The sequence below is a fragment of the Phaethon aethereus genome, assembly GCF_964289735.1.
Source record: "Phaethon aethereus genome assembly, chromosome: 1".
In the NCBI taxonomy this organism is placed as follows: Eukaryota; Metazoa; Chordata; class Aves; order Phaethontiformes; family Phaethontidae; genus Phaethon; species Phaethon aethereus.
In genome coordinates, this window is record NC_138575.1 from 122,257,812 (window position 1) to 122,329,237 (window position 71,426).

At 44.8% G+C, this 71,426-nt stretch overlaps 3 protein-coding genes across 3 annotated transcripts; 1 reads left to right on the plus strand and 2 right to left on the minus strand.

Moving 5' to 3' along the window:
* Positions 1-4,636: 4,636 nt before the first annotated feature.
* On the minus strand, positions 4,637-21,071 carry TMPRSS3 (transmembrane serine protease 3; the record flags this gene model as incomplete). The annotated part of the gene is made up of 13 exons (XM_082014065.1): positions 4,637-4,750; positions 5,720-5,872; positions 7,371-7,513; positions 8,569-8,664; positions 10,342-10,511; positions 12,015-12,180; positions 12,940-12,983; positions 13,711-13,836; positions 14,890-15,013; positions 16,715-16,831; positions 17,727-17,837; positions 19,830-19,974; positions 21,054-21,071. The coding sequence occupies 13 exons, from the start codon at positions 21,069-21,071 to the stop codon at positions 4,637-4,639; spliced, it is 1,527 nt and encodes a 508-aa protein (XP_081870191.1).
* Positions 21,072-23,943: 2,872 nt separating this feature from the next.
* Positions 23,944-48,305, plus strand: UBASH3A (ubiquitin associated and SH3 domain containing A; the record flags this gene model as incomplete). Its single annotated transcript, XM_082003894.1, has 14 exons — positions 23,944-24,274; positions 27,727-27,780; positions 29,355-29,541; positions 32,055-32,253; positions 32,962-33,131; positions 34,009-34,217; positions 35,089-35,215; positions 37,168-37,276; positions 38,637-38,759; positions 39,546-39,638; positions 40,786-40,930; positions 46,585-46,691; positions 47,208-47,314; positions 48,168-48,305. Exons 1-14 carry the CDS (start codon positions 23,994-23,996, stop codon positions 48,303-48,305), a joined length of 2,049 nt encoding a protein of 682 aa, XP_081860020.1. The 5' UTR covers positions 23,944-23,993.
* Positions 48,306-59,995: 11,690 nt separating this feature from the next.
* RSPH1 (radial spoke head component 1) lies at positions 59,996-67,733 on the minus strand (the record flags this gene model as incomplete). The annotated part of the gene is made up of 9 exons (XM_082014184.1): positions 59,996-60,045; positions 61,851-61,994; positions 62,421-62,634; positions 64,391-64,462; positions 64,769-64,904; positions 65,477-65,567; positions 66,743-66,848; positions 66,983-67,096; positions 67,683-67,733. The coding sequence occupies 9 exons, from the start codon at positions 67,731-67,733 to the stop codon at positions 59,996-59,998; spliced, it is 978 nt and encodes a 325-aa protein (XP_081870310.1).
* Between the last annotated feature and the right edge of the window lie 3,693 nt (positions 67,734-71,426).

The window sequence follows — 71,426 nt, forward strand, 5'->3', positions numbered from 1 at the left end:
CTAGAGTGTCTGGGAAAACTGCATATTGAATAGAAGTCAAATCTGGTTCATCCAAACTTATCAATTTTGCCCCAGTCTCCAGAATTACAGAATTAAATATCATGATGACAGGAATAGATGATGAATGGTAAAGGAATTTTTCTTCGCGTACTGGAAATTTCTTGTGAAGTTATACACTGGATTTATTTTCTGAGAGTCATGTTGATGCAAGTTTGCTCCACAAGTTGTGCATACAAGCAGGTTGTGTTTCTAAGGGATGCTGTGGCTGTAACATAATCCTATGTTAAAGCAACCATTTTAACCAGTGATCTGAGTTCACAAGCCAGAAGCTGTTTCATCAGCCTCTTCAATAATGTAGCAGATACACACTCCTCTAGTATAAACATTTTAAATACTTCCAAGGTGTTTACCACAAAACTTCTAATCAATACTAGTTAAATTAGAGCTGCCTTCAGCCCCACCTGGTCTGGCAGGCCTTTGTACATGCACATGCAGTGTAGCTAACTATTTTCATCGAATAGAGAGAAGAAAATCCAAGGAAAAGGAAAGGCTTGGTAACTTGTATCGCCTCTTTGGAAAGTTACTTTACTGTCTGGCAGTTCATTCCAGCTGTAATACTGACTACAGGTAGAGACAAGCTCATCGATCCTACTTCTCTTTGAATAAAACACAATGCTCATCCCTTCCCACAGCAAATGGCTGAAACCCCCATGTATCTTCACCTGGCTTAACACAAAGAAATATGTTAATATTGTGATTTAACCTCTGGCATGCCTGTTAATGGTGCAAGTTGGGGGAGGAAAATCAGCTTTATAGAGCGAGTCATTTGTATTCTACCTATACCTAAGACACCACAGCAAGGGACATAGCAGAAGTCAGAAGAAAGATTTGCGGCTCAGTGAACCCTGGCTAGGTCTACCCATAAGTGACTGTCATTGATCTGAGTGTCAATGGGACTTCTTGCTGGGAAGAGTTGACTAGCTTTCTACATTTTACATTGTATTTCTCTTTAATATAAAGGCAGACAACAATGGATACTTATCGTGCAGTATTTTATGGAAATAGAAGGAGTTCAAAAGGAGTTTTCAGCGGCTGTTTTCAGAAATACGAAATGACAACTCTGTGAGCTCAGGGGCCAGTGCCCTCATCTCCGGACTGCTGATAATACTAAAACACAAGCTGTGTTGGGGCTGTGAAAATGTTATGATAACAAACAGTGAACATTAAAACTCTGGTTCTGTCAAGTTGAAACTTCCCATTTCATTCCAGTTTTTGTGTCAGCTTTGCAATAATGCTTCCCTCTTCTTTTTAACAACATGTTATTTCTTTTTGCCAGGGTCAAAGGTATTGATGCAGCATCCCTTGATATCAAAGTTTGTATTCACAGAACAAAGTGGAGGTTGACAGTTCATGCGGGTTTTCTGCTTTGCCTCAATTTTGACACGATGTGTTGCAGTGAGAACGCAGTTCCAGTTCTGCCAGCGCTTTCTTGCAGCAGTGGTGGATGACGATGCAGATACTAATTTAGAAGCATATAGACTGCATCCAAAACCACATTTCAAGCTGATCAACAGCACTTAATCAGATTATAAGATCAGTTTTGGCTGATATTGAAAAGCTCTGACAATATTATCCATTATTCAGCGTACCCAGTCCCTGGCAATCAATTCTAAAATCAACAATTTTCATCCCAGGATTTTTACAAAGGGCAAGTGCAAAACAATCAGGCGTTTTTCAACCTAACAACACGAGGCTGTTATATTAAAATGGCTTGTAAAGTGGGAAATCACAGCAGCACTTCAGGTATTTTGTCCCTTGCCTGGGTGGCATCAGTTCATCCGCACCAGTGACGTCACCAATAGGTACAAAGAGTGCAGGATCTATATCATCTATATCATCATATCTCATGCTGAGAAAGGAGGGGAAACAGGGAAGGCGACTGAGCATGAGTACCTTGGTGAACTCTACTACATGATGTGAGTTTGGGAGTGTTCAATGGCTATTGCACTGCGTGGTGCGTCATAGATAGGGCAATGATTTTGGCTCTCTAGCCTATTGAAAGGCAGTAAAGAAGCTCCTCTTCCCTTTAAGACTGTTCAGTACTCTCAGAATTTTTCAGTGAAGTTACAACCTATGTGTTGCTTTTTCAGAGCTATTTACTGCAAGAAAACACCTAAGAATTCAATTCTTAGGGACTTTGTTCACAGCCACATGATAAAAGATTGAGAGATATAAAAAAAAAAAAATCCAGAGATTTTTTATAACAAGAGTTGAACATACTTGCCAAATGCTTGCCAAAATTGCCAACTACTTGCTTCCTGCTAGCTTTATGGCTTCAAAAAAAGCTGCTGCTGCCTGTGCAACAGGGCATGGACCTTGTAGATGAATACTCACAGGAAAAAAGTCTTCTTGTAGACTGGTTCTTGGAAGGTAAGTACTAAAATAATAGCTAGCAGCCTGATCTGAAGTTGCTCTATTTTTTTTACTCATGCTGTCTGCAAAGCTTTATTGTGATAGCATCCTGGGTTACCAGTCTTAGCATTTTTTCTACATGTGAAATTGTAGCTGACAGTAAAAGTAAATACGCATGCCCATCATCCAGCACTGAACTGCCTCTCCGTCCAAAAGAGGCTGAATGTGCAACAGCTTTCATTAAGTACAGTTACCAGTACCGAAAAGAAATGGTGAAAAGTAGTCTGTGAAGGTACAAAGCTCAGAGCAGGTGTCCAGAAGATTGTGGTGCATCCTTCTCTGGGGCTGGAGCATGGTGTGGGTTTTCAGAAGCCCAATGCACCACCGCTCTCCTCAGGTCTGCAGCTCTTCTCTCTGGGAAGAAAAAACAGTTATGCATCTATTCACATGCTCTTGTTGCCGCCTATTGAACTCTGAAAGGGAGTGACTTTTCTTTCCCCTGCTGTACTAGGGTCACCCAAGGAAACACTGGACTCCTGGAGCCAGTTCTGTCAGCTGAAGTTCTTCAGAAAAACACACCGACAAAAGAGGTGTGGTCCAGTTCCCATGGCATACACTGTGAACCTGAGCAAATGCCATCGGCTTCTCTCACCACTTTAGGTCACTGGTTCTCAGCCTTGCATGAGCTGAGACGGGAACATAAAGAAATATGGTTATGGGGGATGGAGGAATATATTAGTAATAGCGGTAGATACTGCATGCATGGGACACAAGCATACAGGGAACTAAGTAGGCTTTGAAGAGGTTTGTTTCCTCTTAGTTGTTCCACTGCTGGTTTCTTTTTTTTTTTTCTTTTTTGCTGGGGTAGGAACCTTCCGTGTCTATTCAAATTTAATAGCTGAAGTGTAACATTTCTCAGACAGTAATGTATGTAGGTCACTGGTACTCAGTGCTATAAACTTTTTGCTTCCTCCCTAATGGGAGAGCTGTTCAAAATAGAGGCAGCAGAAATTCTGTTCACAATGCTGGAGAAACATTTTGCTAAATGACATCAACTAATTTTCACCACTTAGTGGAAAGCAATAAAAAACTTTTATTTGCACTCACAGGAGAGAGTCTTTAGCAAAATGTTTCTATCCTCATGAAAAGTTGAGAGACGGAACTGCTTCTTTCAGGTTTCAAACCTGGAAACGGAAGATCAGAAAACACAAATGCCTCTTCTTTGATCATGCCTTGCATTAGACGATCGGCCCTGACGGGTGTGTTGTTATAAAGTTAATTTCCAGAAAGAAAGTCTTTACAGGCATGCTGAAGGCCAAATTCTTTATCTTGCAATTTTGCATCTCTTAGATCAAAATGGATCTCTTTCCTAACTCCTTTGCTAAGCCTTAGCTGTGAGAGTTAGTTTAGTTTGAAGGAAGCACGGAAACTTCTGGAGAGACCAGATGAACCCTGGTCCATGGTGAGCAATAGCAGGTAAGAGCAGATCAGGACTGTTATGCCACAATACAGATCTGCCAGGTGCAAGCCATTCCCTTGGTCCCATTTTCAAGGGCACATTAGTTCTGCTTTCTTTTGGTTTGTTTCAGAATACATTAAAAAGTGTCCACATTTCTATGCTGCAGTTGAAAATCCTTTCTAAGAGGATGGTGAATTAATTTTTACATATGAAGGATGTCCCTGTGAAAAATTATAACATGTTAGCATTTAGGTAAACAAAGATTTAGCTATACTTTTTTCCCCTTGATCATTTCTTGGAGATCTGTGCTTTCATTGGATATGAACTCTTCATCAAAATATCTGGGCTTCTCTATCTGCAAATGAATGATAATGATGCATATATTTGGAGGGAAGAAAAAGAAGTGGTATTAGAGATCTTAAAGATTTAGACATGTTATCCTGCCTTCTGTAGCTTTGTTGAGTGACAGATAGGCATGTGATAGCATAAATCTTGGTGTGTAATACAGGTTGTGAAAACAACATGTGTCATACAGTATACAGATGTGGGGCACGCAGAACCTTATTTTGGGCATTTCCTTGCCTGTGAATGCTTGATATTGGCACTTCAGTTTGAGGAGGAAGTCTTACGTATTTCACAAATGAGATGGGGGCAGGAGCGGTTTCATCATGTGCCACCACAGTGGCAAAGGCAGCTGTCGGGGCTGGGGGCTGTATTGCTGGTGCTGGAATAGTATCGTCACTATTCATTCGTTCGCTCGTCGGTTCACTCCAGCAAACTGGGTGGTGGAATAGCAGCGCTGGCACCACTGTCTGTGAGGATCTGGCTAGAGCAGGATGGGACATACACTTTGGTGCTTAGGTTGGCTTTGCCATGAAGCTAAGAAAATGACAATTAAGAGCCTGTGCATAGGTGTCTACCAGTGAGCTATGTGTCTAGGCTCCTACCACGGCAGTGGAGGATGGTTCACTTGCCTTGCCACATGCACCATCTAGTGCCACTTGAGGTGTCTTAGAGCACTTTGCCTGGCCTCCAGCAGTTGGTCCGGAAGGCCTCAGATCTCCCACAGATCCTCTGTCATATCTACCTGAGCCATTGCTGGGTATCTGAGACGTGCCCATGGGGATGGTGCATACAACCCAGGGCCAGTTGCAGTTCCTTGCCCTTCTGCAGGGACACTCATGAGCCAGACAGGACAGCTTGGGGTCTCCAAAACAGCTCTAGATGCCTCTGTTTAGGTAACAGATCCCTGCCTGGGAGTCCACCTGGAGCACAACGACTCTCCCTGCTCAGCTGGCTGAATCCAGCATCTCTCTGGCAGCGCTGGAGGGGTGCTGACAGCAGAGGACCCAGTTCCCGGGGAGTGGGTCACCCTCAGGGCAGGTTAAGGCGGCTGCAGTGTCCCCCCACTTCCTTGCCTCTGCTTTCCTCTCCTTCCAGCCACACCGTCTCCCCTCCCCTCCCTGATTGCTTTGGCCCACTCGGCTTCCGCTCCCCAGGCTTTTTTGTAGTAGCTTCATGGCTTCAGGTAAAGTCCCCCAGCACCACTTCCCTCACCCCCCATCTCCTTACTCAGCCCTTTCAGACCTCCCTGCTCCCTGCTCTGCGCCTCCAGGCCCCCTCCCCTCTCACTCCCACGCTCCGCTCCCCTCTGCGTACCCCTGCCCCGGCGCTCCCCACATCTCGCTCAGACCCCCGCGCCCTGCTCTGCTCGCTCTGCGCAGGGACTGGCCCTGATCCCCGAATGCTCCCCTGGGGTCACACTTGGCCTTACTGCGAGCTAAACCCTGTGTCGCACAGGCAGAGCAAAGCGACAGCCGGAGATGGAGAGACAGGGCAAAACCAGACCTCCATCTGTTCGTGTATCCAGTCCAGGAAGGAGGTGGTTCGGCTGTAGACGCCCGGCTTGTTCTTTTCTGCACAGCCCACGCCAAAGCTGGTGGTCCCCACCAACTTCCAGACACTCGTATCTTCACATGCTAAAGGGCCTCCACTATCTCCCTGCAGGACAAAGAATTCAAACAAACGTCAGTGCCCCAGAAAAGGAAGGGAACATCTATTTGGAGGGGTAGGGGAAGAGGCACAGTCCAGTAATTCAGTATCTATCTCCTATTTCTGCTCTGTTCTAGGACCTGGGAAAAGCATAGTTGCAGCAGAAGTCGGAGACTTCTCAGAGACATGTATTGGATCCTGGTTTTTTCCCCCAGTTAGGAGTACCGTACAACAGAAGCGACATTGAAGCTTGCTGCTAAAGAACAGGTAGGTGCTGGGCAGCGTGCCTGCAGGCAGGCTGTCGCTAATCTGCAGTCTCCATGCCATGGTCCTGGTCTCTCACGGCTACTTCTCTCAAAAAGCTTCTGGCTGTTGGGCTGAGCAGAACCCAGGGTTGCAACAGCAAGCTTGTACCCCACCTCCTTCCCTGCCTGCTGTCTCGCACACTGATTTTCTGCCCCTTCCCAGACACTTTGCTAAGCAGATTCAACCCAATAGACTCACATCTAAGTACTGAAAACTAGCAACTTCTTTTTCTGGGGCAGTTTCCTGCCCTATGAGCATCAAAGCCAGCACAACAACAGGAAAAAAGGGAATTTGGAACAAGCCTCACCCTTTAGCGAGTGGGGCTCATTTTGTCACATGGAGCCATAGGCTGAACATGATGCCTCTGGGCAGCTCTCCCAGGCACGGTGACATGCTGGTGCCAGGTACCTTGCTGGGGGGGGCGGTGCAAACAGGCGCTTCAGTGAAGATCTATGCACCTAATGCCTTCGCTTTGTCTTGTCCCCTGTGTAATGGGCATTGATCAAATCTGGAAACATGCGGTTCCTCCCCAACCCTTGCTTTTCATCTGCGACTAGCTAGGTGAGTCCAGATTAGTGTGTATGGGGATGAGACCTGGTAAAAGGTGAACGCCATCATGACTCTGACAGTGATTTTGAATCATCACCACCCTGTGATGTGAAGGATCCTCCGATCCATCGCTGGTACGAACCCATCTCCCCCAGACTCATTACCAATTGTCTGAGTTACTCAAAAACCTCTTTCTTCCTTCCCCCTGCCTCACTCTACTTTTTCCAAAATCACATGCTTCTGCTTCTCTCTTGATATATGCTTTGGCTGCTTTTCACCATGGGGTTTCTACACCTTGTAGGTCTCCAGAGCTGCTCACAGTGCAGTGCAGTTCAGTGCAGTGCAGAGGCCACAGCCAGGGCGAAGAAAGGATGGTGCCATGCTGTAGCACATGCAAGAAGTTAAAAAATATCTTAAGTAAATTTGGCTTCAGAAGTATCAGATATGGTCCACAGAAGAAATATAAGAACGGGATTGTTGCATATGAATGCATTCACGGTCAGCAATCGATATTCATGGTAAACAAAGTAAAATGGCACAAAACCAAATGTTTGCCCAAGAAAAGCCTGGGAGTGCCTTGTGATATGTTATCGCTCATGTTTTTCCATTGCTGATGTTAATGAACACAGTTGCAGTTTGGAAACTCCCATACCTGGCAGGTGTCTACCCCTCCCTTTAGAAAACCGGCACAAAGCATTGAAGGAGTTATGATCCCACCATAGACATCCCTGTGATTGCAAATTGCATTAGAAATCAGAGGAACACCTGCATAATTCATGGTGTCAGATGTATCACCTATTAAAAACAGAAAAATAAAACAAAGAAAAGGACTCACTGTCCTTGAAACTAATCTCTGATTATAAACAGAAAATATTTTTTGCATATGAAGAATCAGCTAGCAAAGGTGGAAGAAATATGGTTAAAATTACATACAAGTCAGGCAACTAGATGTCTCATCACTTACAGAATCCAGTAACTAGCAACTCTATAGAGCTGTAGATTAGATTATCACAGTATATAATGTAAAGCAGTACATTATGTGTTTCTACTTCAAACTAGACAATCAATGACAGTAATGAACTTAAAAGCTAGTTGGATACTGTCTTCAATACTAGTGCCAAAGTTTGTGCCAAATTTATCCCCTGTTCCATTAGTCAACAAATCATCTGCAAACATCTGGTTTATTTTATAAATAATTATTTTATTCAGAGCCTGAATGAATCATTTCTACAGATGGGAGTAATTGCACACTGTCTATTGCCAATTTATAGCTGACTTTCTGTGTGGTAAACCTCGCTTTTGTTTTTTTCCCACTTTTCACTATTATCTGTAGGTCAGGTAACACACTGTTCTTATTCTCTGAACAACAGGAACACATTAAATGAGACAAATGAAGAATAATAAAAACAATGACCTGAGAAATCAAGTATTTTCACATGAAACTGATTCAGTATATATTATTGACTAATATGACCTGTGAGTCATGGTAAAAAAAAAAAATTCCCTTTTCTTTGTGACATTATTCACAGATTCAATTTCTACATCATCCAGCCCTCCTGCAAATACATACATGCTTTCTCTGAAAAAAATGGATGGTTGATTCTTAGATTCATTCTGTGTTTTATAGGCTTGAAGTTATAAAGGGGACAGCCTGTTTGGTGTTGACACCAGCTGTACAACATTCTGGCTGGTGTTGTTGTCTACATGTGATTTTTCAGCCTTTTCACAGAGTGTACCCATCCATTCCTTGTGATATGGGTTTGCACAGCACTTTTGCCTTCTTTGACCCCATATGTATGTATGTGAGATGTTTTTATGTAGTGTAATCAACAGCAGACAATTTAAAATACCTCCTTCCACAGTTGCTCCCCATCCTGATATCCAACACATTTTCCCTTCTGGGAACTGTTCACCAAAATTAGGCAGACAAATTGGCTCTATGTGACCTATTTTTAAAAGAGAAAGAGAGAAGAGAGAACTGCTTTTAAAATCTGGCAAAAAAATTGTATGCCTCAGTAAAACTTGAGGATTTGGCTTGCAGTGAACTTGTTATGAACAGCACCCGCTCCCCACCTAAAACAGCCAGGCAGTTCTGCAGGTCTTTTGTCGTATGGCCCAGGTCCGAAACGGTACCTACACCGGCCCTAATGAGCTTCAGGTGTGAAGCAACAGAAGGAGGTGTTGGTGTGTCAATAAACCGAAGAACGAGCAAACAAGAAATACGCCGTGTACGCAGCTGCCGGGCGGACGGGAGACCCCACGGCACGCCGCTGGGGCGGAGAAGTGGCCTTGGCTGACCACGGCACCACTGCACGGCCCCTCCTAACAGGTTTTGTGCCGCGGCACGCGCAGAGCGCCGTGCGCGCGCACGCGCGCGCATCTCTGCACTCCTCTGAAAGGGGAACAGGACACCTAGGGTGCTCTCTGCTTCCCACCCATCAGCTCGTGATGTTTCGGGACCGCTCGGTTCTGGGGCGCTGGATACCGTCCCAGCTCATCGGTGCCTGACGCTTGTCGGGACAAGCTGCAGCGTGTCAAGATGAGCTGGCACTTAGGAAAAGGGAGGGAAGATAGGAGATATTACTGGGCAGCTCCTAGGGGTTGAGTTCTCCACAGTGCAATGGTCCCAGCTCAAGGCATCACGCCCCCCGGGTGGAGACCCCAAGCCCCCCGGGCTGCCCCCAGCCCCCCAGAGCACGGCGGGTGTCTGGCTCGGGTGTGGAGCCGTTACTGTTCTTGACAGCCTCAAAAACTTATTCCTGAGCACAAGAAAACAGCACTAGCTGTGGCATAAAACAGAACAGAATTGAGCTTAGTTTTCATTCAAAGTGGAAGTTTAAAGTATTTCAAGAGAATTGATTCAGGAACTGACAATCTAGGTGTGTCAGAGAGAGCCATCTCCCCTTTGCAGAGGTCTCACAGTGATTCAGAGGTATTGACAGGTGATCATTTAAATTCATACAATATTATTATATATTATTTCAATACACTAGCTGTGCCAGCTGTAGGTAGCATCCTGCTAAGAAAATAAAAGTAGTTTTAAATTAAAAGCATCATTATATTTGAACTGCCTTTTCTTCTCTTTTAAATTTAAGCTTGATTTTCAGCTTTGGACACTGCTGTGTCTCCCCGTACTCACGGGAAAGGAGAGTGAAGGAAAGGACATGATAAAAATCTCCATGACCTCCAAGTAAAATGAGGTGGGGCATTTATTTTAGATAGGAAAAATATTTAGAAAGAATAAAGTTAATGTTTGCCTTTTATTAAAAGCCTTCGGTAAGCCAATACCAGAACAGACTGGGAACATTTTGCAGAACCTGTGACCACGTTGTTGCTCTCTGTGCCTGGGTATCGAGTGCAGAGGAGTTCCTGATAGCGCGGCCGGATGGGTTTCTGCCGGTGTAGTCTGAGCGGGGATGGCTGCCTTGCCATCACAGCAGCAGGCTGGCTACGCCTACGCTGCACATCTCTCATTGCTTTGAGAGGCGGCGGCGATCTACTCGACTGTCCTGGGCCAGGCATAGGATGCCCACAGAAATTTCCCTATCTGTACTCGGAAAGACCCTTCTTGCTTTTAGCTAGAAAGGTGAGAACGTCAAGTGAGAGCTAACAGAAAGAGTTACCGTTGAGAGCAAGCGGTGCTGCCAGTTTCATCAGTGCTATATCATTTCCCATTGTCTTGGGTTTATAATTTCGATGGTATATAATTTTTTCCACTGAATATGGGTGAACCTGGGTGTCGTGCTGTGTCACAAAACCAACCTGCACGCTCCATGAGCTCGGCAAGTACAGGCTGAAACAAAGAGTTAGGAGAGAGTGAAAAACCTTCAAGAAAATCCTCAGGTTTTCTAATTGTCTCCTGAGCTTATGAACCACACAAAACTCTACAGGCAAATAGCTACAGTCTGCTGTACTTGCTTACCTACCTATCAATATCGTCTATGTTTTGCATCTAATTTAAAAAAATATAGAAAGGGTGATTAACCTTAGCAACACACTGGGTCACTGGTGTATTATCTGTGCAGCTTTCTACAAATACATAAGTTTTGCATTGGCCTGTCCTCCTATGTCACCCTGCAGCAGTCGATGCTGCTGCCTGGCACACCTGGCACATCTGGCTAGCTCAAGAGGCACTTGTGGCAAGGCGTTTGCAAGGGAGAGGTTTTCCTTCTGGAAGGTTCTTCGACCCCCAGTTCATGAGCAACCACATCTTTCAGCCTCCAGCACACCAGCAGCTCCTCTTCTCTTGGATTCACTCCACCGGGCTAGCAGTGGGTTAGCAGTGGTGCTGGGAAAAGGCTCCAGGGATGTGAGTTGTGTTGCCAGCTCCCAGCCCCAACAGCCTTTGAACACCACAACCCGCTTGGTTGTGCAGGACAGAGCTAAGGACAAAAGCCCTAAAATGCTTAATTCCCAAGTAATTATTTTTATGGCTCTAAATAGGATCTAGAAGTGGGATTTGTCTGTCCCACCTCTTCTCCCTACGGGGTATAAAAGCGTCCTACAGGTCTTGCTTAGAAGCAGGCATCTGTGTTGTGGGTGCCTGAAAGCGGTCAGACAAATCCCGTTTTAGCTGTCTAAATGCCTTTGGTGAAAGTGGCCTGGAGTCTGTAAGAGTGAGAAGAGCTCTCCTGCACTATTAGCAACAAACAAGACTGCAAAACCAGGCAACTCATTATAAATGAGAGACAGGGCTATGTTTATAATTACACAAAGAGGAGTAACTGTTTAGCATCTATTTACAACTCAAAGACTACTTCTAACAGCATAAAAAGGAGCAGTGGGTACGTGGTAAAGGGCGCTAAGCACAGTACAGCTCACTAACTACCACTGATTGATCCTGCCAACTTGAAAATTATTTATTTTGGAGTAATTTATTTGGGAGCTCCAGAGTACCAGGGCAGCCAAGTACAAATTCCTACTGAGCTGTTAACTCACATGCAATGTATAGAAAATGCAGATTGGGATACCTAAAATCTAGCACTTAAATGTTGTTTTCAGCTGATTTCCCAGGAAGTTTGGAGTGCCTGGAATATCTGACAACTGGGGACCCTGATTTGAACCACTTCTTGGGGAGACTTTTTTTCAATAAAGGCTCGTACTCATGCAAGGGGAGAGAGAGAGAGTTTAAATGTTATGGAGCAAGCCCATGAAATAAGGATAACCCAATCTCACCTGCAGTTTATTTTTAAGAGAAAGCATGGTGCATTAGTCCTCCTCTGCAGTGGCCCCATGCACAGACCTGCTGCAAGCGGGTTCATTGGGACACTCCGAGCAAGGCAATTTAGGGACTTACTCGTAGACGCAGTGGGCGGCCGTGATGATCCAGCGTGGGGTGATGACGGACCCCCCACAGAGGTGGTGCCCATGGAACTGCAGGCTGACCTGCCAGGGCCACTGCCGGAGGGAGGACGCGTTGCCCCCCACGATCCGTGGCCCATAGCTGGCCCGTGTCCCGCACACTGCCAGAAAGCAAAGGTTACGGTCCGTGAAGGAAATGCAGGCATGTTTCTGGTCACCTTCAGCCCCTCTACTCCCAACCTTGCTGAGGCTGGGAGGTCTCTGCAGCAGGACCGTCCCCATCCCCATGGCCCACATCTCAGGCTGTGGCAGTCCCCAGAGGTTTCTCCTCCTCCCTCCCATCCCTGCAGCATCATGCCTGGCAGCGGTATGGGGGCTGCGGGGCTCGCATCTTCTCCCCTGGAGACGTAGTGGTCAGCTGAGCTGTAAAACCCACCGTCCTTAAATGCACAGGGTCCCAGGGGCCCGCATAGGCAGGCTGGAGCACCTCCTCTCCCCTGGTGATTATTTTGCTGTTCTTTTTTCACTTTTCAGTCTCCCAATCTGAAAACTAGCTGCCATGGAGAGGTCTGGGATGAAAGCTCTAATGTTAAGACAGAATTTCCCTTTCCCTGCCAAGATGGCACAGGGTTGGAATTACAGTACCAGTCCATGGACTCAACTCACAATCCTTAAACGTTTACTTCCTGCTGTGATTCTCACTGAAGCACTCCTGCTACCTAATGCTCCCTATCTGTCCTGCCAGCCTATTCTCACTTTCTGAAATTCTTTTAAATTTCATATAAGTAATATAATTTTCCTTTGGTGAGATAAACTGATGGTATAGTATGCCCTGAGTACACAATTCCTCCCGACTCTTGCCATGTAGTGGATGAAGAAGGACAGTTTCTGATTTTATTTTTACTTTTCCTGATCCTTACCCAGACATTTTAGGATGATCACATTGCCAGAAGTGCATTCCTCTCTAAGATGAAAAGACAGTGCAGTATTAGTTCCAAATACTGGAGGTTTTTTTCAATGTTGTGTCATCTTCCTGTACAGCTCTGTGCACATAAATGTAGGTAATTTATATACTGAAAGAGGTACAAAGTCATGTACTCATCCAATCTACTTAGGGCATTTAGGTGAAATGCTTAAGTTAGGAGCTCAGGCACCGCAGGGAGCCTGCAGACCGTATGCTGCCCCGCTGAAGAGTGGTTCACTCTTCCGTGAGGGGAGACTCATCAGCAGTTTTCAACGTGTGATCTGTAGTCTCCTTGGGTCCATAGCTTGCTTCTCAGTGAAAGGTAACTAAGAAAAACAAGCAATTGTCAAGAGGAAGAAATGGACCATAAAAGGTTCATAAGCCCACGGGGAACTATCTAGGGATCTGTAAACTGAAACAAACCGCTTCACAACGGGAAAAGATAAGTGCCTGGTGTCTATCCATTTGCAAAAAAGGGATCGTGGGACAAATAGGCTTTTCAAATAGCCCATTTTAAAGCCTGTGTTAATTTTAATGAGCCTTGGTTCAGGCTCTTAATTCATATTCCAACAAGACTGCTACAGGACCTCGGTCTATGATGCATAACAACACCAACCACTTATGAAGCACCAGATGCCTGAAAAAACAGGCAACAATCTCAGACTATTAGTAATTCTCCTTCTGTTGATTACTCTCATTCTGGCAGGATGACTAAGCTGAGGCATACCTGAGGTTTGTTGCATTGTGCAGGGACGTCACTTGATCCGCTGATAACCAGTGGCCGAGGGATACGAAATGTCTTTGAAACTGTTTTTCGACTGCAGCCACAGGCAGGTAACCTGAACTCACGTAACTGCAAATAAGCCATAAATACAGCTTCCTCAGACAGCATTTCAGTAATCTGTTTAAATAATTCAGTGGTTCTGCTAATGAAAACCCAGTGTAACAACGACAATAATCAGATTCTGACACTTGATAAAGTAATCATATCCTCCCCAAGAAACGCTTCTTATAGCGTGCACGTATTTTTGCCATAATCATGTGTGGAAGTCACACACGCTGAGAGGCATTTAACTGACAGAGAAAGTAAATTTTAATTCTAATATTGCAAGAAAGCTTTTATTGTAACTGGTTGGCACATTTCCTGAAGCACTAAGAAGTTCATTGTCTCCTTTTTCTAGAGATATATTTTGCAGCAGGGAGGATGAATAATTTGTAATTTTTTCCTGTCTTTTTTGTTGAACAATTAAGATGTATTTTATCCTAAAGGCAAGAAGAATTTATTCAAAGCAGCTTTATATTGCTAACTACAATGTGCAGAAATCAGAATGACACCACTGTAAGAAATAACAGAGCATCATTACAAGTCACAACTTCAAACCCTTTCTCAGTTGTGTGAAAGTTTGTGAAAGAAATTGTGCTTTTTCAGGAATGGGGTTAATCCAGTAAGAACAGCCTGGCCAGGTTCTTCTCTAATTGTGAGGCGGACCTTAAGTCCTAACAGATGTCATGATGTGAATCATATATACAATTTTCCTACAGAGGAAGTAAAAGAAATGGAAAATGCTCATATGTTTTTTAGTGCTTCTCTGACAGGCTGTAAGATACTAGAGAGACAAGTAGGATACAGGCACCTGCACCCCATAGGGAAGATTTAACCAAACCATTGTATTTAGCCATCATCCAGGATTTATAGCAGTAATAAATGGTATTTGCAGTGCACAAGTATTCAGGACTATTTCCCACATCATCCTAAAACTCCTCAACCATATCATTCACAAAGGTGGATTGTTGAGTCCTTTTTTCTTTTAAACCACAGACTAATACAAGGTTTCATTAGAATGATTGAAAACCTCAGAGTCTGTTCAAAATGCCGAATAAAGTTCCTTCCATTTTGTGTTCATACCTTGAGAAACCCAGGTGCTTGCAGGTAGTATTTCCATACTCTGCCTTCCAGTCGTCGGAGCAGACCGTTCTCCAGGATCCAGAAGTGAACACTTGCAGCACTGCTTTCTTGCCGCTCAACCTGACTTTGAGATTCAGGAGAAGAAAATCCTGAGTGAGTTGTGACGAAGAACCACTGTGTACGCAACAGGTACACAACAGTGTCAGTGCACCACTGTGGCATTCACATTCCTTGGTTCTCTGAGTTTTTACTGCTTGACTTTTTCATCACTTACATCCTTTGACAGAATTTTTCTGTGGAGTTGTTTTTTTTTTCCCCTTTAAGGAAGGGAACCAAGGTACGCTGAGCTAGAGCAGCCAGGAGAAAAAAGTCTATGCGTGTGGGAATGGGTCGGGGATGGTAGCACTAACACAGATGGAGAAGGCTGCCTTGCCCTTACCCATTGCAGCGCGTCGGAGCTGCAGGTGCTTGGCACCGAGGAAACCGGCCATCAAGGTAAATGTTGAAAGGTGGTTGGCACCTCCCGCCCTGAACAGCGCAGTCAGAGAGGTGGGATGCTTCTGCACCCAGGCACCCCGGGCTACCGTGGAGTTTCCTGCCTGCTTCCCTCTGCTGAAATGGGGCTGGTGTGTCTGGGCTGAGGAGTGTGTAAAGGCTGGGGAGGGGGGAGAAGAGAGGAGAGGAGAGGAGAGGAGAGGAGAGGAGAGGAGAGGAGAGGAGAGGAGAGGAGAGGAGAGGAGAGGAGAGGAGAGGAGAGGAGAGGAGAGGAGAGGAGAGGAGAGGAGAGGAGAGGAGAGGAGAGGAGAGGAGAGGAGAGGAGAGGAGAGGAGAGGAGAGGAGAGGAGAGGAGAGGAGAGGAGAGGAGTTGAGTTTGGGAGCTCAGCTCCAAGGACTCCCTCTCCGCGCCAGCCTGGTTCTGCTCAGCGAAGCCCTTCCCCGCAAGCGGCTCTTTACGCCAGCCCGGCTGCAGGGCTGAGCTGCTCCATGGAGCCAGCACGGCTGCGAGCTGTGCTGCCTCCAGCCAGGAGACCAGCAGCCCTCACCCACCATCTCCAGCCACCACTCACGGTCCCTTCGTCCTGCTCGCCGCCATGCCCTCCTCGCCCCTGCACCCCACACCACGGCCGCGGCCGGGGTGCCGAGCCCCGCGCGAGCGGGAGGCGCCTGGGCCGGGGTGGGGGGGGGGGGCACGTCTACGTGGTCTTCCCAGGGAGAAGGGTGGCCACACGCTGTAAACACCACAGTCATCTTCCACAGCACGGGACAGGGAGGGACTGTTTAAAATGACCCTATGATGCCCAAAGCCATTACAGAGAGGAACTGGGGCATGAGGGCATACGTTTCACACATGAAGCGGCAAACTCGGCAGTACTCGATGCGCAAAAGGCAGTGCTGATTTCTCCTGTTCCCACGTCCCTTAAGATAATAACGGGCTTTTGCAATCTCCAAAACCAGCACAGTGCAGCTGTGTGCCAGTGAATACAGAGAGTGCTGTATATACGCACCGTAACGCAGTGACGCTATACCTTGCAGGCAGAGGGAATGCCAACAGTCAAAAAGCATCTAGACTTCTAACAGAGAAACATGCCCGAGATGGCGGTAGCAATATTCAGCAATCATCACATTTACCTTGAAAGCAGTTTGATTTCTCATAAACTGTAAATCAATACCTCAGAGAGATTGTTCCTCTGAAGTGGTGATTTAGATAATCCATCAGTCTCTACCCTTCCTGTCTCACCCAAACTCGTTATAACATGCAGTTCTTGATACCGTGCCAGGTGCTACAGGAGGAGGTAGGAGGGATTTATAATAAAATTTAAATTACCACATCCGTACTCATCCTCCCCTTCTTTACAGTTGAAGACACCATTGCACCTGGCTGATTTCTGGATACACTTAAAGGATGATCGGCAGCGGAACTTCCCAATGCAGTTGTATTGGACTAACAAGAACGAAAGAAAACAGGGTGGTGAAAGCACACTTGGATATTAATTTAACACTTCTGACTTCCATTATCTGGCCAGGTTTCTGTCTTGCTAAGGAAAAGACAACTCCTGTACTCTAGGAACTTTTGAAATACAACCTGGAGGTTGCTAGATGGTGCTGCCAAACTCATCCATTAGTAATGACTCGTGGGATGAGTCAGCCTTGCTGGCTGTGCTGACTCCTTCCCAGCTCCCTCTACCCAGTTTATATTTCACTCCAGGGCGAGTTTCTGCCTGGTGCCTCGGCCCTTCAGCAGTGAAGCAGAGAGACCCTTGCAAAATACGACCAGTGCACTCTCTTCCTGAGGGGATGCCTCAACCTCCCGCAAGCCTATCCCTATCGCAGGTGTGAAGGCACTGCTCGAGCATCAACATATTTGGCACCTCGACCTGGGCAGGTCACACCTTCCAGTCGCAACTAAACTCATTCTGTGTTTTCTTTTCCTTTGTAGAAGTTGTTTGTGGTAGGGGAAAGTTCTTTAATTCTTTGAAAACAAACCTAGAGAAGTGCATTACAGGACAAAAATGTGGTGTGTGCTACCTGAAGCCTCCCCCAGTTTCGAAACTCTTAGCTCACCACCTGAGAGGAATCGGTGAAGTTTTACTAGAGAAAGGTTTCCTGGAGCTGCGGGTCCCCCAGTGTTGTAAATATTACACCAATCCTCTCATGAGTGCCAGATCCATTTTATCCCTACATGTAAATAAAATTTAAAGCCATCACATCAACAAGATTTTTTATTTCAGCGAACAAGTTGCAGTAGCAGTTTAATTCCATTCTAAGTAAAAGGCTCATGAAAAATTCAGCATTTGAATGGTTAAACGAGAACTTAATGAATAACTAATTGTACTCACCACCCAGGCCAATGGCAACTGCTAGGATTACTGCAAGGAATAAGCCACAGATATACGGAAAGTATTTTAGGGAGATAAAAACATGGCACATGGAAGGTGGCTCGATATCTCCTAGAAACCAAACGGAGAGAACAGATTCTGTGAAGTTAAACCAGCTTGAGTTTGCAATGAAAAAGATTTATCTAACATTAAAGTAGATGTCAGTAGTAACCCCTGCATACGCTTGGTGAGCTGACCTGACCCAGAGGGGTTCGGATCCCCCGTCTCAGGGGCTGAGAAGGCTCCAAGTGCTTTGGGGCTAGCTCTTGCTCTCACACACCCCTTCAGCATTCGCCTTGCAAGGTGTCTGAATCACACCCTTACAGAGCACCTGTCCTGTCCTCAATGCAATCAAGAATATGAGCTCTAAATTTTTATTTTTGTGGGCTACATCACACTGTAAGCTTTAGAAGCATATGAGCACCTCTCCTGAAAGCATTGAGTCCTGGAATAAAAAAGAAATTCTGTCTTGTTTGTGTAATCAAACCTGTGTACAGGGTACAGGAATACTCTGTGCAGACTTCAGAAAGGTCAAGTGGACTAATAAATTCTTCTAGTGGAAGTAGCGAAGAACAAGCTAGTTTTAGTCTCCTCCTAATGACCATTCCCATCTGTGATGCCTCCTGACTCTTGCTGGTATCAAGCCCATGGTCCTGGTGCTCTCCCCAGCTGTAGCCCCAGCTGGACGCTGCTCTGAGCACTGTGTCTGGGACAACCGAAATCCTGGGATGAGGCCGGAGGCCACATAGCTCCACGTCATGCACCGGGGAGCTAAGTCCCATGCAAAATGCTTTCCTCCAGAGTCGGGGTAACAGAGGCATGGGAACAAGTAATAGGAGCCTAAAGATTTGAACAGGAGCAGGGATACTGGAAAAGACAGGACTAGCTAGTAAATAGCTGCTCAAGACAAAAAGAAGGAAAGTCACTGGTCCCTTTGGACTTGCAAGCAAAGTTAACTGAAAATGACAGAAAGCTAAATTTGCAAAAAAACGGGACCCCCAAACTAGTCTTGAAATATGTGGGGAAAAGCGGATCTGTTCAAAGCTTTGTTATAAAGACAAGGAGAGAACTGAGCGATGGCTAAGTTTTCCTTGAGTTTTCAAGAAAAAAATATGCATCTAAAGTTAAAATATACGTCAGTAGTAATTACTGAATACATTTCATGAGCTGGATCAGTCCTGCTCACCAACCACCTCCATAGCTGACCTCAACTTAGTGGTATTGTCAATCTGGAAGACAACAGATTCCACTGAAAATAACTAATAGTTCATTTATTTCGAATGTATTCTGATATACAAAGGGCAAAGTATGGGAAAATAGCATACACAGCTTGGTCATGGGTATACACAGGAACTGGCAGAACCTTGTCTTAAACTTCAATTCATACAGCTCTTCACCCCCCCATTCTTCAAGGTTTGAATTTGAGATCGGCAGACACAGTCAGTCAAGGATGAGGAGTGTCTCCCAGTGCTCACAGACCCACAAGTAAATCCCGGCCTACACGGAGTCTCTCAGCAGCAGCTGAGTAACTGGTTTTGGCAATGGAGTTGGTGTCTGGTATGACAAAAATCTTAGACAGCTGTAGTAGTTAATGGACTAGAAAACTGAATTGCTCTATCTTCATCCTTGATGCTAAGCCTGCCTCTGTTGAAGTTAATGGTTATTTTTGCCATGAAACCTATGGGAAGTAGCAAACACACACGCTATTCATGCAAGGTTGCTGTATTGTATATTCAGTTTCTTAATGGACAAATTTCCAGGTTGGTAAAATTTCAAATAAGCCATTCAAAAATGTGTCTGAAAAGCGTGGGCAAATATTTGCTATGTGGCTGAAGTGTGTGAATAATCTGGCTATGAAAAACACTTGCATATGCAAGCTGACACAACGTGTCATCACCTGTTAACACGCTGGCAAACCTCACGGCTGGGGGAGTGCGGTTGTGTTTCTTGTTCCTCTAAGTGATCACTTTCTCTGACTGAGTGGGCAAGCATAGTTTTGCAAGGCTAAAGACCTACATTATCCATTTAGATTACAAAGGTCAAAAAGCTGTGCAGCATCCCTACCAGATCCATCCGCACTGGGGTCCACTTTTGCTTGTGGTATGAAGAAAAATCTTTTGAAGGAAAACTGAATTTCTGGTACTGGTGGTTCGTCTTCTGTAATAGAGATGATTTCAAGACTTCCACTACTGGGATTTGTCTCTTGTACCTGACTCAATAAGAGAAAAAAGGGAAAGAAAAAAAAAAAAGGAAGATAATCACCTTGTAAAATGTTGTCATAGAATCATAGAATAGTTTGGGTTGGAAGAGACCTTTAAAGGCCATCTAGTCCAATGCCCTTGCAATGAGCAGGGACATCTTCAACCAGATCAGGTTGCTCAGAGCCTCGTCCAACCTGACCTGGAATGGTTCCTGTGCTGAGGACTCCACTGTTGGACACAGTACATTAAGTTAAGCACTTAATGTTCATGAGAGGAGCCCTTATAAGTAATTTACCAGCAAACTACTGAAGTTAATTTTTGTTCAAATTTATCTAAGCACCATAGCTTAGTTTAATAACTGACACCGGGGGTGTGAATCCATCTCCTGCTCTTTAATTGCAATAGGAAACCAGAGAAAGACTAGAAAGCCTGTGACACCTGCACAGCACCTGCAGGATCCTCATGCAGGGGCCCACTGAATTTTACTACAGAAAACTTTTGATCACTTTCTTCACAGTGAAAAACAATGTAAATGGGCTACACTAGAATTCAGGAAATAGATTTGAAGTGCTAATTTCTAACTCCAGTTCTGCACACTGCCACTGGCAAAAGGAATCAGATTTTTGAACTCACAGAAATAGGTCCAGGTTTGTTAAAGACAGTGTAGCTGGTGAAATGTAAAAGCAGCGTAAGTGTTTGCAGAGTCAGTCCCAGAAAATGCTTACAATAACACATTTTAGGCAAAGGATATGTGTTTTGTCTATGAGACTGTGTCTTTAAGTCACCCGGAATCTTTTCACCTTTCAGTAGACAACTGCAGTAAGGTTTCTTCTCTTTCATTTGATGAAATATCATGTACATTTCAATGAGCATAAATTAAATTTTATATAGGATCTGCTAGCTTTAAGGCAGAGAAAAGGACAGTTTGCTGTGCATGGTTGTTAAATATTTTAAAAAAGCCATTCTAACTGGTGCATAGGTTGTCCATCAGGAAACAACACAGTGTTGTGAAGTATACTACAAGAAAAATAAACACTGATGTGTCGTTTATTTAGAGGATCTCACACACTCCCAAAGCTCCACTCACCTCTTCCTGAGAAGTCATAGTTAAAAGCAAAGCTGTTTTCTGTCTTCATTATAGAAAGAAACCAAAAGGAAATTCTGAGGTTGCTAAGCCGGTCTGCTCTGGAAATGTTCCCACCGAGCCGCCCGCGGCCGCCCGTTCAGCCATCGGTTGCTTTCGGCATTATGGCAGCAGCCTCTGTAATTCAACCTGGCGAGGGGTATCGGGTAGCCCCAGAGGGCACGGCTATGGAGGGGGGAAGATAAAAATTCAACGCACTTTTTAATTAGCCTAAGAGCATCAGGCAATGTTGTAGTACTCCTGTAAGCCCTCAGCAAAGGAGCACCACAAACCGCACAGGCTCGAGCTCGCTCGTCTTTTATCAGAACTCCTGCAGCTGAGAAGAGCCCGCCGATAGCGGTGGGTGGCAGAAGGCAGAAGCCCCGTACGCTCACCTTGCTCTCCCTTCACTTGGTCTAGCCTTTGTTGTGCACGTGCAGCAAAGAGCACATTTAAGAGAAAAAGACCCACGCTTTAGTTATGGGTAGCTTTATAATTAAATGTTGCGCATTATTTTGGAAGTACTTTGCGAGCAGTACCTCATGTTTCCGAAGCATCAACTCATTTGTACCCTGGGATTTAGAAAATGAAAATGCATGCTCAGCTTCATAAAATGCTCAAGGGTAGTAATAATTTGGCTTGTTTTTTGTTTTTTTTTTTTAACTAAGAAGAGAGAGTAATGACAGAGGGGAAGGTGAAGGGAAGAAGGAGGAGGAGAGATGAAGAAAAAAACAAAACAGTGTAAGTGAAACAGGCTCCTGAGAGGCCGGGGAAGAAATGAAGGTTTTCCATGACAATACCCATGTCCCTGGAACATGGCTGCAATAAGGAAAGCTTTTCAGTCCCTTTGCTATGCACGATGGAAACTGGCACTTCCAAAGGAGAGGACATCACATCACGATCCTGTTAACTGTTCACATCTATCATAGAATCACAGAATGGTTTGGGTTGGAAGGGACCTTAAAGATCATCTAGTTCCAACCCCGCTGCCATGGGCTGGGACACCTTCTACTAGACCAGGTCACTCAAAGCCCCATCCAGCCTGGCCTTGAACACTTCCAGGGATGGGGCATGCACAGCTTCTCTGGGCAACCTGTTCCAGTGCCTCACCACCCTCATAGTGAAGAATTTCTTCCTTATATCTAATCTAAATCTATCCTCTTTCAGTTTAAAGCCATTACCCCGTGACCTATCATGGCATGCCCTTGTAAAAGTCCCTCTCCAGCTTCCTTGTAGGCCCCCGTTAGGTACTGCAAAGCTGTTGTAAGGTCTCCCCAGAGCCTTCTCTTCTCCAGGCTGAACAACCCCAACTCTCTCAGCCTGTTCTCATAGGAGAGGTACTGTAGAATTCTGATGATCTTTGTGGCTGTCCTCTGGACCCACTTCAACAGGTCCATGTCCTTCTTCTGTTGGGGGCCCCAGAGCTGGACACAGGACTCCAGGTGGGGTCTCACCAGAGCGGAGGAGAGGGGCAGAATCCCCTCCCTCGACATGCTGGCCATGCTGCTTTGGATGCAGCCCAGGATACGGTTGGCCTTCCTGGGCTGCGAGCGCACATAGCTGGGTCATGTTGAGCTTCTCATCAACCAACACCCCCAAGTCCTTCACCTCAAGGCTGCTCTCAATCCATCCTCCGCCCAGCCTGTATTTGTGCTTGGAATTGCCCCGACCCATGTGCAGGACCTTGCACTTGGCCTTGTTGAACTTCATGAGGTTCACATGGGCCCACCTCTCAAGCCTGTCAAGGTCCCTCTGGATGACATTCCTTCTCTCCAGCATGTCGACCGCATCACACAGCTTGGTGTCATTGGCAAACTTGCCAAGGGTGCACTCAATCTCACTGTCCATGTCACCAACAAAGGTGTTAAATATCACTGGTCCCAACAGCAACCCCTGAGGAACACCACTTGTCACTGGTCTCCATTTGGACATTGAGTTGTTGATCACAACTCTTTGATAGCGACCATCCAGACAATTCCTTATCCACTGAGTGGTCCATCTGTCAAATCCATGTCTCTCCAATTTAGAGATAAGGATATTGTGTGGAACAGTGTCAAAAGTTTTGCACAAGTCCAGGTAGATGATGTCAGTCACTCTTCCCTTATCAACTAATGCTGTAACCCGATCGTAGAAGGCCACCAAATTTATCAGGCATGATTTGCCCTTAGTGAAGCCATGTTGGCTGTCACCAATCACCTCCTTATTTTCCAAGTACCTTTCAGGAGACCAGAAGCTCAGGTGACCCTTTAGGTCCACAGAATGAGATGTCCTGTCCTCCCTAGGCAGCGATGGTACCTTCAATGAGGACAGGACAGGCCTGAGAAAGTTTTCTCCAACCATTTCACCTTCTCTGTCCATGGTGGAAACCCTGGGGACCAGCCAGTGCAGCTCTGTAAAGGCTCCCATGGTGTGACTGGCACAACTGTAAAGGACAGGCTTCTCCCTGCTGTCACCTTGAGCTGCTCCAAGCCCCGCCTCAGGGAGTGATGTCTAGATGGGACATTGGGTTTGACCTTGCACAGCTGGCTGGCTCATCACCTTTGGCTGAGAAGACCAAAGTAGGTTCCATGTACAATAGGGATGAGAGGATATGAAAATTGAGCCCAAAAGGAAAGAATTTGGCCTACAGACTGACTTCTTACGTGCTGCAGGACATCCCCACTCACCTCCCCCATGCTGCAGTAGCAGCTCAGGTGGATATCTTGGCTTTCAGAAGACAATTTAAAATGAAAGGCTACAAGATCCCTACTCAGACCCTTCAGTGAGTCCACCCTGACTGTGGTGTTTACCTTTGGACTACTAGTCTTGTTCTGCTGGGGTGGATGGGAAAAGCTGGCAGATAGCTTTTGCTTTTTTAGCTATCCTAAAACAAAAATTCAGAGATGCAGATGCTACGAAAACAGGATGTTGGCTTTTGTCAGAAAAGATCATAAGAGGTTTGAGGGTTTTTTTATTTTAGCTGCCTCTTTCTCTTTCTCTCTTTCTCATTTTCTTACTCCCTCCTGCTCTTGCACCCTCCTCCCACCTCCCAATTCTGTCAGCACTCAGCACACAGCCAAGGGAAGAGCAGAGATGGCAGTGGCTGAGACACAGCTGTACGCAAAGGTGTCCAACAAGCACAGGAGCAAAAGCACCTCTGTACTCCTCGAGTCTCTCCTCGCCAAAGGATTCCCAGCTCATATTGCGTGAGTAACGTGTTCGGCTGCCTTTGCACAGTACGAGGTATTTAAGATATAATAGGTATTTCTCATAAGACCCTGGCAACAGGCAGCTTGCTTTTTTCATCAAGAGAGTGCACTGCTTCCTGGGGGTGATGTCCCCGTACAGGCATCAGACCTGTCTTGCATGGAATTTCTTGTAGAGCAGCGTGTACTGTTCGTATTGCTAAAACAACCTGCTCTGTATCCCTTTTTATAAATACCATGTATATCTGAAGACACACACCCTTCTACATCTTCAGATTGTGAGGCTTCCCAATGAGCTAAGAAGTTGATGTCCATAGTTTGCTCTTGGGATATATGGTCTTTCATTTTTTCTGCTTATCGCTGTTATTATAAGGGAGTTAAATGTGGATGTAACTTCTAACCAAAGTTTTTTTCAGGGCTGGCAAAGATCTCCTGCTGGATTTTATCACTGGAAACTGTTTTAAAAGAGTAAACTTTCCTTAACAAGATGCCACATAAGCCTGTCAATTTTTCTTTCTGTCTTCAATCAGGATCTTGTTCCAAAAGCATGCCCTACCTGGAAAATGTAACAGTAAAGAATGAGGCAGTATTCTTGGCAACCCCAATGGATGAGAGATGAACGGGTGGCAGTTAACCAAGTTAATAAAAAAGAAACATGGTGGTCACTCATCCCCCAAACATCAATCTGGCTGGACAGGGACATTTTGGGGAGGATTTTCCAAATTCTGAGGGGCAAGTATGAACACTTTGGATCAAACCGTTTAAAAAAAAAAATCTTTTTATTTTATTTTATTATCAAAGAACCCCTCATAAAAATATTTTAGAAAGGAGAGCAGCTTTTGACTGAAAATTAAGCAAGTTGAAAAGGCTCCATTTGTAAGTGCTGTGTTGTTTTTTTAGGAACAGCTGTGTTTAGTGGATTAACTTTAGACACGATGGACAGAGCTTACAAGGAAACTGTGGGTCCCTTGTCCCCAGATATGCACAGTGGAATTTTAGCCATGCAGCAGAAAACCTGGCTCATCATTTTTCTAGTAATACCACAAATTTCATCACCTCAAAGTAATGGCTAGTTTTTGAATTTTTTGTCCTGTATGTGATGCTCTTCAAATCCCCTCAAAACACTTTCTGCTGTTACTAAGGTGGCTTTGTGCTTCCCAGGTCAAAATCAAGAATTAGTGGCAGTAGTACTATGCAAATCAACATAAAAAGAAAAAGTGTCCAAAAGCACTTTATTTTTTAATTTATTTGCTTTTATTGACTTTAAGACCTTTAGAATTTTGGTTACGTATTTATAAAACTTTTTAGCTGTCACTGTAGTTCCTGGATTGAACCATAAATGAAAGTACTAAAAAGTTGTTCTTTTGAGGTGTCCTGGCCTGAGAAAAACAAGGCTGTGTGGAAATATTATAAAATCTTTTGTAATGCACCAGCATGCCAAAGCAGCATTTCCCCAAAGAACAAAAAACAAATATGTGAGGATCAAGTCTAGCAAAATGGGCCTCCTCTGGTGCTTACACAGAACTGAACTGTGTCAGCAGTTTCTGCTTTAGGGAAGAACCAGTTTATTCTCGCTGTAAAGACACTATTTTTAATACAGATTTTCAATGGTTTATACCTGCTCTGTATCTGAGAGAAACTGGTATATACAGAGTTTATTCTATGCATTATCTTTCAATCTTCGCTGCTCATCTTGGAAGCACAGGATGTCCAGTCACAGCCTAATGCTTTCCTGACACTAAGGGCTCTACAAACCCTTAGGATGCCGGGAAGCATCCTATAGCCGACGTATATGATGAGACAAAAGGTGGGAATAGGCACAGCGAGGAGCACAAGGGAGCAAGGAGATAGCCCTGAGCAGCTTGACAGTCCATGGCCTCAGGTCTCACTTGTCTTGTTATGTTTAAGGTTTTGCAGGTCCTATGGTAAAGAAAAGCTGAAGTCAAGCTCCATTTGGCGTCAGGGCTGTTTGCACAAAGCTCCTCTCCGAGTGGGAGGAGCAGCATGGCATGAAGCAGTAAAACACTCACTTTGAGGTGTAACGAGTGGCTGACAAAGTCTGGCATCGTTGGCCAAGCGGTGGCAGGCACTGACATTTCAACAGGACATGGCAGGAAGGGCTGCATGGGGAGAACGACAGAAACACGGGTTGCTTGTGTTTGAGGTGATGAAGGGGGAGCCAGCAGAGGAGTGGAAAGAAAATGGGCAGTATTCAGTCACAGAGGACACAGGCTAGTTTTAGCACAGCTAGCTCATGGGTCTGCATTGCTTTAGCATGGTAGTTGATTCACTTTACAGAGAAGAAAGGTAGAAGGTAAAGCTTGAGTGGAGGGATTGACGTTAGCCCTCATCCACTAAAGAGCCAGGCATGGCTGCACACACATGTACATTTAAATGTTTTTTAAAAGCCCGTATGTCGTTTTTGATAGAGAGCAGTCAGAAGGTTAGGAGGACACACCAAGAGCAAACCCGAGTCCTGCTGCTTAATGCGCTCACTGCACTGCTGGTGTGTGCCCAGGTGTCACAGGGATCGATGGAGGATAAAGACGTGAGGAGACTAAATGAATCAGTGTCCTCAGGATCCAGTGGCCAGAAAGGATGGCCTCAAGAGAAAAGGGAAGAGATGAGCAGTTGCCAAGTGATTTAGCATGTTTTCCTCCATGCCCACTGTCTCTACTTCCCCTTCATGTCTCTTCTGAGGAGTTTGTAGGTGAGTTTAGGGCTGGAAATGGGGTTCATGGGTGCAAGTGTTACTTAAACACTGGAATCCTTCACCTGTCACCTAGCATTTAGGCACAAAGACTGGTTCATGTGAAGTGCATAGTTGGCATTTTGAAAGCTCTAGTGAGAAAAGAAAACACAAACCAAATACAATCCCAGAGAATGACAGTTGCATTAACAGAGGGAAACGTGAGATATTGTCCCTCATCTTGGACTGAACTGGTGGCTTAGATCTGGCTCTCTGCTGGCCTATGGGAGATCCTCAGTCCAGATTTTCAAACTCCAATATAAGCATGTTTTGCTTTGTTTATATATATGTATGGGCTTGGGCCTGGCATCTTGAACCAGAACATTATCCTACAAACCGAGCAAACCTTGCTCTTACAGTGCCTGGTTGGATGGTTTACCCAACCCTAGGGAAATCCATATAGTCAGTAGGGCTGCTAAGGAAACACCTCCTGAACGCAAAGGAGGACATCCTGCGGGGAGGACAGGTTACCAGTCTTCAAGGAATTAAAGATTTGCAGAGTTAAAAAATGGAATTAAAGACCTGCAGTGGAAAAAAATATCTAGAGGGCTTCAAGAACTTTACCATTTGCTGGGAATAACCTAGTCATTAAAGGTCCTGGTTGTGCCAGAAAATAGACTTGGTGACCACAACATATCCATTCTTTACTTTCTAGGAGTTTTCTTTCTGTTATTCTGATGAATCCATTTTGGTTTTTTCCTAGGCAAAAAGCCTTGGCTGCTACTGGACAAAAGACAATAGAAGATGCTGCAAAATGGTAAGTACCTGTCATTTCTAAGGAATGCTTTTGCATCAAACCTGGCTAAAAATTCTTGTTCATGTGCTGATTCTGTCACAGAATTTGAATTTAGCCGCCTTCAAAAACCCTGCATCTGAGGGTTGGGTTTTTTCTTTTTAGTTTAGTTCACATAGAGAAAGAAATGATTGTATTTGTACTTATTTTGGGAGGCGACGTTATTTGCAGAAGGTCTGGGGAAAACCAAAAAACGCTGGGCAGAAAAGGGCAGCCGTGGGCAGAAGCAGCTACTTTTTCCAAGGTGATGTTAGTCAGTTCACGGGACCGGGTGCTCTGAGCAGACACCACTCAGTTTTAACCTTCCTGCGTATTTATGGCCATGGCCACTGAGGTCTACTCATTGCCTCTGGAGGGGGTTCCTGCACCCCGAGCCAGAATTGTGGGCACGCACCGGGGCACGTCCGGGAAGGTGCTCGGGGGCACCCGCGGGGTAAATGTCCTCCCTGCCTCGGCACAGCGTTCACACCTTTGGTGCACCAAAGGGCAGCAGGCACAGGGCCCGAGCGGGGAACCTGGGCTCTCCATCCCGACGGACAGAAGGAAGGAAACAGGGAAAATACCTGTAAACCTGTGGTTGCAGTTACAAACACGTGCAGTAACAACGTGGGGTTAAATGGCACTGGCTGAAGGCAAAACAGGTCAGAGGGAGGTATCATCAGAGTGAAAATCACTTGTTAGTCTTGATCCCTACAAAGTTTTTTCTTCTGTGCCAAGACTCTCACAGAGTATTCATATATTATTCATATGCTGACAATTGATTTTTTTGCTTTAATCCACGTTCAGATTAAATCCAGTCTTTCCTTACACTTTCGTCTGGCTTTTGTTTTGGGTTTGGGGTTTTTTTGCTTGGTCTGATTGCTTTGGTTTTTCTTTTTTTTTTCTTATGAAAAGCCAGAGGAGACATTTGAGAATGGTATGTTCTTCCCAAATAATTTATTGTCAGGGATGCTACCACGCTTTCCAACATTCACTCCCAAACCAACAGCTGTGAAGCCGAACATACAGCACATGAAGAACAAGGTGAAGGATATCATCACAAGGGATACGAGCTTCTGCTCTTTGCTTGTGCATTTTCTGATTTGTCTTGTTTGCTTTTACAATAAAAAGGCTAGCGCTTTTTGAGTATTTTTTAAATCTTCAGTTAGTTTTCATTTTGTGATTCTTCAACATTTTCTACCCATTGACTTTTTCCTCTTCCAGTCCTCTGTTTCCAGTCATGAAAGGGGGGGGGGGGGGGGGGGAACAAACAAAAAACCCTAAAAAAATCTTTTTTATTGTCTTACATTTTCAGACATTGAAAGAAGTGAAGGCATATAATAAAATGCAAAGTACACAAAAAATAAGCAGAAAAAAAATTCTGCATTAGTTAGTACCTCAGAAAATTTGTAAGAAGTCTTTTTTTCAGCTTTTCATTTGTAAGAAAATAACAACCTTGTATTTTCTTTTTCTGGTCTCTACTATGGATGCCTTCAACCACAAGAAACAAAAATAAGCGGTGCACACACTTACTCTCTCTGATATGCTCTTGATTTCAGGTTGCACGCGCACTGCAATGATCCCTCTTTGGATGACCCAATCCCTCAGGAGTATGCTCTCTACTTGTGTCCCACCGGCCATTTGCATAACCACCTGCAAGAATTTTGGAAGGAGAGCAAGCGCCAGTGTGGGAAAAACAGAGCCCACGAGATTTTTCCACACATCACTCTCTGTGACTTCTTCACAGTAAGGCACAAAAGACTTGCAAGGGTCAAATATCAACTGCTGGTGAAAGAGGGCCACCTGCAGTAGTCTGACACCAGAACTTCTCCTTGGTGATCAAACTAACATGACCTAGGTCCAGGCATGTTTGCTTAATATTTGAGTGCTCAGCCCCTCCATAGGCACCGTGGGCTTTCTTCCCACCACCTGCTTTAGCTACCCATCTTAGGCCTCAGCATACCTAAAAATAGGACACTGAGGCCAGTAAGATGTTTTGGGGTAGCTGAGTGACAGAGTGACATGTGTCTAGCATCCATCTAGAGCAACCGTGTGCAGTCCAGGCTGCACAGCAGGAAGCACTGCTTCCCACGTGCAGCTATCGGCAGGCTGGAGAGACCCTGCCCATTGCTGCATCCACCTAGGATGTCAAACCTGCCCACCCAGGGCAGCAGCGGCTGCCTTCAGCCAACTGTGCAGCAGTGACAGCATTATTGTAGCACATGGACAACTTTGGTATTATGGTTATGGGAATCTCAGGGAAACCCCTGCCTCCTCCAGAGAGTCCCAGCCAAAAGGTCATTGTGATGGTGGCATGTCCCAGTTTTTATCCTTTCTGTTGAGGCTTGGATGTTGTGAAAAAGAAAGAAGCAGAATGCACAGGGATGGAAGGAGCGAGGGCAGCTGAACTGGAGTCCAGCAGTGCAATTGAGTCACTTTGTCAATAATTTAACATGGAAGTTAGGCTCTTGATCTGGACTTCTGGTGGACTGCTTTCTGGTTCTGAAGATAGTACTGTCCTCCTAGGTGGCCTTCTGAATGCTGGGTAACCCTCTAGAGAACCTCTCAGCAGACCTGCTTCTCCTGCATAGGTGAATGTGCCAGTTACCAGCAAAGCCCAGCTAAGAGTCACTGGTCTGGAAAAACTCTGGAGCCACCTGGAACCCAGTTTCCACATGTTGATGGTGCAGCACATGAACATCAGCTGCAGCTGAGAAGTGCTGAAACAGAAATGAGCTAAAGCAGATGGACAAAAATTATTCTGTTAATCACACTTTCATGCTAAACCACGCTACTAAGTATAGACAGTGAAAACGAGTATTTTGTTGCAAAATATCGAACAGGACCCTGTGGCCATTAATCACAATTATACAGAACAAAAATTATTAATTAATAATGAATGCCATGCTCTTGAAAGGTGTCAAGTGCAGGCGTGGGTGTGGGAGGTGTGTGGGACAACACCTCAAATCCCAAGCACTAGAATGTTTTGCGGTCTGGTTTTGTCCTGTGTGGTGTTTTTGTGGGTGGTTTTTCGTGAAGGTGTTTTTCTGTTGTGTGTGTTGCTTTTTGGTTTTTGGGGGGGTTTTTGGGTCCACTCCTGGAAGAGTCGACCAAATTGCAACCCTCACCTTGCACACCTCAGCCCCGTTTCTGGTAGCATATTTCTAGGGATAAGTGTGGTGCTGTTCTCTGCTCCTCGGCTGCCAGCAAGAGCTGAGCTGGGTGCCCCACCGGCAGAAAGCAAGAGTGGCTGACCTGCCTGCCACCTCCTTCTCCCCATCCAGCCCTCTCCTGTTTCCTGACTCCCCGCGTCTCGCGCAGCTCGCGGGCTTGCTGGCCCCGGAGGATCCTGCTGCGCAGCACTTGCCCTGGTGCAGGATCCCACCCGTCCCCATCCCCACACAGCCCTGTCTGCCCAGTGCCCCTCAATGCACCCCTCCTCCCCACACCTCAGCCTCACCGGGCGGTGGGCTGGTGGCCCGAGAAATGCTCTAGAAAGAAAGATGATCTAAGCAGGAGGAGGTGGTTCTTCATAGCTCCTTTCTTCTCTTCTTGCTCATCCCCTTCAGCAGCTTGACCCAGTGTGAAGGCTAAATGGTGCAAATGGCTATATGGCGCAAATGGCACTGCTGAGGAGAATAAAGCCGCAAGGAGATGGAGCATCATTAATGTTTCTGTCTTTGGCTGGATGGCACAAATTCCATCTTCGCCTCCCCACTTTTTACATTAATTGCCACTTTCTGTGGAAGCATGGCTCTCTACATTCCTTTAATTTGCTGTGATTAGAGTATTAAAGCTCACAATGACAAAGATGCCCCATGAATTTTGCTATGTATATTGCTCAGCATCTAAGATCTTGAAGTTTTAACAGGAGCAATTTCAGCTAAGGACTGGTGGATTAAAAATAACACAAATTCTATACTTAGAATTGAAGAGGGAAATCATGATCCCTGCCTCATTTCAGATAGGTTACTGCACACCTCTCGGATAGTAAAATCTTTTGCCTCTTTCCTACCCAGGCCAGGTACACCTCCTGGCAGAGGCTCCACCTCCTATTATAGCACCGGGATACTGCGCTGACTAAACCACCCAATATTAATTATTTTAATACCAGAAGTTTCAGGCAAGTTCGTAGGTGTGTTGCCTTTCTCAGGAAGTCTGATACCTGCCCTGTTTTCTGGTATTGCTGTATGAGACCGGCTACAATAGTGGCTGTTGAGCTGGTGGGTGAAGCATGTTCCTCCTCTGTTTTCTTTCAGTGTGAAGACCAGAAAGTGGAATTATTGTATGACACCTTAAAGCGAGTCGGTGACAGCTTTTCTCAGTGCTTTCCGCCATCCATTTCCCTATCACTACATTCATCTGCCAGCTACCTTGGCTTCTTCATTGGTGACAACCATGCAAATATCCTCAAAGAGTTCGCTGTGGCGTTCTCGTCAGAGGCTTCAGCCCTGGCAGGTAGGACCAACATCAGAGGGAAAACGGGTGAGTTGTAGCACAAATGCTTAGGCATGGTCCTGTGTCTCCGGAGGAGCTTAGCTCATGTTTTACCACCAGAAAGCACCCTTTCCTCCTACAGATCTGAAAACAACATGGCTATGGGAGTATGTTTCAGACTTTGAAGACACAGTGCTTTTATCTAGAAGCTGATATGGTTGGCTCTCTAACTTGATAGGTGGTTGATTGGGACATCTAAAATGGGCAGGGATCTAATACTCCCTATTCCCAAACTTCCATCCCCATGGTGCTGCAGCCCAGCCTAATGGCCCAGCTGCATCCCTGAAAAATAGGTCCTAATTCCCACTCCAGTGACATCCAAGGGAAACTACATCACCAGTGGAGACTGAAGGCAGATAGCCCCAGAATAGCTTTTTTCTGGTAGAAACAAGTTCAATACATCTCAGACTGGGAGAGGAATTCAAAGCCTGTTTGTTTTTTTTTCTCCCAGCTGAAGGCAGGGAGCAAATCCTGTCCAGATTTGTGAATTATTTTGGTGTGGTTAAAACCATGACATTCTGCAAAACAGTTATTCAGCAAAACTATGATCTACTCTACTACTAATTACTATGATATTTCCTGCATCATGAAAAGCATCTAGGATAAAACAAGAAAAAGAACTCAAATGACCTTCACTTCTATGTTGTGACATGATTATTTCCTTCCTAGATTGCCATGTGAAGCCCTGCCTAAAGCAGCTCCACCTTACCTTGGCTCACAAGTTTTATCCTCACCACCAGAAGACTTTGGAACAATTGGCCAAATGCATTAACCCAGGGGAGTCCTGCCAGTGGGTGGCTGCTCTCTATTCACGGGACATACGTTTTGTGCACTACCAGGTACTGTCATCAGGTTTATTTAATTTCCTGAGCCTTCAGACTCTTTGCTACAGTCATCTTGCCTTTTTGTTGATTAAGTAAATCAGTCTATGCACAGTACAGTGTTTCAAAAAGCATGGTCATTTCAAGGACCTCTTTGGGTTGAAAAACTGTACTCTTGAATCAGTAGAAGATACCTTTACGGTACCTGCATGTCAGCAAGGTCTAATTCCAAACACTGGCAAAAAAAAATAATCTTACCATGACATAAGAAAATAAAAGAGACAGGAAATTATGATCCTTGAATATTTGCTAGGATTTGTCAGATCACAGCTTTGTAATAAAATTCCACTAAGAAAAATTATTTCTCTTGATTGTTCCAGCCATGATGAAAACTGCACTGTTTAAATATCAGCGAGCAGGGCACAGTTCTTGTTGATTATTTCTGCTTAACAGACTCTTAGCTAAAACCAGTCAACATTTTTCCAGCTCTCCTTTCCAAATTTAAATTATGGAATGATCAAGATTTTTTAGTCAGATCAGTATATTGCTTTGTCACAAGTGTCATATTGGATTTTGGTCACACTCAGGAGAGCTACAAGTAATCACAAAAATAGCTGATAACAATTTTGCTACGTTTGCTTTCAAATAAGTCTGTACTTGTTACAGGAAAAAAAAAAATTATGAAAACCAAGTGCCTATTTTTACACATGCTGCAAATGCGGTATTGTCTTCCTTTTTCTCTGCCAAAGCACCAGTAAAGAGCAAGTTACAGAGTGGAAGACAGTACTGGCCACCATGTCCCATAGGGAGTTGGGCAAGCGTGCCCTGAACCACTGTGGCACGTGCCGCAGGGGGGTCCGGGCAGCAGCCTGACCCCGCTACCTGTTTCCCCCAGAGGCTGAGGGCTCTCTTCCAGTACAAGCCCCAAAACATCGACGAACTGATGATCAACACCGGGGACTTCATCTACGTTGACCCGACACAGCAGTCCGACGTGAGCGAAGGCTGGGTGATCGGGACCTCACACCGGACCGGCTGCAGGGGTTTTCTTCCTGAAAACTACACCGAGAGGGCAAACGAGTCAGACACGTGGGTTAAGCACAGGCAAGTCACGGTTGTCTCCACAGGTGCTGGGGTTTTGCAAGGGTTGCTTGCTTTATGTCAGCCGCCTTTCCTGCTGGGGAGCCGTGGGAGCGTTCCTCCTTGCTGCGAGCTGCGAGCTCCCGGGCAGGAGCTGGAAGCAGCCTGGGCAGAGGAGAGGGGGCTCTGGGTGGGATGCTGAGACTTCTGGAAGAAAAGATGTAGGACACACACCCACAGACACACGAAGTTCAGTAGTTCAGCAGCTCAATGGGTGACCCCTGTTTGCTCTTGAATCACCTGAACATCCTAATGACTTTTGAAAGACCACGTTCTGCCGGGCAGGCTGAGCCATCCGCCTGGCTCACCACTTTCTTCTTTCTCTTTTTTAATTTTAAGAGCTTGCAAAGTTCACTTGAAACTATGCACAGGTTACTCCACCACCTTAAGCCCACCCTCATCTTGTTGATTTACCCTCTATCAGCAGGCATCTGTCTGGCTTCCTGCACTTTGCTCTGCAGCTGACAGCGCAGCTGATGCTACTTGTAGATTAGAGCTGATTTTTCTAAGCAGGGAGGTGTAGGTGCACTTCTTGAGTCCTCAGAGGCAGAGAGGAGACAACCAGGTAGTATTTCCTGTTTGATAAGTCACACTTTAGCAGGGTTACACCCAATCCATGCCGTCAGTTCATATTAGTTTAACCTCATTTTTACTGGATAGATTCTAAATCAAGAACAAGGTGATGAATTGGATTGCAAGTGTGCAAAAAATATTGAATGCAATATGAATCCTGACTTACGAGTGTCTGTAGACAAAAGCATGACTTAAAAATCCCTTTTATTTGTGTGTGCACCCATATGTTTGTGTGTGTGTGTTGCTTCTGCTTTTTCTACAGGGAATATGTTTTTGTAACAGCTTCGAGATTCTTCACCCAAAATCAAAATGAATCTAATGTAAAGCTGAATGGAGAAGTCCATAATCCTAGTATGTCAAGGAGTGTAACCAATGTACTTTCTCGTCAGGTAATTATTTTTTTCCATTTCTTATCTTTGCCAGGTGCTCATGCAGATATACTATCAATTAAAAGTGTTTAGTACATGTAATAATATCTTCCTTTTTCTCCCTCACATTTTCATGTTATGTTGTAATGCACATATATGTATACACACACTCACACGCTCATGCCATATGATATAATATCTCATAAATATTTTGTAACACATGTATATTACTCCTGCCTTCTTTCATAAAACTCTTCATTCCTGTCATAATAGCACAACATGTGAGTTCTCTGCTCAGGTTTCTCTGTGCACAGCCTTACTGGGCAAGCCGTGAAGAGCTATAGCGACAAGTCTGACAAGTGGGATGCAGGCACAACTTCCCCTGACTTTCATATGGGTTCATAGCAGAGTAACTAGAGCAGAATTAGGTTCGTTGTTCATTGTTAACTTTTATGTCTAGATCCTATGGATGTCACCTTGGCGGCTTACACAGTCCCAGATCTTAGCACATTTAAATGTTTAATTTTCTTTGGTATTTTTAGATACATAGCTAATACAAATCACTGCACAGAACTGCAGCAAGAGAACAGATAGCTGGAAAGGTTAGCAGCACTGATGGGATTACATTTTTGTCCCAGTTTCAAAATCAACATGTTTCATTTTTTCCCTAGGTTTTCCACTGGTCTTGCAGTAGGAAGAGCAAAACAAATAAGGACTCTGGTTTTTTACCTACAGCACATTTGCACCTGCACTGCCTTATTGGCTTTGACTGTCAGGGATGCCAAAAGGGTCTTTTCTGGCACACTGACGTGCTGCAGAAACCCTTTTGGGCTTGCTGGCCCCATGCCCTCTCTTCTCACTGTGCTGGGAGATAACCCCACGTTCATTTGTGTTAACATCAAAGAAACTTGAGGGCACCTTGAGTGAACTTCCACCCTGGGGTGTCCGAGGATGCTGTGTGTACCACTCTAAGGCAGAAACTTCTCCAGGAGTCATACGTCCTTCCACTGGCCTCTCTTATCTATCTCAGATCTGTGGTAGAGCCACCGCTTGGCCTGAGGAGCACATTTTGCAGATGTGCACATCTCCAGTCTAGAGTTTCCCCGGCCTCTGGGTTCCTCCCAAGCAGAAGAGTAAGACCACAAAACCTTAGTTTTAAACCCTGATCTTGTGGCGGTTGATTCGTGTTTCATGGCAGAAATGCAACAGTGTTTAGCAGAATACATGAATATAAATCTCATACCACTTCTTAAGAATTCCCTTCTCTGCTGCTGAAGATACACATCACTAACATCAGTGCTGCAGCAGTAACGCTGTGACAGATTACCGATGAAAAAGTTTTAAAGCCTTTGACCTGTTCCTTCTTATCTTCTCATCTGTATTTAATGTGCATTGTATACTAACCCCAAACTACTTAGAACTTATTCGTAATTCCATGCAGTCTGAGTAAAAAAGTGGCCTCAGAGGAGATCTGGGTTCACTGTTGACTTGGCCACACAGTTATGAAAATGTAAACGTAGTGTTTTCAATAGGAAAAGAAGGATAAGCTTGATGTTAGTCCTGATGTAGAAAAGAAAACTACCACTTAAATCTTAGCTAGTTTTCCTCTTTTGTTTATACCAACCATATGATTTTTATTAAAATTATAATTCCTTCCCACACTGGAATTAAAAGATCTGTTATCAGCACTACCTTTCACTAGTGTAAACACAGAATTAAAATCTAATCTCTAGCCCATTAAGGCCAGGGATCTCTTTCATTTGCCTCCAGTGGAGAGCCATTCAATCTTACTATTGTCCTAAAGATAGGCATCTATTATAGAAGCTCCTTTCTCTCCCCACCCCTGCCCCATGCTCGTTATAAACCTCCTAGGACAGATCTGCTGTTCCTTCCTCCACCAGTCAGCATCCAGGAATCCAGACTTTTCATGCACGTTATATATAATATCGTAATGAAAAACCCTTTTTACACAGCTGTCTCAGAACGCCACCCTGCGAAGAGGCGTGCTGGTGATGCGCCACGGGGAAAGAGTTGATCAGGTCTTTGGCAAATCTTGGCTTCAACAGTGCTTGACTGCAGATGGTGAGTATGATAATGGGAGGATCCTAGCAAATCAGAACCAAAACCAATTAACCCCAGTAATGGGTACAAGGGATTCAGCCTCCTACATGTAAATGTAAACACTGACACAAGCGTGAGTAACATTGCAAGTCAGACAGCACTGCTTTGACCTGCACGTAACCAGTTCATTATGTCCTAAAGTCCTTCATGTTTGTGTTGGATAAACTCTGCAGAACAAGCAAAGCTCTTGTGATGCTGGCAGATGTGTGTCTCACTGACAGATGTACAAAACACAAAATCTCTACTGGTCGTGACACAAGGTGGTGGTTGTCAGACCCCTTCACCTTTCCGCCCTTGAGTCAGGATCTTGGTCCGCTGATCGGAGCCACAGTATGTCACTAGTCAAACCTGGGGAAGAAGAGCAAGAGCAAACCATGGTGGAAGTGAGATGTCAGCACTGACCTAAATTAAAAGCTGAAGTTCTTGGCCCTCTCCCTCAAAAAAAGTATGTTTTGAGGTGAAGAAAACTGACCCAGAAGAGGGAAATATCTGTCAGGAGGAAGGAGGGGAACAAGAAGGTGGGATTTCAGAAAGGAGAGTTTTATGCTGAAAGTCTCCTTTGTTATGCTGGAGATCTCCTATAGGAAGTGTGCGAAATTCATACTTAATAATGAGAGTGGTACCTTCTGGCTGGATGCATAATCAATTCATTGGTTTCATTTTTCTTCAGCGGAAATGTTGTTTAAAAGAATATTGATATCTGTTTCACTGGAGCCCCACGAAGCTGGATTCTCATGATTTCCTGTCCTCTCTTCTCCCCACCATTTGCTCCTTCAGAGCTTGCAGAAGAGGTGCTCTTTCGTTAGGTCAGGTGATTTCCCAAGCCAGTGTTACTCTTTAAGGTAATAGCCGTCACCATGTGTGTTTCATCAGTGAGACACAGACTATGTCTGTAGTACTAAAATAATCCTGCAGGCATCTGAGTGCAGGCACTGCCCCATGATCCCCCAAACTGCTTAGTTGTTAGCTGTCCCCTCGGCATGGTCTCAGCTGATGGCAGGTCCCCCTCACCCACATGGTTTCCAGGCAAGGTCTGGGGAGAGCACAGCCCACAGTCAGTCTCCAGTGGACAGACCGCGTGGGTGTTTGAGGTGGAGAGCAGAGACACTACCTCCTTGGGCAGACGCCGTGCTTCATCACTTGCCCTCGTGGCCGGAGAATGGGCCTCAACCTGTTTCATTTGCCAGTCGAGGCGTCTCTCTGAGCTGAGTTTTCAGAACCAGCCACCCAACCATTCAGGAGAAATGAAGCCATTATACCAAAATGTGCGTTCAGCTGCTGCCTCCCTTGTGGCGCAGCAAAACGTCCCACCTCATTTCAGGAAAATACTACAGAGCAGATCTGAACTTCCCTTCCACCCTGCCGAAGCGGCAAGACAGCGTGAAGCATTTTGAAAACGACCCTCCTTTATCTTGCTGTGGTGTTTTCCAGTCAAGGCTTATAGGTAAGCTGGATAATACCCTACTGCAAACGTAAGGGCTTGGGAAGCAGGCTTTCATCATCTGCAAAAGCTCACGCTGGCTTTGCAGCAGAAAACCTTCCTTGCAGCGCTCGTTTGTGGTAACACTTCCCTACGGGCAACCACTGCAAGGTCTTGTTTTACACAGTAAAACAGAGAGCGGGCCTGGTTGCTCACCTCTGAGAGCCATTCTGCCAGCTCCTGGCAAAGAAAGTCAAGAGAAAGAAGCTGCAACGCTACCTGTGCCCTGCTGCGTGTCTGCAAGGGACCAACGTCTTACACAGGCGTGGCTGAATGGCCAGAGGAAGCAGCTTCATGGTCAGCAGAGGGTGGTCACCTCATCACAGGTACCTGATGGCCAGGTGGTATGGGTCAGTCTTACCCAACTCACTCGCCAGGTGAAGTTGTTCCTGCTGCCTGAGCAAGCACGCCTGACCGCGACCGTGCAAGTCTGGCGCAACGCTTGTCTCTGATGATTCAGATATATGGAGGCAGACAAATGCCCAACTGCTGTTTGCAGATTTGGAGTGAATCTTCTGTAATTATTTTTCCAACACTCATTTTAAACTTGCTGTTGCCACCAGAATGAGCTGCTTAGTGAGATCAGTCAGCCGATAGCGTGAAAAAATGAATAGAAAAAGACTGTCAATATATCCCATGTCAATGAAACTGAAAAGCTCCAAGCTGTTTTTTGCAGAAAGAATTTTTTGTAGTGGTTTCTCATCTGTCATGATTTGTAAAAGAGCAACTCACTTTGCTGTTCCCACCCAGGGGAAGCTCTGCTGGACCAGGAGGTGACAGTCAGCTACGTGTACTCGTCACCCGCACTCCGATGCATACAGACAGCCCAACACGTACTGCAGGGTAAGGCATCAAAACCAGCCAGCTGCTTTTGCCACGGTGGAAATGTCTTTGTCAAACTTCTGTGAAGTCTCCAAGATGAGCGACTAAGAAGATGTATGACTTTGTGGTTATTGGTTGTTATATTTAAGCAGGGAAGACAGGGCGGTTTTGTCTAGCTGGTAACATAGGCAGTAACAAACCTGCTGCCATGTGTGTGGTCTGGAGTGTATGATCCCGTTAACTCCAGCCCTCACTAGTTAAAATGGAAGCTAATGTTATATCAAACAGAGGTGTTTCACATCAGGTTGAATCCAACATTAGTAGCTGCCACCTCTTCCAGAACGTATTCTCAGCCAAAAAGCAAAAGTTTCCAGTGTGGATGTGGCGCTTCAGGACATGGTTTAGGGGACACGGTGGCGCTGGATTAATGGTTGGACTTGATGATCTTGAAGGTCCTTTCCAACCTTAGTGATTCTGTGAATCAGGGAAGACAGCCTTCTCCTGAAAGCATTTTCCTTTGCAAGGCAAACTTTCTTAATTCCTTCACATTACAGAACCTCTTTCCTTCTCCTTCTCCCCCTCCTTCTCCTTTTCTTCTTTTTTCCTCTTTTGTCCCCCCCAACAGCTCTATCAGAGGTTCACAGTTCTTTATCCTGTTTACATCAGAATCATGATGGGAGTGCATTTCTTCTGGGAACTAGTGCCACTCAGTAACCTCTCTTGGGAATAATCAACAAAATAATGTGTCTTTTGACAAGAGAATTCCGTTTCTAATACTGTAGGACAATTTATTGCCCCACCGAGGACCACTGAGCAAAATGCTATATAAAAATGTTAAAAACATTTCCAGTCTAAAATTTATTCAGATTGCAATGTTACTGAGGTCTTTTCTTCCCCATACCTTGCAGATCATCACAAGAGAGCTCCAGAAATAATTAATAATAATAATAATAATAATGATGACATAATAATTTGTAGTGCCTTAACATTAGTCAGACAAGAATATAATGTTGGCTTCATTTAATCAACATGATCATCCTTTGTTCAACAATAACTAATTCTTTTTCGTTAATGAAGACATTACAGTGAACAAGGTAGAATGTACAGCACAAATGTAACACTTCAAGTGTACCTTTTTTTTCTTAATAACTACTTCTTGTTCTTGCAGGGCTTAAATTAGATCAAAAAGTCAAAATCAGGGTGGAACCAGGACTGTTTGAATGGACCAAGTGGGAAGCAAGCAGAGTAATCCCTAACTTCATGACTGTGACAGAACTGGCAGAGGCCTCTTACAGAATAGACACAAGTTACAGGTAATTGCTCTGTGTCTAGGTGCTAAAGCCATATTTTTTCTTTTCCCTGAGGTATCTCTTCACCTTTTTATTTGTCATAAACCATCATTATTATCATTATTATTATTAACCATCATTATTAACCATCATTATTATTATTTATTATCCTTTACAGTCATAAAGGATAATAAAAAATGTTTTTACAAATATATTAACAACAAAAAGAGAGGCAAGGAGAATCTCCATCCCCTACTGGATATGGCGGGGAACATTGTCTCCAAGGACGAGGACAAGGCTGAGGTACTTAATGCCTTCTTCGCCTCAGTCTTTAATAGCCACTCCAGGTATCCACAGGATATTCAGCCCCCTGAGCTGGAAGACGGGGATGGAGAGCACAATGTATTCCTCATAATCCAGGAGGAAGCAGTCAAGGACATGCTAAGCCACCTGGACACCCACAAGTCTATGGGGCCTGATGGGATCCACCCAAGAGTACTGAGAGAGCTGGCGGAGGAGCTTGCCAAGCCACTCTCCATCGTTTATCAGCAGTCCTGGTTAACAGGGGAGGTCCCAGAAGACTGGAGGCTTGCCAATGTGACGCCCGTCTACAAGAAAGGCCGGAAGGAGGATCCTGGGAACTACAGGCCTGTCAGCCTGACCTCTGTTCCAGGGAAGATTATGGAGCGGTTGGTTTTGAGAGTGCTCACAGGGCATCTGCAGAACAGCCAAAGGATCAGGCCCAGCCAGCATGGGTTCATGAAAGGCAGGTCCTGCTTGACCAACCTGATCTCCTTCTATGACCGGGTGACCCGCCTAATGGATGAGGGAAAGGCAGTGGACATTGTCTACCTGGACTTTAGTAAAGCCTTTGACAGCGTCTCCCACAGCATTCTCCTGGAGAAACTGGCGGCTCGTGGCTTAGACGGGTTTACTCTTCGCTGGGTGAGGAACTGGCTGGATGGCCGAGCCCAGAGAGTTGTGGTGAATGGCGTTAAATCCGGCTGGCGGCCGGTCACGAGTGGTGTTCCCCAGGGCTCGGTTCTGGGACCAGTCTTGTTCAATATCTTTATAGATGATCTGGATGAGGGAATTGAGTGCTCTCTCAGTAAGTTTGCAGATGACACCAAGCTGGGTGGGAGTGTTGATCTGCTGGAGGGTAGGAGGGCTCTGCAGAGGGATCTGGACAGGCTGGATCGATGGGCAGAGGCCAACTGTATGAGGTTTAATAAGGCCAAGTGCAGGGTCCTGCACTTTGGCCACAACAACCCCATGCAATGCTACAGGCTTGGGGAGGAGTGGCTGGAGAGCAGCCCGGCGGAAAGGGACCTGGGGGTGCTGGTTGACAGCCGGCTGAATATGAGCCGGCAGTGTGCCCAGGTGGCCAAGAAGGCCAACAGCGTCCTGGCCTGTATCAGGAATAGTGTGGCCAGCAGGAGTAGGGAAGTGATTGTGCCCCTGTACTCGGCACTGGTGAGGCCGCACCTTGAATACTGTGTTCAGTTTTGGGCCCCTCACTCCAAGAAGGATGTTGAGGTGCTGGAGCGTGTCCAGAGAAGGGCAACGAAGCTGGTGAGGGGTCTGGAGCACAAGTCTTATGAGGAGCGGCTGAGGGAACTGGGGTTGTTTAGTCTGGAGAAGAGGAGGCTGAGGGGAGACCTTCTCGCTCTCTACAACTACCTGAAAGGGGGTTGTGGCGATGAGGGTGTTGGTCTCTTCTCCCAAGTAACTAGTGATAGGACAAGAGGAAATGGCCTCAAGTTGCGCCAGGGGAGGTTTAGATTGGATATTAGGAAAAATTTCTTCACTGAGAGGGTGGTCAAGCATTGGAACAGGCTGCCCAGGGAGGTGGTAGAGTCGCCATCCCTGGAAGTGTTCAAAAAACGTGTGGATGTGGCGCTTCAGGACATGGTTTAGGGGACATGGTGGTTCTGGATTAATGGTTGGACTTGATGATCTTAAAGGTCCTTTCCAACCTAGTGATTCTGTGATTCTGTGATGAACACTGCAAAAAATGAGTGATTCCGATCAAATTCAAGTCTGCATGACCTGTTCCCAAAACAGGATATGCTGTCAGCTATCTTGTGCCAAGAGCCAAGTGTCTTTGCTGCTCTGACACAGGGACACACATGCACACTTGGGAAAGTGCACGCACGGAGCGCGTCTGATGCGCACCTGACGCGTGCACGTGGGACCAGCCCTGCTCTGGTGCTGCCTCCAGATCCGCCGGCTCAAGCCCATGGTGTGTCACGCACAGGGATAGTTGCAGTATAGGCACTAGTGCCAGGTACCAGGAGTTCCGTTTTTACCTTTGGCTCGTGTGAAGCACACTTCAGAAATGTGAAGAAGAACCTGTTGGGTGAATAACGTGCTGGTTTTCAGCGACGGAGAGGTGTGACTTTAGACAAGGTCAGTAAGTCCTGTGCATAGGGTCTGCAGGGCAGCAGCCAGAGGCAGAGGATGAGCCCAGGCTGGGAGGTGGCAGGGAGCACAGCTCCTCGCCCGAAACGTCCCTGGTTTGTGTCGCTGTCCCCTCTGCTACAAGAGGAAGGGAAAAGAGAGGGCCACCCCCGTGCACCCCAGGGCAGAGCCACACAGGGTCTGGGGAGGGAGAGGTGAGCCCTACACCAGCTAGCTGTCCTGATTTGGGGGGCAGGCAGGATAACCCCTTTCACTACAATTGATGTTTGTGCCAAATTCAGTCGGGGAGGGGGTTTGTCCTGTTCTGAGTTGCTCAGAGATCAGTACTGTGCTCAGCAAGGACTTTTTGGGGCCCTCACAGCTTGGAGGGGGTGATGCCTTTTCTGAGTGCTTGCAAACCACAGCAGGGCAGGAAATGATAAGCCTCCAGTTCAATCTAGCTCCTCATCTTGCTCACGAACCAGGCTGCTCTGTGTTTGCAGCACACAGCCAGATCCAGGAAATTACTCAGCTAATAAAAGAGAGTGTCTCTGGGGTTTCCTACATACACAAGAAAGGGGGAAGGAAACTTCTCGTGTCTTAATTTGTTTCTTACAGCCAAGCAAGTGTCTTCATTTTAAATTGCATGAAGGGTCATAGTGGTTTCTGGTGTGTGTTACCATGGACAGACTGTTGCCCCTATTTTTTTCCATACAGAATCATTTGGCTCAAACTTCCACACAGGAAAAGGTGAAAATGCAGAGCAAGTTCAGAGGGGAAGTTCTGAAGCAGAGAAAACTACAGGGTTCAGACCCCTCACAGCTCACTCAGGTCCAGGCAAAAATAGAGTGTATGAGCTATAACCTTGCGCATATGGTGCCTGTTTCTTCCTGTCACATGCAGGGTTCCAAATCCTCAGGTCCCAGGGGCTGGTTTTACCATATTCACCCACTGCAAATGACAGCCTTCAACTAGGTTAAGTCCCTTGATCATTCCCTGTCAGCAGTGGACCTGACACAAATTCTGTTTCCAGTGCCACTAAGAGACAACGTGAGTCATGCTGAAACATTTGCTGCCCACGCATTGTGTGCTGAGATGAAATCACCTTGAGGTTCACTGCACCCTGTGGCAAACATCCCAAGCTGGGCGCCCAGACTGTGATGGTTAGCTAGCAGCCTTCTTGTTGGTGGAAAGACGGCGACTCCCAAGACTGTGATTTTTCATATTAGATAGGCTATGTCAGACACTTAAGATAGCATGATCACCCTCTGAAGGGGCTTACTTGGCTCCATTGACCTAGCCAGCCATGTGAGTTGTAGACAGCTAAGGTTAGGTGACATGAAAAGCTGGACATGAGCCGGCAATGTGCGCTCGCAGCCCAGAAGGCCAACTGTGTCCTGGGCTGCATCTAGGAGCAGAAGCGTGGCCAGCAGGTCGAAGGACGTGACTCTGCGCCTCTACTCCGCTCTGGTGAGACCCACCAGAGTGGAGTACTGCATCCAGCTCTGGAGCCCTCAGCACAGGAAAGACAGGGACCTGCTGGAGGAGGGCCACAAAAATGATCAGGGGAATGGAACACCTCTCCTGTGAGGACAGGCTGAGAGAGTTGGGGTTATTCAGCCTGGAGAAGAGAAGGCTCTGGGGAGACCTTACTGCAGCCTGCCAGGACTTAAAGGGGGCTTACAAGAAAGATGGGGACAGACATTTTAGCAGGGCCTGTTGCAATAGGACAAGGAGTAATGGTTTTAAACTAAAAAAAGGGATATTTAGACTGGATATAAGGAAGAAATGTTTCACAACGAGGGTGGTGAAACCCTGGCACAGGTTGCCCAGAGAGGTGGTAGCTGCCCCATCCCTGGAAACATTCCAGGTCAGGTTGGACGGGGCTCTGAGCAACCTGATCTGGTTGAAGATGTCCCTGTTCATTGCAGGGGGGTTGGACTAGATGGCCTTTGAAGGTTCCTTCCAACCCACACTGTTCTATGATTCAGTGACCCCTGTTCACTGCTCCCCTCTGGATTTTCTCTTGTTGGTCCTCATCTCATTTGCACTGTAGCACTCACAGCTGCACACAGCACTCCCACCAAGACTCTAGCCTGGGCTAAGCACTCCTGTTGCTATTTAGCCTGGAAACCATTTGGGCCAGTGCTGGGGATGCTCAGTTTTGCTGCAGGATGGCTGGTTAACAACAGTTAGTACTGAAAGGGCTAAGGTGCCAACAGGAGAACATATGTTCTTAAAAAATTGCAGCTCTGGAAAAAGGCAGACTAGTTGTGAGTACCCCAATATAGACTTGGCCGACCTAGCCAGGATTAATATGGGTTACAATTAACAAGCCAGCACGAGCTTTTCACACCGTTTCCCACCTATTTTCTACTTCTGACATTTGTGCTGACATAATGTGCCGAGGACTCACCTGTGAAAGTACACTGTGATACCATACCTTACTACAATACAATAATCTAATCTCACTCCTGCCTATTCACTGAATAAGGAGGCAACAAAATTGGGGTGAGGGGGGCAGTTTTGTGTAGAAAAAAAATTAACACCCTGTATTGTATCACCACACATAGCTAACAAATTTGCCAGCTGTAGTGGTGAACACCTCCCCTTCCTGGAGAAGATAGATTAACAGGATGACATGAAAAACAGATGAAAAATAGAAGTGCTTAGATACTTATGAGTGGTGCATTGTGATTAATGTCCTTGGAAACTTTTTTTTTTAACTCTAGGAGTGAAAGTCTTTACTATCCAATTGTTCAGCTAACGCAGATATGCCTTGTTTGTTGTTGATTTTGTTTTGCTTTGTTTATTAAGGAGACTAGCACTGAGGTGCCAAATCTTGAAAGCATTCACATCATCAGTGTCTCACCTTGGTTTGAACTCAGTTGGGATTGCTAGACCTGAGCTGCTCTGCAAGTCTGCAGTCCATACCTGGGCAGTGGTCCTTGCTGACAGAACTGCTCAAAGCACAAGCTTTTCGTAGGCAGGAATCCTATTTTAAATAATCCCCACTCTAAATGACAAGTTTTATTAAATCATGGTTTTCCCTGCATCTGGTGCTTTATGAGCTATGAGATTTAGCCATAAGATTTAGCAGAAATTACTGTGGGAGAAGCTAATGCTCCATGCAAGCTGAGGTAGCAGCGTATCAGCCAAGTCAGTAGATAAACTTATATCCTTTTAACCAAGTCTTCCCTCTGGTGTAGTCATTCAATAGTGCTAACAGTGTCCCCATATTCATCTAGATTAACACATATTTGTGATTTTATTGTCAGGGGTAATTTCCCATTCTCTTCTCTGGTGCCATCGGAAAGTTATGAAGAATACGTAAGCAGAAGTTCTGCGGTTATAAAACAGATTGTCACTGCCTGCCCCAGCAAAGGTAAAGGTTTCAGATCTTTGTATCTTCTGTTAGACACTTTCAGTAACAGGAACAGGCAGAGATTTGCCAACAGAAGCACATTTAACATGAGCTGTTGGTATTGCACAGAGCCTAAAGTAGACTCTTAGGCCTTGTCCTGGGCTACACTAAATCAAAACACATGCAATTTATGGGATAGAAATGAAAAAGCAAAATTAAACAGAAAACAGGAGAGTACTAAATTGCAAGAGTATACTATTTGCTTGGTCTTTCTACATCAGGATGTAGCTCAGCATAAGAAAATATACTTTTCTGGAAAGCTTTTTTTTCTTTTCCTAGCAAATGCTTCCTCTCACTAGCTTGCATGCCTACAAAACACCAGACTTTTTCTGACCAGCACAATACACCCTGTCACATTATCAAAGAGGTCTGCAAAGACAAACAGCCCCAAAAGAGCCTCATACCCATCTGCTGACGGGTAACCTGACAGTGCTGCAGCTCCCTTACTACTTTTCTTTCCTTCCTTTGGTATATCAGGTATCATCCTCATTGTGGGCCATGGCTCTTCCTTGGCATCTTTCACTCGACCTCTGATAGGGCTCCCTGCCAGAGACAGCAACGACTTTGCCCAGTTGGTACGAAAGGTAAGAAGATTTTTTTTCAGCAGGAAGCTTTCTTTTTGTTTCATTATACTTTTAATAAGAAGCCTACTTAATGCAGTGAGACCTGCATGTAGCTGCATGCCAATACCAATGACATTAGCTTTCTCATGTAGTTTTAGCAAAGCACTGGAAATCAAGAGGAGGATTTTCTCCTGGTGAACAGTATGTGACTAGCATCTAGCTCTCTGGAGATTTTCATCCGACTTCCCTGGAAAGTCAATGCCAGGTAACAGCTACAGGCAAGAGGTACATTTGGAAACCTCTCCATCTGAAGCTAGCCTCCTTCCTTTAGAAACGGGGCTAAGAGTCTTCCCTCTCCTCCCCATGGTGTTGTGAGTGTAACCCACAGCTACATTCGCTCTTTAAGAAGCTGTGTGTTTTTCAAGTCACTATAAGTTCACACTCCAGTGCTCAGCTGCAGAATGAAGGGAAGGGTTCTCTTGTCAGCTTCACAAGTTGGTCCTGTGCTTGAGATTTGGTCACCTCCGTTTTTTGTTTATTTGTGGTGGCATAATTCTTCACCCCAGTTTTTCTTACCGTCTGCCTTGTTATGACCAACCAGAGAATTCAGTCTTTAGATATATTTTTACTACCACTGTCGATGCATAAGTGGGAGTGAAAACATTTTGATCATCAGATCCAAGTATGGCTGCGGGGTGATGACACAAGCCCAACTATCACCCCACAGGCCTCCAGTCTGGTTTTAGTTCATTTCAGAAGTGGCATAATGTCCCAGTCTCTCTTCCCAGAACAGTCTCAGGGTCTGCCCTCTTCTGCCTCCTTCACGTCAAAGCGACGACCCTGCTGGTAATTCTGCTGGTAAATTCTTTCCTAGATCCCTTCGCTGGGCATGTGTTTCTGTGAAGAGATTAAAGAGGAGAACAAATGGCAGATGGTCAACCCACCAGTGAAGACATTAACTCATGGAGCAAATGCAGCGTTTAACTGGAGGAATGGTATCGTGGAAGATTAGAAGGCCAGCTCTGCCTTTCAGTTGTCAAAAATGAGCCAAAGACGGGTTATAGTTCAGCAGAGTCCAGTGATTCATCCAGAAGACGTACAGAGGGTGGGAATTACCCTCTCTGAGTTGTCAAAGCACAGAAAAACACTTCCAAGTTTGATGCCTGAATTTTGTTTTTAATTCCGGTGGCTGAGCAGAAGTAACCTAGGAACTGGTGTACAAGTGAGCAATAACTCTTTTGGGGGTGAAGAAAGTACCTTTTAACCTTTCCTGAGAGTACCAATGTTTAATAAACACAAAACTACCTGATTATAAATTCCACTGCCAAAGGCATTAAAGTAGACAATGTTGCATTTTCCAAGAACAAAATACATCCAGTAAGAATTGCTTTCTTTCATGCACTTGGATATTTTCAGACAAGGAGAGAAATTGGGACTGAAAAAAAGTCACCTCCTACCCGAAGAGGAGACCAGCTCTACCTAAAGCCACGGGGTTTCCTGTTCACTTCGCCAGTTCCAGGAGAGCAAATCCTACACTATTTATTTACCTTTTCTGCAAAAGGCATCCATTTTCTATCACAACAGCTCGCCATTCAGCAATTCCTGGGTCATCCATATTGCAAAAGGGACTGAATGATTCCTTCTCGAAGAAAACTGAGCTGATTGCTTTACTGTTGCTGGCACAAAGAAAGATGTCCTGCATTATTCTACTGGTGATGAAACTGTGTCATGAGCAACTCTATCTGCTGAACACTTCCTGAAATGGCACTTGCAGGACAACAGCTTTGCTTTTTGCTGTTTTGTGCCAAATTGTATAAATGGGGACACATCTATCAGACAGGTCACCCAAAAGGTCTCTGTAGCTCTTTTCTTGATTATTTGTTTGGTTAAGGAAATGTAGCCCCAAAGTTTTACACACACAGAGGAACATGCCTTTCCACAAAGTCACATTTCCTTTTTAATTTTCCTTTCTACTTATCCTCTCAGATGACTTACCTCTGGGAAAGCACAAGTGTTTCTTTCAATGAGAGGAAAAAATTGAGGTTTCTTTTTCTTTCTTAGTACAACCAAAAGCATTTTCATTTTCACTCTTCATTTCCATGCTCCTTCTTGACATCTCTCTGCATGCATACCTTTAACCTCAGGGTTAGAGCCCATCCAACATTCAGGCTTTGAAGCTGAGAGCCATCTGACAACCACCCTTGTCCATGGGTGTGGAGATTTTGCATCTCAGTTTTGCACCTGAAATTATTCATTTTGACTTTCCAGCTCTGGTGAAGCTGCTTGAGCTCTAGCTTTTCTAACAGCACTGTAATTTCAAAGTGAAAATCTAATGCCCCAGAACCAAGACAGAAGCTCTTCAGCTAGCAAGCGATGCCAGGAGGGGTATAGGACTGCATCACTGGCTGCAGTCCAAGCACATGAGATGGGTGGCTACAGATGCAGCCCCAGAAAAAAGTAAAAACCCCAAGTATCACCACGGCTTCTTCTTGCTCCGAGGGAGCAGGGTGCCACTACAGCACCGAGAAGACCATGGCTTGGTTACTTCTCTGCATCTCACCCCGTCACGCACTTGCTGTCGGCTGAGTGGGGCAGGTGTGGTGAGGGACCGTTTTGCACTGAGCCCTGAAGGCAGTGGCGAGGCTCGCAGTCGTCAGCGAGGGCTGCGAGTGGGAGGTCTGGCTGAGAAAGGGCTGCACGTAGGGGAAGAGCAAGGTGATGCAGGAGGGAGCGACGCCTCCGCCTTGCACTCAGCCATGCCAGCGGCAGCCAGCAAGGGTCTCCCACCGCACCACCCGCTCCCTGGGGCAGGGCTCAGCCCCGGCTGCGGGGGCAAGCCCAACCCTCTGTTGGTGACAAGCAGCCCCTTTGGGTGCCCTGTTTACTGACCAAGGAACTTGTCCAAGTGGGAAGGGAGGGAGGAACGATGGGGGCAGCGGGGCAATGGGGGTGGCATGGGGCAAGGACCCGGCCCTGGGCATGGCACACTTCTGGTCGCTCCCAGGAGGTTTGAGCTCAATGCCTGCAGAGGAGCCAGCTCCCACCTCACGTCCTCCCATGGGGCTTTCCTCTCTGTGAACGCTGTTGTTTTTGCTGTGATTTTCCCTGATTTCATCAAGCAATTTGAAGCTCTAAGACAGATGTCATCTGAGAAGCTGTTGCCCCAGACTGAAACCCCTTATGTGAAAGGTGTTCTCAGCTCTGACCAGGACCTGGGGGTGGGCAGTGCCAGGGCTGTGCAGGCATTGGTGTGTGTTCGTGTGTTTCTGGGTCAAGCTTTCAGTAGGGATACAGCCTCTGGACAGGGTCCTGGCTCTGGTCTAACACATGGTAGCAGCTGTACTTGTCATGGTCCATACTACCGTTGCCCCTCACCTCCGAAAAGTTGCCTTTTGAGACAGCTTTTGCAGTCTGTGCCGCAGATTTCAGCCTATCTGCTTTCAGCCTTTTGAGTTGCTCCAGCCTTGGGACTGATCCCTCCTCTCCACGTGAGAAGAAACACAGGCGAGTCACGGGGAGTGCCTTTCTTCTCCAGTGAGGCACATGTCCATGCAAGTATATTGCATAAGGGGAGGTCTTGATCTCGGTGGCCCAGGCACAGAGGCTGGTTGGGGCGAAACAAAAGCCCGGGTGAGGATAAGGGTGGGTGGGAGCAATGGTGGTGCTCCAGGTTCACGTGGGAAGGGAAAATGCCTGCTGCTCAAACGACACCCCCAAGAGCAGGGCATGATGGCCCGCTGCCCGCCCGGGGACGGAGCCAGGAGCAGGTACGGAGAGGCAGGTGAGACCTGTGCTCTCCCCGTTACGCGACGCACCTGCCTGCGGGATATGGAGTTGGCACCAACTGACGAGAAAGAGAAAAAGGAAACTTCCATCAGGAACAGGAGTGTTCAAAGCCATTTAAAAGACTGGTCATTTTTAAAGCATTATTGGCATAAAATTTCAAGTTCTTTCATGAGAAACTTTCCCCTATCTTTTTAGTAATAAAGTTTTTTTTTTCCCATAATATTCTCATATATTAATCCTAGATTGTGTTGCAAATATCAGTTCAGGTGAAGAATCCGGGTTTTCTGTTAAAACACCAAAATAAAACACCAAATGACATCTCTCCCTTCACCCAACGGCATCAGAAGTGTTGTCAGGGTGGGTCTGTTGTGAAAAGCAACCTGTAAGAACAGCATCATCTCCTTTGCCACCATGTGCGACACAGCAATGAAATATTTCTCTTTACTTTTCTCTCCTTTTGGCCTGCAGAAATAATGTTACTAAAAGCCCGTTTACAACACTCTAACCCTGCTATTGTCCACCAAGTTCCTATCCAAAATGAATACGTGCAGCCTGTCCTAGAGGTGGGGTTGAGAGGGGAGACGGACACGGCAGAGGGAAGAGCCTCTCTGCCCGGTGGGACCTTCCTTGTAGGTGGGGGCATGGGGTAGGGTTCAACCAGCTTACCCCACCTCAGCGTGTAATCAAAAGGCCCACAGAGCATGAACAACACTATTTGCAAACTAAATACGCTTAGTCGGCAGATTGCTAAGACACTTGAATCAAAACCCCAATATGCTTTTTTCTTCCCCCCGTACATATGCGCTCCAATGAATTTTACTTCAGTGAATGCAATGAAGTAAACTTCAGAGCACATGGGAAAAAGGGTTTGGGGACTTAAATATTTCTCTTGTGGTGATTTCTAATCCAGACACCGCAGTGCTAAGCAGGTGAGGATGAATGTTTAGTTGCAAAACTACTGTCTTTAACTTACAAATATTTCTTTATTTCTACCATTCAAATCAATTGAACAGAAAGAACAGGGAGCAGAAATAGCACGCCATTGAAACTGTACCTCAGTCTTAATAACAAAAGGGCAAGGACAAGCACTTCTACTCACAAGGACCCACCTTTTGGCTTTCCTGGGACCCCATGCGAGCACAGGTTCACCTCTAAAGAACACCTTTTAGGATCAGAGCTGAAATTATATCTTTAACATACAAGGGTTCTGAGTTGTAAAATCTAATGCCTATGAAAGAGAGATAATTCCTAGTGTGGTGTGTTCATAATACGAAACTAATCGCTGAACACAGCTGAAATGAAGAAAATGTCCTTGGAGGTTTCAAAGTTGTTTTTGTAGTAAGCAAAAGAAATAGGAAATTATTTTCCAGTTTCTTGATTTTTTTATGCAACTTCAAAAAATAGATGTTGTTTTACTCCATTGCAATTTTCTTCAAGTGGATCTGTTTCGTTACACAGTTATGTACTTTAATCGATGTTTTTAGTACTACCTAGAGAATCTGAATGTTTTGTTTATATCTTAAAAACTGAAAATATACATTCTTTTGATAAAGACCTGCAGTGAAGTTAATCTATGGTGACACCTTGTGGGAAAACACAACCTCAGGTTTACATGACAAAATAAGATCTTCCGGTGTGATTGAGGGAAGAGGAGCAGCATTTTTTCACACAAGAATGCTCCTTGCATAGACTTTGAAAGGATAGTAACATAGACATGTATAATAATGTTTGGGACTACTTTTAGGCAGAACTGCTTGGAGAGACACTTGAGTACAGTTCTAATGAAAAGCTGAAAAGACGAAAAAATGCTATGAATGTTTTGTTCCTGATTTTTCCAAAGCTTTTTCCTTGGGCCAGGATTGCTACTGGTGCAAGGCGTATGTGCAGTTCTGCTGACTCAGAACAGTAGTTACTTCTATTCACTCTGCAGAATTTTAAATCATCAGGCAGGGACTAAAGCAGTTGAGTAGATTTTTGACTGTCTTCTGAAAGCTTTGTTATTGAAATGCTCCAAAACAAAAGTAAAATTTTTTAAAAGACTGCAGCTCTTTCTTTATTGTGAGTTCAGAAGGATGTATGGCTCTGGTCTTGATCTTTTTGTGCTTTCTTTAATGGGTGATTAAAAATTAAAATGTTCATGACTCTTTGAACTTGAGAACAGCACGAAAGCTTTGAACAAATGAAAGATTGTACTACGGGGAATAGGACAAGTTAGTGAATCACTTAATTTTACAATCCATTTTTTTGTGGAGATCCCAAAGGGTCTGGAGAGCATTTCAGGCCTCTTGATTCTAACACCTGTTTAGAAGAAAAACTTGGAGAAAAACTGTGTAAAACCTCCAAATGGGATCTCCCTGAGCTTCTTGAGTTCTTGGTGAGGATACCCAGGAGCCAGCATTTCCTACCTAGGAGCAAGGAATAAAAACAAAACCATATTGTTAAAAGCATTTAACCTGATCCACCTGAAAGTGCCTCCTTAAGGGAACTATTTGTGGAATCAAGTGTTTGGAAAACCAGGGCCTAAATCTCTGGCATTTTGGTGTTCAGATACTGCTGGGTTGGCAGGGGGAAGCGCACAGAGATGCTACTAACACACATATGCTTCACAGCAGGGATTTCTGTCGCAAATCTGTTTATGAAAATACATTAATCAAATTTAGACAGAACATTTTTAAAATAAAATTACTTTATTCCTGTCTTTTAAAGCTCAGTTGTCCCTAAATTTGTCTGATACTAAGATATCATTTCCCAGGTGTTCTGCCATGTTTCTCTTGCTGCCTGTGGGCTAGAAAGCTGAATAAATAATACACAGAATGGAAAGCATACGCAATATAACCTATTATCCAGTACCACCTTACTCAAAAGAACCTTGCTAAAGCATCAGTCTTTATGAAAAACAGCAAGCTAGATCTGCTTAAGAAATGGGGTTTTGTGGTCTCACAGAACTTGTGTCAGGAAGTTGTTAATTTACGACACACTGTGGTGTTCAGTTTAAAACCATGTGGTACATCACTGCTCTTGGGGATAGTTCAGAAACTGCTCCAGCGCATGAGACTAACTGTGCTATTTAAAAAAAACCCCACTTTTGAAGAGTCCTTCGTGGAAATACCTCTGCCAGTGAAAACCTCTGTGATTGTGTGGGTTGGCAAATGAATTGCAAACACTCGCTCGCCTCCACAAGAGGAGCCAAGCTGTGCATTCCAGGCAGAAAAATAACGAACACACATGACAATCTCTTTTACGGCTTTGTTCCCTGCTTTATGTACGCAATAAAGCTTCAGACTCTGCGGCTCTCAGTGTTCTTCTGCGGGGCTGAAATGCACAGACACCTGCATCTGCGCTGTCGTTGCTCCTTCACTTGCCCGCAGGGCTCAGCGGCGCTTCGTGCAGAGATCGTCGCGCCCGTGTCGCAGCCGGAGAGAGAGGTACTCTCGTCACGGAGAAGCAGATTACAGATAATCTCTTTGCTGGGCCTACAGGCTGAAGAAAGCGGGCTGCAAAAGGCCCTTTCAAGGGATGTCATCTTTTGGGATACTGTACTGGTTTTGGCTGGGATGGAGTTAATTTTCTTCATAGTCTCTTTTGTGGTGCCATGTTTTGGATTTGTGACCAAAACAGTGCTGATTGATAACACAGGAATGTTTTAGCTAGTGCTGAGCCCTGATTACATGGAGTCAAGGCCTTTTCTTTGTCTCACGCTGGCCAGCCAGCGAGCAGGCTGGGGGTGCATGAGAAGCTGGGAGGGGACACAGCTGGGACAGCTGACCCCAGCTGATCAAAGGATATGACCCCAGACCATATGATGTTGTGCTCAGCAATGAAAGATGAACAAAGAAGGAGAATCTCCCTGATCCTCTCCCCCATCCCATTGCGTGGGGCTTAGCTGCCTACTGGGACTAAGCCACGACAGACACGTGCATGGGGAAGCTGTTGAATCAAGTACAAAAGCAATTTCATGTCTTCTTAACCTGTTTTCTTCCCCTGACATTTGATTTCTGACATTACTTCTAATTTGGTAAAAGTCTCCAGGCTGAACAAGTTTGAAAAGTACGTGGCCAGTTTAAAAAAACCTACCTTACAGTATATAACAAATTTATTGGCCTTTGAAAGTGGGGGGGAAGACAGCCTGCTGGAACTCCTCCAGTACAATCGTCCTAGGAAAGAGGAATAATGTTCACTCATGTTCCACTCCATGTGAAGCCTTTTAGGAGAGAAAAGTCCCCAATACTGCAAGATTTCCCTTCTGCAGCCCCTCAAACTTGCAGGAAGTGAGGACTCATAAAATTTGACAGAAGGGATGGTTCTTATGTCTTGCATGCATAGCACTCTGGAAAATGGCTTAAATTTCCTTAGCGTGAAGAGGATGAAGGAGGGAAAAGCCTGCTTTATGTAACAGCTCAAACGGCTCTTTGTTCCTTTATCATCTGTCAATGTAAAAGGGACCTCTCTCTGAAGCGGCTTAAAACATTTGCATTTTCAGGTGGGAATAGGTGAACTGCAAGACCTTTTTGGTGTGAGAAGAAGGTGAAAACCCCAAGTGCTTCATTTAGCTGCAATGAACTCTTGTGACCAAAAGTCTCATCTCTGGGAAGAAGTAGCTCTGCAAGTCACATATAATAGGGTTTCTTGAAGTTTTTCTAGTATATGTGGAGCACAGATACTCTCAGCACCATTTTTTTCATACACAGCTTTATCTGTGGGAGAAAATTACTGACTCTTAACCTCAAACTCATAATGTCTTACATGTCATTGATTTACCAAGGCCAGGTTGGACGGGGCTCTGAGCAACCTGATCTAGTTGAACATGTCCCTGCTCATTGCAGGAGGGTTGGACTAGATGACCTTTAAAGGTCCCTTCCAACCCAAACTATTCTATGTTCTTAGTTTTCCTTGCTGGTATTCCAGACAGGATGGTTGGGTTTTTTTCCAGGGTACCACTGGAGGTCACTCATGTACTAATAAACAGTACAGTGCTGCAAGGAAAAAAGTTAATATAAATTATCCAAGAAAGAACTCAGCTTGACCTGAAGACTACTTTGAAATGGAATTGAGTTGGGAAATACGTTGTGTGGCTATTTCTCAAATTTACAGTAGAATATATTAAAAACTCACAAGTAAACTAATGATTTTTAGTTTTTTATAAAAAGACAAAAAAACCCAACATTATTAAGCCAAACAGTAATAATGGAAATGCAGCACTTCTCTTTGCCAAAGAAAGCAAAGAGAGGAAAAGATAACCACCTCTAGAAAATGCTCACTGAATTCACATCCATGTGAAAAGAAATTGCAAACAAAATGACATGTAAAATAGGAGGGGAAAGATTGCATGGGAATTTTCTCACTATGACATTTCTGATAGAAGAAAGATTGCAAAGGAAGAAGTAATAAACTCTATTTATTTCGTATGATTCTTTTCCTTACCTTCACTTTCTGTTAATCCATTTTTATCACTAACTTTCAAACTTTTGGACATATCTTTGCTGAAATTGTGAGTTGTAGAGAAAATGAGCTTGTTAAAATGTTTTCTCTTTTTCCCCTAAACTACAATTTTAGTATAGATTTACAGGTCTGAGGTGAAGAATAAGAAAATGTACATCTCTTATCCCAACTGGTCCAAAAGCAGTTATTTTACGTCATAAAGCAAACTACTACTGGCTGGCAACTCTCTACCTCAGGCTCTAGGCCCATCAGTATTCATCCCAATATTCCCACTGTATGAGAGAACCAAAGTCAGACAGATACATACGTTAATAGTTAAGGTATCGCTTACATATTATCAGAAAAAAATGTTTCAGAGCAGCTTTATTCACCTGCAAAAGAGGAGACAAGGTCTGTCTGCAGCATTTAGTGCTTGTACAATACTTTGTGCAACTCTGCCTTGCTCTGTACTTTTAACTTACTATTTAATAGTGCCATTTGATTCTGGTAGCTTCTAGGGGCCTTCTGCAGCTGCTGTCTCCTGCTGGCTGCTTCCTGACTGACAGGTTCTCAATTTAAAAGGAGCTGCATGTTCACTAATTAACTGCCCGCTAATTAGGGGGTGTTGGACTGGTTTTTGTCTGCTGTGTAGGGATGCTCATGTAGCTGGGAGGTGGGAATACAGCAAGCAGAGCCTTTGGTAACTTGTGTGGGTGCTGGGGAAAAGCAGAAACTCTTCTCCAAAGTGTGGGACACCAGTGTTGATGAGCTACTGGGCCTGATCTCCTGCACCAATGAAGAAGGTACTCTTGGCACATCCGTGGTGACAGCCTAGACAGGGCTTGGGCAGGGGGATGTTGTGTCCAGGTGCCTCACTGGGGCTGTGGTTGATGGGGTCCTCCCCTGTGGGAGGTGTGTCATGCTCCAGGTGCTGTGTATCCAAGGTCCTGCAGCAGGAGGTGTGCAGACTGATTGGGCAGGGTAAATGGGATACCGGCAGGCTCTCCACAGGGGTGGGAGCCTGAGGCGGAGGAATGTCTAGGGGCTGTGCTGGGTGGAGGGGTGGATGGGGACTCCCCTGAGGGAGGTTCCTGAAGTTCATGACTTCTGGCATCATGAGAAATGTTCCTCCTCCCTGCTCAGACCTGAATGCAGAGAGTTGGTATTGAACCTGAATAGCCATGAGAGGGGAACAGATGCTGTTAAGGGAAGCTTCAAGTGGTAGCAGCTGGAGATCTGCTTCTGTAGGGAATAAAGGAATCTGTCTGGTGGTCAGACATGCTGCTGTGGGAGTTTTGCTGTTTAGTAGATGACCAGGTACTGGGTGTTGTAGAGAAATGGCTAAAGTTCATCCAGTCCTGGACTGTTACTCCTCATTGCTTATCTGTGTGACCATCAGTGATTCTGTTGAGGGACACCTGGAGCAAAACAAGAGTAACTGCAGGATTCTGGGTGGCAAAGGACATGGAAACCCACAGGATGACCCCTTGATCCTCCATGGAAAGAGGTCAGGTAGGAGGAGACATAAACCTGACAGGTAACAACTGGTCACATTGTTGCCATAAGTGGTGCTTTGGCTTTCATGAGCATGGGTCGCTCTTGGAGGGACAAGGAGATCTAACAAAGTGAGGTAAGAGTATCTTTGCCAACAGGTTTGTAAATCTGGTGAGGAGAGACTTAAAACTTGATACCTTGGAAGATGGTGATAACGGCTTACACTAAGTGAAGGAATGGAGTTCAGGGGTGATAAGTAAATGGGGCAGGGTGATGGGAGGAAGGGTGAGACAGAACAAGCCAAAAGAGAGCCTACCTTAAGTATATGTATACAAATGGATCCCACCTGGGAAACAAAAAGGAGGAACTAGGAACTGCTCTGTGTGCAGATGCAGAACTGTGACATCCTTGGAAAAAAGGAAACATGGTGGGATAGCTCACACAGCTGGAGCTCTCCAGTGAATAAAGGGCTTGTTAGTAAAGACAGAAAAGGAAAATGAGGGGGAGAGTTTCCCTCTGTGTGAAGAAGTAGCTTGAATGAAGCTCTTTTACACTATGGACACCATGCTAGTTGAGAGCTTGTGGAACAGCAAGGGTATCAAGTGTGGCATAGTGTTGGGAATTTGTAACAGATCCACTTCCTCACCCTGATCAGTTGACAGTCCCCTTTAAAGAGCTTGAGGAAGTCTACAAGGTAAGCAAGAAACTTGAGGCTGAGCTGCAACACAGAAAAAAGTAGTAATATACAGAATACATTGAATAAATAGTAATATGCAGAATATACTAAATTTTGTATCAGAAATAGTGTGGCCAGCAGGAGTAGGGAAGTGATTGCCTCCCTGTACTCAGCACTGGTGAGGCCACACCTCGAATACTGTGTTCAGTTTTGGGCCCCTCAGTATGAGAAAGACATTGAGGTGCTGGAGCGTGTCCAGAGAAGGGCAACAAAGCTGGTGAGGGGCCTGGAGCACAAGTCTTATGAGGAGTGGCTGAGGGAGCTGCGGTTGTTTAGTCTGGAGAAGAGGAGGCTGAGGGGAGACCTTATTGCTCTCTACAGCTACCTGAAAGGGGGTTGTGGTGAGGTGGCTGTTGATCTCTTCTCACAAGTAACAAACGATGGGACAAGAAGAAACAGTCTCAAGTTGCAACAGGGGAGGTTTAGATTGGATACTGGGAAAATTTCATCACCGAAAGGGTTGCCAGGCATTCGAATAGGTTGCCCAGGGAAGTGGTTGAGTCACCATCCCTGGAGGTATTTAAAAGACGTGTAGATGTGGTGCTTAGGGACATCGTTTAGTGGTGGACTTGGCAGTGCTCAGTTAACAGTTGGGCTTGATGATCTTAAAGGTCCTTTCCAACCTAAACGATTCTATGAAAGCTGAAGCAAAAACAGACTACAAAGGAGGAATGTAAAAACACTGCACCAGTGTGTTAGGAAAGCAAAATTCAGTCTGAGTTCAAACTGGCAAGGGGAGATTTAGGTCAACAAGAAGAGCCTCTACAGCTACATGACCAATAAAAAAGATAAACAAGGAAAATGTAGGCCTGTAATTGGTGGTCTAGTGTCAGGGGATACAGATAGAGCTGGGAAGCTCAATGCTGCCTTTGTCTTCACAAGCAAGACCCCCGGGTCTCTGTGCCCAGAGACAGGGTTCAAGGAAGAAAAGAGATACCAGTAGTGGGAGAAGGTTGAGTTTGCTTCTGCAAACTTGAGAGGACACAACTTCATAAAAGTTAAACCAACTTCATAAAACCAGAATAATGCCATACTGATTTCAACAACTGACTACATGCTACATGGAATGTAGAAAGCTGTCACAAGACTGCACACTCCGAGATCATAAAAGTTTCAGAGATACATATTTCAGACAGAACAGTGACAGAAATGTTTATTCAAAGTATCTTAAATCAGCCTTTTATTCATAAAAATAGTCCAGGTGTACCATAATAAATAATTCACTCTGAAATTTCCTTTTTTGTCTCTTTGTCTTTAGTTGCATCCACTTACTCTACTTCTTTCGATTCATCCTCATTATTCTCTAAACTAGTAGTTCCTGTGGAGGCAAAGGAAAGGCAGGACATAGAGATGCATTTCATTATAAAATATTTGAAAGTAACCCTAGTAACCTAAAACATAATCCTTGGACTATGCTGTCTACCTCAGTCGTCTTTACCATTGCCTTTCACTGCCAATAGTTGAATTTAACTGTTATACGTTGTTTGTCAGCTGCCAGACAGACTCAATACAGGCATATGACTGCCAGCCAGCCCATATGTAACTCTGGAATAGTCAAAGAATGTCTCCTATTTAGACAAGTATCGTAAGAAACATGGAGCAAGGAGGATGAAATTCCTGTGGGGCGAGGAATTATAGTAATGGGCCAGAGTACAAGACTGCAAGAAGCCAGATTTTGTTACATCTGCTCTTCACGCTATGCATATTTTCTTCAAATCATTTCCTCTTGGTATAATTTAATCTTGCTAAACATAAAGACAAGGGGAGCAATATGTTGCCTAATTAATTATGTAGACCTATGCTGAAAAAATGTGTAAAATCATCCAGCTCTTTGATTCTAGAAATAAAGAGCTGGAAGGAACTTTGAGAACATCTAGCACATTCCTATGTTTTCATGTATTGATATCTGCATCTGTGCTGTCTCTGACAGATATTTGGGTCCGCTTGTTCTTTAAAAAAAAAAAAGGCACAAAAAACAATGGAGATACCAGAACTGCTTCATTGTGGTAGGCCAGGAAATTTATTAGAACCAAGTTCAGTCAAAATTGTTATTTCAGCCCAAGAGACTTTGAGACAAACCAGGTTCAACGAACTTTTTCCAGATGGAAAGCAGTGCTATGTAGGAAACCTGCTGAGATTTCTGCTGGATCTGATCCAAGCCCATGGATCCTGTAAGATGTCAGTCCTATGCACCAGATCAGCTAGTCTGCCCTGAAGCAGGAGAGCACCTTCAGAGGTGTTGGGTAAAAAATCAGAGCAAATAAACGACAAAAATTCCAAGAGCTGACCTAAATGTTTAGTGTATACCTCCAGGCATTTTCATATGGTTTAACAGTCTTTCTGAACCCTATGGATAGTGCTGTGCTTTGCTTTATTGTAAAATGGACTGTTCACAAATGGATAAATTTATCTTATGTTTTCATACATGAGATATGTAAGCTTATAAATGTTAATAAATACAAACAACACAATTCGGTGGACGCCTACAGGCTAAATATGAGTAAACATAGATGCATCTTTTTGTTGCTTCTTAGTAATTTTGTGTTTAAAACAGGCTTCTGAACTGCCTGGAAGAAAACCCGAGCATCTGAATTTCAAATCTCTTTGGTTTGTAGGAGAAACAAATCATCCAGAGACTGCTCAAACCATAATGCATAACAATACCTAAAATTTGTTTCTTCAGGTTTGTTTTGCCTGCTTTTTAACTTCAGTTGAGAGAATAAGAATACACAGTTCCATTCATGAGAGAAAAGTGGAGTGCTCAAAACCCCCTGAATTTCGCAGGGTCTGAAATCTGCACTCTCATTTTTGTACCAAAAAAAAAAAGTTTGCAAATACAATCACTTACAAACTCAGCTCTGCAAGTGCTGTCAACTGTACATGCATAGACAATGCTGCACAGAAGTGTCACTTCTAATTTGTACTGTTACAGTATAACTTCACTACTCAAAACCAGTTTACATCCATAGAGGACTGCCCCACTTCTTAAAGGTAGAGATTCCCAGCATCTCTTCAGCTTGATAATGGACCTCTCAGCAGCAGCATGATGTCAGCTGATTGACATACATCATTTCAAACCCCGATTGATAATTGAAGAATGAGCATGCATGCCCCATTCCTCACCTTGATCCTCCTCATCTTTGTTTTCTTCTTCCTCTCTGCTTCCCTCATCTTCCTCTCCTGCATCCCTTGCTGGGCTATAAACTTCACTGGATACTTCATGAAGAGAAGGCTCATCATCCCTACCCTCAGCAGACTCATCAGTGACTGAAATATGAGAAATTAGAAATACCAAAGAAAATAAATTTTACAAATCTGCACTCAGCCATTGTTTTCATGCAGCAGCTACTAACTCCTTCTGAAGTCTTTACTGACATGAGAAATCACATAAAATCTTCTGTAACTGTTTATAATCAAGTTTGAATAACGGGCCATGATATAGACGAAAATGATTCACAAGCTTCCCAAGACAGTTATATCTCATTATGCTATGTGAGATAAAACAGACATATATATATTGTGCAGTTTATGAAAAGACTTGGAAATTCCTAACATTCAACATGTGGTAAATTATCATTAAAAAAAAAAAACAAAACCTAAAAAACCTCTCATACCACTTGATATTAAACCTGAAAAACACAGTTTCAAGGGATAGTCAAAGCATGGAGTTTCCAGCTATCCTGCAGAACAAACCTGCAATTGATGGTATTTTCTCCTCTTCAGTTACTGCTGCTGCTGGCTCTTCCACTGCTTCTGCTGCTGCTGCTGACACTAGGGAGGCTTCTCTGGGAAAAGGTGGGTTTTCCCCATGGGGAGTCCAGAGTGTTAATTTGGTAATTTCTGATGCTTTCCATTTTGGTGCAGCAAGTAACGAGAGTTCCTCCTCTTCTTCTCCCTCTCCTTTATCCTAGAAGACAACTCATGAAATCCAGCATCTCATCTTACAGGTATTAAGAGAGTAACTAAGATGATGGTTTTGTGTACTAAAACGTTTTTATCCAGGCTCAAAATGGCAATGACATGGCCTTTTAAAGTATTTACAGGTGGAGGAACTTCAGCTGTAAATCTTGGAAGAGAACTGCACTTTGAACCTTGATGAGTCAGTTGACTATTACTAATGATCAATGCTTGCCAGCTTGCTTTCTTTAATGTAAAATTTTGTCTCTCCCTTAAACAGAGGCCTATCAACTATGTCTCCTCTTCTGTGCCTGCCTACAGTACAAGAGCAGCAAATAAGACCTGATGCTCTGTCTGGTAGATGCTACGCTGTCCATCTCACACAGGAACAAAGTAACAAAACAGCCCTTTCTGCCTCAGCCTTTGCTTAGGGAAGACCTTGGAATGGATCTAGGAAGCAGTAAGGTACTGCACAAAGCTTATGTTTTTGAAATTTAATCTTCTTTATTTAAAAAATCATGCTTTATTTTATCCAAATATGAAGGAGTCTTAGTTATGGAATCATTATCTGTATTGCAAGCTAATTTCTTTTAATTTTTTTATGGGCCTTGGTCTGGAATTACTTCAGCTAAAGCAAAGAGGCAAAATTTAATCTCACTTTAGTGACAGCACTGTCCCTTCTTTACACAGTCACTAGACCATTCACATGAGAAAAAATTATTGTTCCTGAGAGTAATGATTTTCAGAAGCGAAGTGCTTAACCTTGAGTTCTTAAATTCATGTTTAAACTCTCACATCAATGGCCTAATAGTCCAAAATCAGCACAACCAACAATTACTAACTGAGCTGAGGATACTAGACACACATCACTTTGGATACTCATATGAATCTGACACATAATTTGAGGACCTCTTGCTTTTAGCCAGAAAAGCAAAAGAGTCTCCATATTTTGAAAATCTCTATCACTAATGATAGTATTTTTTTAATTATTATTTTGTCCTTTTCTTAAGAAAGAATTGCTGTATTGAAGAATTTTCAAAGAGTGTGTAATGGAAACTAATGTGTCAGATGAGGTAGCAAAGTCTAAGCTAAAATGTGGCATATTTTCTTGAAATCAAAACAGTAATATTAAGATATATCTCTTACTTCTATAGCTGTTTTGCACCATATTAATCAGAAACATTTCTAAACATTCATGCATGAAGGAGAAGGAAAAGCAGGCCCTGATCCCAGCTTCTCCCTACAATTATTAGAAGCTGTGGATATTAAGCTCCTAACAGGACCAGGACTACAATGAGACACATTTCCAAAACATGAGTCTGCTGGAAATTGCCATTTGTATGCATAGCATCAAGTAATTCAGAAATATAAGAAGAAATACTTTTCATTGTTTTCTGGTGTTCAGAACGAAGTGGAATACAGGCTGAATGTAGAGACAAATACATATACATTCTTCTGTGGTTTGAAACTTCAAATGTTTTGGGAAGGTCCTGATTCCTCTAAACTTTAAGCAGAAAGGAATCCTATCTGCAAGTAGTGCAAAAATCACACCTTGTCCTTGTCAAAGCTTACATAGTAGAGAAGCTAAAGAAAAAAGCAAAATGAAACCTCATTTAATTCTTAAGAATGCATGAGTTTCTACCCTTTTTTGACTATTTAGAACTACTTCAACATCAGTGTCTATAAGACACTTATAGATTACTCAACAATAGTTTTGATTTACTGATTTCTCTGATTTTCATTATCATTTGCACTATTTCTTTTACCTGCTCTGCTTGTATGTATTCACCATGCTGTTCACATCCAATATCAAAGACATATTTGCCACGGCCTACAGGCTGCACAAAGATACAAAAGAAGTCAGCAGAACTACAAAGTTAGTACATTCCAAGCATATAAATGTAAAGTATGCTTTACCACAGAACTCACACAATAGTCAATAATAATATAGTTTGAAAGCAAAGTTGCAAGAAACTTGGCATTCTGTCCTACAGATTAATTCAGTTTCTTATGTTACACTTATGGTGCAAGAAATACTACAAAAGATCAGGAGCCTAGCTTCTTATTTTAAGTGGAAACAGATCATATTAAGGCAATTCCATGCTAGCTGTTCAGGTGAATAGAGAGTTTTCCAGCATACTTACATTTCCATTCAAAAACTTGCCCTTAAATCTATGGTTTAGGTGGATAAGTTCAGCTTCTCCTTCCTGGTTTCCATTTACCCAGCCACCAACGTACTTAGATCCTGAGTCTTTATAGACATATGTACCTTGCCCATGCCTAAGGATAAAATAATAATTTGGCTTTATATTACTGAATATTAAGAATTTAGGATGATGTTATACTTAAGGTATTAAAACTGTATTATTTAAGTAGTTGAAATTACTCAATTTGGACTAAATTGCCAAGGTGTATTCCCTACCATACAATGTCATGCCCAGTACATAAACTGGAGTTAGCTGGGGGGTGGAAATCGCTGCTCGGGGACAGGCTATCGATCATCGGGTGGTGAGCAATTGCTGTATTGGGCATCACTTGTTCTTGTACATTCTTTTGTCTGTATTATTATTGTTGTTATCATTGTTGTTTCCTTCTCTCTTGCTGTCCTATTAAACTGTTTTTATCTCAACCCACGAGTTTTTTCCCAATTCTCTCCCTCATCCCACTGGGGGAGGGGAGAGTGAGCGAGCAGTTGCGTGGTGCTGAGTTGCCGGCTGGGGCTAAACCACGGCAGTCCTTTTTGGACAAAGCAGTAGCTCTTGATTTGCTGCAGTCAGCCATGCTTTGAAAATAACCTTTGCATTTTAATGCCATTGGGTGACTTGAAACATCATTGTAAGAATGAAACAAACCTATTGTGGTTAAACCATTCTCCAGTATAGGTGTCTCCATTTGCATACGTATACTCTCCATAGCCGTGTCTCTGGTCATTCACCCAGTCTCCTTATTGAGAATACGATAAAAACAGAGTGAGGTGTGGTTTATTTCATTGTGGAATATAAGGCTCAGTTTGTAAAGTTATCATACATGAATTCTTAGAGAAGGAAAAGAAAGCTATGACACCATTGTGATTCTTTACCATTCCTTACACCATTCTTGATTCTAAGCCCTTGCTCTTTTTTCTTGTCTGTCCCTCTCACACATATTTATGCAGCTGACTGACCTCCCTTTCATTTTGTCCATCACGGTCTGTCTCCATTATCACTCTCCATTATGATCATGAACACAAGAAGCCATGTAAGATCCGCTCCTACCTTTAAATTTGGCAATGTATTACAATTGCATTAGATAATGTGACATTTCCACTCAAATAAAGAGAGACTACTTTAGTTTGACTCATTTGCTAAAATTGTCCTGTGAGTCAGGGGGCATAGGTACTCAAAAGGATGCTACATTGTGTGTCTTAACTACCCTTCAAATGTAAAAGAAATTAAAAGAAAAAAAATTACAGGTGCATATGCTCCCTTAAGGTAAGATTGGGCTGTTCTTTTTGCTCTCTGCTTCGCACAATGTGAATGTTCTTTCTTGCCTAGCTTAGAAAGGAGAGGGGGAAAATATTGTCCCTTGAAGCCTAACTGATACTCAGAGTGTTTCAGGTAGTCTCCTGGAGGAAGGGAAACAGTGTGAGTTTCAACCTCTTCAAAATTCAGAGGCATCCCAATCCCTCAGTAAGTGCTCTAATCAGTAGACTATTTTTTAAGGATGGACCTAATAAACTCCTAAAATACTTTATACTGAACACATCTGTGGTTCTAATCATAATTGAGAAATAAGTAACTATATTCTCTTCTACCAAGATTGCACTGATTTGTAAAAGAGAACTTAATATTTCTCAGGACTTGGAACACCTCACTTGAAAGGAGGGCATGAGAAGAATAAACAGCTACTAAATACCACACTTCTTTCAATAATTGACATAAATCCCCATAAATAAAACCACACTTCTCAGAGCTTGTAGTAAAAAATGAATTAAAGGAAAACATTTCATAGCAAATTTATCTTCTTAAAATAATCCATTCTCCAATTCACTATCTCCTTGTATTTGGGAGAGATGGTGGTGATGGAAGACTGTGCCCTTGCAGTTACAGAAATCCTTGCAACTGTGTTCAGTGTTTTACCTTCATATTTCGATCCATCTGGATAAAAAAAAATACCCCAGCCATGCTTTTTGTTTTGAAGATATTCTCCAGTGTAGCAAGCACCATTTCTAAATCTGTAGGTCCCCTGAAACACATTTGGTATAGATAAGAGACTTGTCAGTTCTCATTCTTGTTTCAACCTAGTGCCCAAACTAACAGAACTGCTGAAATATGAGTACTACCACAGTCTTCTGTCACTGTCTTCTGTCACTGCCTTACCTTACCGCTTCTGAAACCATGTTCATACTCTCCATCATAGGTATCACCATTGGGTAGATGTGCTTTTCCACGTCCATGTCGCTCACCTTCTGAATTGCGTTCACCATCATACTCCTGATCAAATGTGGGGGGGAAAAAAAATTGTTTAAGAGGGCTAGACCTGACTGTATCTAAGCTCATTAGAGAGATGAAAACAAATATTTGCTCAAAGCTGCTCCAATTCCCCTTGAATCAGAGACTGCAGGAGCAGCTGGAGCATACAGACAGCTTATGCAGACATTTTGATCTGATCCTGGTACCCAGAGGCTTTTCCCCCTTCCTGCCACACTACTGGAAAGTATGGACGACTTGTTTTCGTCCAGTGAAGAAAGCTAGGCAGGTCCCAATTGAAACGGTACAGCCCCACTTCCGAATCTCCCGCGCCCACCGATGAAGCGCCTCGGGAGCTCTCCCAGGCTCGGCGCGGCCGGCATATACAGTATTTAAGACCCAGTGACCGGTAACGTTCACTCTTCCCTTCCCCGACGGCGCTGTCCCGCTACCCCTGCCCGAGGCGCCCGTGGCCGGGCGCCGCTTTCCGCCCCGCTCCTCCCCAGCGCCCTCGGCGGCGGATGCTCCCAGCGAGGCCGGGCCCCTCGCCGCAGTGGGGCAGAGCCGCCTCCGCCCGTGCTGCTGGGCCGCCAGCCGCGCCCCGGCGGACCCCCAAGTCGGCCTCGGGCTCCTCGGGCTCCTCCGAGCTCAGGTCCGACATGGCCGCGGCGTCTCCGCCACCGTGGCAACGAAGGCGCGCGGCGGGCGGGCGGGGCGTGCCCCCATCGTTCGCTGCCGTGGCAATGCCCGGGAGGGGGCGCGCGGGGGCTGGCGCTGCTGTCCCCGGTGCTGAGAGCCGGGGCCGGCTCCGCCCCCACGGTGGCGGTGGGGCGGGGCGGGGCGGGGCCGGGGAGCGGGCGAGGAGGAGCGCCAGCGGCCTGCGCGGTTGCCGGGAGCGGCGAGCCCTCCCCAGGAGGCCTCCCGGCCCTGCCTGGGCGGGGTGCGGCAGCCGTCAGAGGACTGTGGTGTTAATAAACGCCCGGGGATGCGAGGCGCCGCCTTTCCCCGGCCCTGACCTGCCTTCTGCTTCTTGCGCTTAGCTTTTCCCCACCTGTACCTTCAGTGTGGCGAAGAAGCCTCGGTGACATTTGAGGTGTGATCTGAGACCCCTCAGTCTTCTGAGAGCTCCCAGTAGTTTGGCTGGTTTGGCCTGTAAACAACATGTTAGATTTTAAAACCATTCCTGCATCTAGATTTTTTTTTTCCCCTGCCAGGTTTAATGGTATTCAGAAATTCCACTCCATGGATCTTTTTGTTTTATACCTTATGGTTTCAGCCTGACGATGAGCCTCACTCACCTGGGCCAACAGACCAGATGTGTTCCCCCTGCGGCAGCCTGGTGAATCCCACTGGAAATTCGGTATGTTCCTTAAGTCAGAGCCAGAAAGCCAACGGCCTTCAGCTCCAGTTTCCGGAATCCCACAGGATTTCCACAGCTGGCTTGATGGTGCGCATCTGACGGCACGGCTGGAGACAGAGGACCCACATGTACACCTCAAGAGGCATCACAGAAGTGTGCTTGGGCTGTCACTGGCACACCTGGGGCACTGTCGTACTGCTGGCGGTCAGGCTCAGCATTTCAGGGTGCTCTGAAGAGATTCCTCTCTTTTCTACACAAAGTGCAGCAGAGCAGTCCCTATGGGTAATTCGGAGCTCAGGACAGAGGTGAGGAAATGCTCTGGCACTGATCACTGCTGGAGCTTAGGCACTGGAAGTCTCAACTGTGTGGTCTGGCCGGGAAAATCCCGTGTTTCTGCATAAATGAATGGAGTCCAAGTTCTCTCTCCCATTATTTTTTCTAAATTGCACTGAACTGCCATGGTGACAGGGGCACTGTGCAGTTCTAACAAACAGAATTACTAGTGAGATAGCAGAACAATGAGTCAGTCAGGTTTTTACATCACTTAAGCATCTTCTGCTTTCACACATACAACTACTTTTACTGCCATTAATTTTTTTTTCTTTTCCTTTTAGTAACTCTAATGCTCAATGATCTTAATATCTAGGAAATTCTCTGTATTCTGACTTTTCTCCAAACCTCTCTACTCAATCAGCCTCAGCAGCGACCTGTGTAACTCTGATATCAAGTTCAGTCACCTCATCCAGTCAAGAGCCTCTCATACTAATAAGATTGCAGCTAAATCAATGCGGGGAGGCAAGAGGAGGGCTCTCCTTCCTCAAAAGGCCAAGAAGAGTAGAAGGGAGTAGCTCACAAGGAACAAGAGAGAGGATAGTACATCATAGTCACCCTCAGTCCATATTAATGAGTAATAATACCACAAATGGAAAACGACCTGCTTTGTATTTTATGTCACATTTTTTATGCTTCATATATGAACTGTAGTATTCAAAAACCATCACTCTTTAAAAATATCTCATTTGCCTCAGTGCAAGGCAGTGCTTTCTTACTCTTTGCAGAGGAAAATGCCCTAAAAATCTACCTTGGCTAAGGGAGTTCATGGTGACAGCATTACAGCTCCCGCAGATGTTGAGGTCGGGTTGTCTTGCAAAATGCAAGTGGTACTTTACTTCTCTGCAAAGCTGCAGCTTCACAGTGCTTGCAGGAGCTTGGCAGGACTTGGGGCCTGACAGTGACACAGGAGTCAGGGAAATCACCTTGCTGTCACTTTGCGCAGTAATTTAATGGCCAGGGTTTCACAAGAAGAGCCATGCGGGGATATGTGTGGTGAAAAGCAGTTGGCTAACTAAGCACTGGGCAGAGGAGGTGATGCTTCTGAGATAGGCAGCAAAAGGAGTGGCAAGTGGTTGGAAAACGTGGTAGAGGTCACCTTATAGCCTAGGTCAAAGCTTTGCCACCCAAACCAGAAGAAAAACAGGGTCATCTCTATACAAAGATACACCATATATTGAGGTAATTTTCTTAGTTTTCATAGGTAGGAATCTAAAGAGCCAGTATTTAGATAAGAAATAAATAGTATTTATTTATTAAGACATGTCACTTATGTGTCGTATGTGTCTCTCTTCAGTTGGGCAAAGATGAAAACTAAAGAGAACTCTTGCTAAATACCATCATGATCTTAGATCATAGGAAGTGTTTGGGCTTCTGAGTTAACACCCAGTTTCTAATTTGAGACTGCTTTGTCTGTTTGAAACATTTAAGAACACTGAAATTAAATTTTGTTAGCTGGCAGCACTTTAAGAAGCTCTACATTTATTAACTCAAAATTGTAGAGTTATTTCTCTTTCCTGCACATCTCCAGCATTTGACTAGGGAAGCCTACTTTGCATAATGGCTGTACCGTTAATCGGTAACTGCAGAGTATGCCAACTACGGCTCCGATTGCTTACCTCCTGCAGAACTGGATATGAGTGCACATTACCTGAAACACAGTCTGCTCATTTCCTCCCTTCTCACTCTTGATGATGCCTCAGTTTCTTCTTTCACCTAAGCATGGCTAAATTCTTCTATCTATGATAAGGTAACATCTCTAATTATAAAACTGGTTACTTGGTCTGAGTGGCGTGTTAATTCTAAGCAGACACTGCGGCTCAGAGTTGTAAGGAAAAATATGTTCGGGATGCATGTAGAGGTGCTCCCTGTTAAGCTCGATGATGAAAATAACTGGATATATCTTTGGCTTCAAGCTGACATAGCCCAGGGGACAGCTGTGACACAAACAGGACTCAGTGACAAGCTGTCAGATACACTCCCCCTGCTCTTGCTCTACATGTTGTTTCACAGTCATGAAAGAGGAAAGGGTCTGAAGGAGGAATAGCTCACTTTTCTTGGGAAACAGCCAGGAACTATTTCTTTATAAAATTTAAACCGCTCTGAACCTAGAAGTGGAAGATAGCATGTCGGGATCACACAGTTTGACCTAAATGAGGGAGGCATCATTTAAAGTGTTCTATACCTAGAAACTGCCTTGTGAGGACAACTACTGCTTACACGGATGCATATAATTACTGAAAAGGAGGATATATTTTGTAGTTTCTGGTCTTCCAGTTGGACTTGGGTGTGTTTCAATGTCAGATTAAAGTTAAGCTTTATGTATGTTACTATTGAAAGAAGGGCTGCTATCATCCTTGTTTTCTTGTTCTTTTTTCCTTTTCTGTCAAAGGGCCAACATAATACCATAAATGTTCTTAAGTTCCTGCTGATCTTGCATATAAATTTCATTTGGGAAAAGGCCCGAGAGGGTTAGCAGATGTGCTGATTATCTGCTCTGCTCTCACCGCTGGCTCAGCTGGCAGCTGCCGGCGCCGGCTGCCAGTCACCCTGGCAGGAGAGGGCAGAAGCTGCCATAGCTGCGAGCTGCCCTGGAGAAGCTCCTGGTTTGCAGTGTGAGCAGAAGCCCCGCAGGGAGAGGGAGCTCCAGAGAAACCCAAAGCC